Genomic DNA, 72,089 nt, shown 5'->3' on the forward strand with positions numbered 1-72,089 from the left:
ATACTTCACAACTATATCCAAGTTCCTTATGCAACAAAAGAAAAATCTGTGTTCTCAACAGGAGTCTTGTCTGATGTCATAGGAAGGTGATGAGTACAATTTATATCAGTATTCTAACTTCCAAGTCTCACTTATTTTGATACCCATACATATCTTTTATCTTCTTGTCTCAGAAGTTTCTTTCCCTTTTATGAAAAAAAAATCATAGGGTTTCTACTCTTTCTCCAAATATTTCTTTTCTGTCTCCTTCATGGCCTCCATTAATCAGCCTCTTCTAATCTTGATCTGAATAGTATTCCTGGATGACATTATGTGCTTAGTCAGCTTTTTCATCACTATGACCAAAAGGATGGACAAGAACAACAAAGAGGAAAAAATTATTTTAGCTCACAGTTTCAGAGGTTCAGTCCATGGTTTGCCAAATCCATAGCTCCAGGCATGAGGTGAAGCAGAATATCATGGCAGAAGAGTGTGGTGAAGAGAAGCAGCTCAGGACATGACAGTTAAGAAGCAGAGAATTTTACTCATTGGGGACAAAATATAAACCCCAGAGTCACACCCTCCAGCCACACCTTACCTGGTTACAGTTTCCACCCATTTAATCCATATTAGTGAATTAATCCATTGATTAGGTTGCACCTCCCATAATCTAATCATTTCACTTCTAAACATTCTTGCATTGTCTCACATATAAGTTTTGGGGGACACATCATGTCCAAACCATAGCATTGTGAAACTATAATTTCAACTGCCACAGAAACATTGAGGACTAATAAATGTCTATATATTTATCTAACTAGCTAGCTAAATGATCCATTTACCTTTTTCCTGAACTTAGAATTCCCTCTGGACGGTAGTCTTGATATCTCTCTCTAATGTGCCACAGGCATCTCACACTCAATCTATCTAAAAATAAATGCATTACCTTACCAACAGAACTACTCTTCCTCTAAATTTAGCTTATTTTGAGTCATTATTATAGCACATACATTACATAAAAGCTTATGAGTCATCTTTTCCTTCTTTTTTTACTTCTCAAATTTAATTAGAAACTACATCCTGTCAATTTTACTTCTAATGTTATTTTTTGCCTGAACTTCAGAGGATATATTAAAAATCAAGAGGAAAAAACAGTCTTCTTCATTCCTAACACTCTCTCCATAGCTTAAGGTTCTATTTGTTTCATTAGTGTGCTAGACCAACAGCCTGGTATCTGGTCTTGCTTTCATTCCTATTACCCTCAAATCAACTATCTATAATGCTCTTTTTTAAATGGTGTTACTTTCCTGCTTAATATTATTCAGTGGTTTTCTTTTAAAATCCAAGTCCCTAATCATTGAATTCAGGGATCACTATGATATGACCTTTCCATCAACCTTACCTCCCAACAGTCATTGCCTAACACCATGCAATAATGCTGAAATAAGTTCAGCTGGTCTTTCATGTCTTGACACTTACTTACCCACTGCCACGACTTCAACAATATTCATACTCTGCGCTCATAAGACTAATACATTTATGCTTTTATCTGGCTACCAAATTGGGGTTCTTTAAAAGCTGACAAAGCAACACTCTAGTTCTCAAGGAAAATCTCTCTTAGGATGATTTACTTGCCTTTTTTTTTTTTTTTTTAACCTACAATACCTCTAAATATTTTAACGTTTTACTAAATATACAGAACTTTAAGTGATATTTTTGTCTTGTTCTACATTAGTTTATAGATTTTATATTTTTCAGGAGTCATAGATTTTATATGTCCCAATATCCATAGTGCCAAGCTCAATGCCAACCACATGATTTACTCAGTAAATACGTACTTAGTAAATGAAAGGATGATGGAATGAGTGAATTTTGGTTCTTCCTACTGAGAAGGGAGAAGGACATTGGGAATGATGACCTCACACCAAGGGAATTAGAAATTAGGAAAATGTGTAAGAATCCCTTCCTGTAGAATTGGGGCTGTGCACTATACACATATCACCATGGTTCTTACACATAGTTGATTCTTATAAGTTTTTACAGTTACAAGGAATGTAAAAGGAAAACAGCAAAAAAAAAAAATAGCATAACAATATAGGCAAGAGTGTAGTGACTTGGAATTCCACACTTAAAAATGTGTCCCTTTGAAGTGAAGAATGATACCATCCCTAATTTCATAATTAGGACTCTGAAAATTCAACCTGAACTTATCTGTAATATGTTTTTCAAATTGTGAAAGTGTATACAAATTTTCATAAAGACTTGCCTCGAGAATTTCTAATTCACTTTTGAAGATCTTTGGCCCATTAAAGGTTGGGTTCCCACTGCCTAGACAACTTACCCAAGTTGGGTTGTCCAAATAAAAATAAATTTGGGTTAGCAAATAAAAAAAAGAAGATGATCGGTTAAGTTTAAGTTAAACAATGGTTTTAGTAAAATTATGTCACATGTAATGTTTGTCACATAGACTAAAAACATGTTTATCTGAAAATCAATTATAAATGGGCATCTGGGTTTTATCTGGCAACCCTAATCCAAGTGGAATCTCTCATTATCATTGCCACATAAATTATGCATTACAACAGAAATCTATAAATTTAGGAAATAAATTTAATTATATAAACTCAGATGTCTAAGAAATATGCTTTTTTGTTATAAATCAATTCCATAGAGATCTTTAACTATTCAGTTTAGGCTGAACTGTAAGTCAATTGGAGTTTCTTCCCATGTTCCTGGTTGCATCAAAATTTTGGGACTTGGCATTATACAAAGATGGGGGAGTCATCTACACTGGGTCATCCTTGACCCTTGCTTCTATTTCCTAAGATCTTATTCTACGCCTTTGTATTTGTCACCATTTGCATGAAGACATCCTCTTGTGCACACAGGATCATTTTTCTATTTCTGGGCCTAAGTTGACTAGAAAAAACTTGGTCTGGCTGATGGTTCCACTCTCAAGAACCCCTGTTCATTATGCAATTTGATACTGAGACCCAGGAGAGCAATGTGTGGCTGAAGTAGATCATTTGCTTAGAAACACCATACAGTCACTTTTATTTTAGGTCTTACTACCTTCCTGTGCTTTTTCTGGGAAAAGAGCACACTTTTATTCTCCATTAGAAACCCTTACCCCACCTAGGTTTCTGTTCTCACTTTGACCCTAGGCCCAGAATTTAAATATGGGCCACAGGGTCCAGATACCCACACACCTTTCTCCCCTGTATTCCTTCATCCTCTGGAAGTACTTTTTAGTCTCATGTATGGTGAAGGGATAAGCTGGAAATATTTCACTTATTTCTCACATTGTCTCCCAAGTACATGGCTTATGCCCTAAGTACATCCAAGTCCCTGAGACAAAGACTTTTGCATCTAATTTTCCTCTGCTTTCTGAAGTTTTATTCCTTCCCTGAGAAAATGAGTTTCAATACTTAGCTAAAAGAATATAAAAAAAGTTTATAGGAGGGAGAGACAAAGAGAAATAGAATAAGTGCCACATAACTATATGAATATTTTGGTCTGTGTGTATGCAAATATGTTTATTTTAAAAACATAAATGGTATACCTATACATACATATGTATGAGTACATGTATACATATATGTGTGTTGTATGTATGTGTACATATGTATGAAAACGTGTATAAATGTAGATATACATTTAACAGATGTGTGTACATATGTATATGTATATACACATATCTATATAGATATATGTGTATTATATATAATGCATAATGGTTTATATATATATATATATAAATGGTTTATATATATATAATGGTTGTATGTGTGTGTGAGACAGAGTGTGTGAAATGATCCCCAAATAAACTTATTTTGGGGTGTTATCTTCCAACTCAGGGATAGCATTTTGTTGATTGCATTTTGATAATTCCAAAGATTTGGAATGCATGACTTTTGGTATCTTAGCTCCACTATAAGATGGCATGGAGAGTCTGGCTTATTACTGTGTTCACTGAAGTGGGTAACTCCCCCAAGAGTCATCAGAAAATGTTCATGAGTTGTTACCACCCAAGAAAGGACAATTTATTTAGCTGGAATATATAGCAAGCAGTTAAATACATCTGTTGCCATAAGAATACAATACACAAAAATACAAATCTAAGTACCGTAAGAAGAAATTTTAATGGTTTATCTCCTCCTATTATATGTTCATATTCTAACCAACTAAAAATGGGAGAGAATGACTATTTCTGAATTATGTCTAGCTAATGCACATTATTATCACTCTTATATTTTTCTGTTCCTGGAGGGCAGTTCAAAAGAAATTGAGCTTGGTTGGCTTGGATGCTTGCCACACAGAACTATTTATTCTAAAAGTCACAAAACCCCATGGATGACCATCTGTATACTCTTCAACAGCTCCTTGTAATCTCTTTTTACTTGATCCAAATTTCCCATTATAGTTCATGTTTTGTCCCCAGAGTGACTTCTGTAACAAGTCATTCTCCAGTTTCCAAGTGGGGGACAGACACTCTAGGTTACATGCCATGCCATGGCTACCAGGATATTTAGGTTTTGTTCTAAACATAATCTTTGAGTTTATCTATAAGAGATATTTTATTCTGGGATATGGGTAAGAAAAATAGCAAAGGAGGAGTATGGGTGAGTTGGGAAATGAATGAGACATGATAAAGACTAGGGAGACCCAGTACTTTATAATAACAAAGAGATTTGATAAATCAGCCTGATTATCAGCATAACATTGACTCAACTTTATACCATGCTATTTTTAATGTACTTTTGAGTAGAAAAATAAATGTGTGTCTACATTCTCTTTAAATTATGTGTGACATATAATTTGCGGGTAATATATATTTGTTCAGTGAATTATTTAATGGGCAGAAGATAGAGTAGCCTTCAATAATACAAAGGATTTTTGTCATCACTCTCAGTGTAAGCCTAAGCAAGGGGTGACATCTACCACAGTTACAAAGGACTTTTAGAATGATAGCAGTTCACACACTCATTTACCAGTAAGACCTGCAGGCCTACAGAGAAAAATTAATCTAAAGTACAGTCCAGCATAGCCAGTTGGGAGGTTGAGGCAGGAGGATCCCAAGTTTGAGACCAGCCTTTGTAACTTAATGAGATCCTGTTGGAAAATGAAAAAATATAAAGGTCCAGGAATGTAGCTCAGTGGTAAAGTGCCCCTGGGTTCAATACCCAGCACCAGACAAAATAAATAAGTAAACAAAACAAAAATAAAAATAAAATAAATTTCTTTAAAGCAAAAGATATCTAATGTCAATTATTTTATTTTTTAAGTGTTTTCTGTCAGGTGAGATTACCTCTTTATGTGTAAGTATATATACAAGTTTCAGTAGTAATTTCTACCTAGAATATTGAGTACACATATGCATATATATGTACATGCACACACACAAACATGAACTTGAAATCATTCTTTAGTTCTGTATTGTTAACAAGTTATTAAATATTCATGTGATAGAAACTGGAAAAGTAGACTAAGCGGGGGGAAGAAGCAAAAGAAAATCCATATCACAGATCGAAAGGTAGGCCGAAAGAAAATTAGAAATACGTGCTTATATACCAAACTAGTAAAAGGAGACATGCTATGCCCCAAATAGTATATAATGGAAGGATTTTGTGGGAAAAGTAGCATAACCCATTCCCATAATTTGGTTTACACCAGGCTTGCATATGTGAATCCAAGGTGTACTTGTTTCCATAGCTCAAATCCATGCAAATTCATTTTGTCATTCTCTAAGGCAGAAGTACAACCTGGTCTCACTAGGTTAATATCAAGAAGCCAGCAGGTCATCAGCAGGTCTATAGATTCCTTTCTGGAGACTGGAAAGAAAAATGTATAACTTGTGTTTTTTAACTTCTAGAGGCTGCCGCCATTCCTTGACTGTCTCTCACATCTTCCTCTGTCTTCAAAGCCAACAATATTAACATCTCCCTGACTCTCCTTCAATGGTTGCCTCTCTCTGACATCAGCCTGGAAAGGTTCTCCACTGTTAAAGATGCATGTAATTGGATTGGATCCATCTGGATAATCAAGGATAATCCAAGGTCTTTAATATTGATCACATCTGCAAAGTTCCTTTTGCCACATAAGGTAATGTTACCACAGTTTCCATGGATTAGGAAGTGGACATCCTTAGGAGCCATATTCTGCCTACAATACAAGAATATGGAGTATCAATAGATAAGATGAGGCAATTGGTCTTTCAGAGATAAGGAATAAGAAAGAAGGAATGCTCTGTGAGAGCACCGTAGCATACCTCCACAAAGTTTAGCATCTATCTTCCTATATCTGTGATAAAATATGAGATATTAGTTTTTAAAATGTTTCTAGAAATGCCAGAGAAAGCATAATCATGTGAAACTAATTACTGGAAAAATTCACAAAATTAGTTTTACTGAAACAGGTGCTACACAAAAGCCAGTAAGAGGAGGAAAAACATTCAAATGTCAACTGTGGGGATCCAAGAAAATCACAAAATGGATTTAATTCATACCCCAGAGCCTCACCTATACATACTCATCCACAAAGAGACACAAAACTTGCCCCACCCCTTTCACGTAAGTTTTTATTAATATTACTTTTAATGTATGAAATCTTTGTAAATCACATATTTATATTACATATTTTCGGGTCTTCCTTAGTTTCTACAAATAAAATTAAAGATGGTATTCAATATATAAATCGTAGCATTCTTATGCTTTTAATAAAATATGAGAAAAGTTCCAGAAATTTCTTACAGATACTTTAGTGTTTTATTACATGGTAAAAGTTCACTTTCTCAAAAAGTGTTACTAGATCTACTTTAGTAATATTCTAATTGCAAACTGAAATCATTTTGTTCCAGTTCTCCTAGCTCAGTAGGTATGACTAAACATGCAAAATAGATGAGAGAATTGAGGCCATTAAGCTAAGAAAATATGACATCTTTTAAGCTGAATTATTCAAGTAATTGAGATCAAGGCATTTCAGTCATCTTAATAATTTGAAGAATTTCTCAGGTTTCTCAATTTTCTGTGCAAAGAGACCATCGAAGTAAAGCAAATAATTTAGTCAAGTTTTCAGCATCAGTTAATCTTGAAAATTAAGATAATTTCATATTTTTGAGACTTTATCAATCTGTACATTCACAACAATGTATTGGAGGAAGGGAATTTACATTTGCAGGGGCCTTGTCATGTACCAGGCAGTGGGCTTTCTACTTTTTATACCAATAATTTAGGATACTTTTTTTTTTCAGAAGGAAAATATAATTTTACATGAGGAATTTAAGTAACTTTATCCAAAACCACATAAGGTAAGTGACAAAACAAAAAATGGTATTTCTATTTGAATAATAGAGATAGGTGTTTAATTTTTCAGTAAAGTATGCTGCTTCTAAGACTACATTAATCTGAAGGGTAATCCAAAGTCAGGAGAAATATAAGATAACTTCTTAGGACCACTTCTCTCCCAAAAACATCATTGAAACTGAAGCCACTCCCACATAGTTTCCTTTGATTTTAGTGGTCCATGGGTGCTCACCTGGGCCGTTGTTATCTTCATTGCAAATAGAATTTCCCCATGGTTGGCATTACAGCTGCCGCATTGCCCAAATGGAGAACTGACGTTCCTGGCAACATCCCAGAAAGGGCTGCGGTAGGAATGTTTCCTGTTTTCAGCTCTGCCATTACTTCCTATTGACCCTTCATGGACCTTACTGTTCATTGACTCTGACAGAGACTTCACTCTTTCTGCTTCAACAACTACTGTGTAGACTTAGTGTGAAGAAATGCCCATCCTCTCTCAGCACTGCCCTAGGTCTCCACTTTATTACAGAAACTCAAGGCATCGCTTTTTGCCTAGATCACTCTTTATTGAGGTCATCTCTCCCTGAGACTTTAGCACTAGTCCAGTCGGGAAGACAGCCTAAAGTTCCCCTTGGCTCTGCCAAACTATAGACAGGATTCTCTCCAACTCTTGACTCCTGACCTCCTCTGTCTTAGAGCATTTCCTTTAAACAAACTTGTAATTGTAAATTTTTTCTTTCCCCTCAAAATGTATGTAAGTCTTTTCCAAGGTATATGCCAGTTTTTAATAAAGGAAATGTTTTTCTCCAGGTCCTGGGAATCATTGCTTTGAAAGGAAAAAGCATCCCTATTTCCCAGTTTCTCCCAGAGAAACTTAGCAGGGTACCAACTGGGAAATGTAAATGGCCTCTTCACAGAGGAGAGCATTTGCAAACTCAAAAATTACTCAATGTACTCAAAATATCTCATTTGACCAACCAGTCTCCTAATGCTCACCAGTACTTTCCCACTAGTTCACTCCAGGGCTTAAAGGCTCTCCCACCTTTTGTTTCAGGGAAGAGGAGTTCAGTCTCTCCACTATTACAATAGTCTTGAACAAAGTCTTCCCTACCTCTTCAAATTTGCTTCAATAAATAGGGACTGGAAGACAGTCTCTTTGTCTTAGCTACAGGATGTATCAGACATGGTACTTCTACCGAGTAGCACACACCTCAAAACTCCCTTTCCTCAGGACGCATCCCTTCTGCTTTGAGGGTGTTTCATCAAAGGGGAGACAATTCTTCCCCTGTCACTTTGATGTGTTAGCCTTAGAACTCCACAGGCTTTTCAGACTCCAGTCAGGTGTCTTTCTAATAAAACTTTGTAGTTTGATATTCAAGTCTGTTCTCAGTTGGCACAGTGATCATCATGGCAAACCTAGACATGGACAAATTTATCAAATGTATTCACCATAGGTTTTCACACTGGGAACATTAACACAGAAGTAGAGAGAAACTCTGAATTAGCAGGAGATTCAGTAAGCCTTAATGCAGGAAGACTTACAAGTTATATTTAATTTTATATAATTATGTCTTCAAAATATATTTTTAAATATATTCACCACCAAATTTATTAGTATACCAAGAGGAACACACAAAAATCTACTGGCATGAAAAGGCAAATTTATATTGTTGGCTTCCAACATGTGAAATAAATTAACTTTCTTCTCCTCCAAATCTATAATATGATGCTATGCTCATTCAGAATTGTCTATAAAAATATTATATCACCTCTGTATAGTATCCACCAGATATTTGTGGAACATAAAGCTCTGCAAATAAAGTAGCATTCAGAGATGCCATAACACAAGAAGCACTTAATTTTTGTGACACCTCATGGTGCCTTTAACATTATTCATGTCCAAACATTGTACATAATAGTAATCTGTTATGAAGTCAGTTCTAAGTAGCTTAAATCTGGATGGTTCCTAGTGATAAAGAGATAAATGCAAATGATTCACATTGCACAAATACTTTTAACTGGAAATGGCAAACTCGCTGGTAGTTTATGAAAATCATAACTCAGCACCTCTTTGTTAAAAACATTATCATCAGTAAATATAAAACACTTGAGTAACTGAAAATCACCTTGTGCCTGTAGAGAAAGCCTATTGTTACCTGCTTGAATATGTCTGTACCTTTATTTATCTGTGGATTCAGAGAAACAGGTAAAGCAGTTGCTGTCAGGTACAAGCCAGTTTGGTTTTCCACAGGAAACACACCCTGACGGCTTCAATAAAAACAGAAGCTTCCAATTAACTCTGTCTTACTCAGAAAAGGCAATCTTTCAGCCAAGCCATTCTTCCAAGAATAGGAAGAAAGAAAGGCAGACAAAGCAAGAATAAAAAATAAGGGGGAAAAATCTACAGAGCATGCTTTTTAACTGGGACTGCACATTCAAAACATCCAGGGAGCTTTCAAATAATATTAAAGCTCAACCCCCACCCCAGGGGATTTTAACTTATTGATTTGCAATAGACTCCAAGTATAGTATTTCCTAAAATTCCCCTAGATAATTCTACCATAGAGGTAGATCTGGGAACCAGTGAAATAGAAGATGCTCATGAACCATGAGCTAACTCTCACTTGGCTGTCTATTAATTTACAGGAATATTATTTGATAAGATTCCTTAGCTAGTAAAACTTTATGCGTGTCACAGTGATCTGATAAAATATATTAGCAAAATCAGAGTTGAGACTGTGTCAACAAATGGTGTTTTACCTGCCTAACTTGAATTTAAAATGCAATAGTAAGCAAGTCTATTAATAACTAAATTAATAATTATATAAAATAGTAAATTAAATAAGCAAAGTAATAAGTAAATAATATTAAGTAAACCATAAGCAATTCTGTGATTCTTAATCAGCCTGCTTTCAAGAGACACGAATACAGTATGGGATTAAGAAATATTATCAGAACTATGGAAAAGATGCTTTGTACTTGAAAGAATGAAAGATAATTATACAAACTTCATGACTGCCCTTGAACAATTTGCAAAGTAGTAACCCAAACCAGTCCTCCTTCATCTCTAATTATTATCATTTTGTAGGGAAGTAGCCAGCAGGTTATATAAACAAATGTAGTCATAGACTTGTATGTTCATTTGATACTGGTTCGCTTTTACTATTTTTAAGAAAATATTCTGTATCCCAACCCAGTATGTGAATGAGAAACATGCTCAGCACCTGCAGTATGCAGAACGATAGCCTCACAGATGACCATATCCTGGGTCCTGAAACCTGTGGACATGTTTTGTTATATGGCAAACAGGAATTGAGATTGCAGGTAGAATTAAGATAATTAAGGTTCCTAATCAGCTGGCCTGAGAAGGGGTAAGTATCCTGGATTATCAAGAGTATCACAAGGTCCTTACAGGTGAAAGGAGGACAGGAAGAAAGACTCAGAATGATGCAGTTGACAAAGATTCAACAGATCATACTGGCTTTAAAGATGGAGGAGGCAAGAGGGAGTCCTCTAAAAATCGGAAAGAGACAAGTAAATGCGTTTCCCCCTAAAGTCACCAGAAAGGAACCCAGTCCTTCTTAAATGTTAACTTAGTTCAGTGAGACCAATTTTGAACTTCTGTTCTCCAAAATTACAAGATAATAAATGTATATTGTTTCAAGTGGCTACACTTGTAGTAATTTGTTATAGCAGCAACAGGACACTAATACAACATGTATGGAATTAGGTCTAAATATTTTGACCTCAGATTTAATATCAGTGGGCATCAGTCATTAATGTTCTGGACTTTGAATAATCTGTTTAACTCTTCACAGCTGGGTTGCCTGACTTCCTTCTGGATACTTCATTCAATATTTCTCAGCCTTTGTCTTTCACTTTTGGATTGATTTCAGTTTCATTTCTTTTCTTGCCTGGAAATCTATACAAATTAATTCCTGGTTAAAAAAACATTCCCTTCTAGTTTTATCAAGCCCTCAAGAACACCCCTACCAACAATACCCTTATAGGTAATATATAGACATACATGATCTAGTTCAACTTCCCAAGTAGAGCCAAAGCACCAAATTCCAAGTATCTGTTTATGATAATCACTACAAGTAAATTTTATAAACTAAATAAGGCTATAATTTACCAATAAAGCATTAAACACATGGTAGATTTTTGTTTTATTCTTTGTTCCTTGGAAGAGAACTAGGATGCAGCTGTCCTAATGATAAAGGAAATAAATCTGCCATCTACTGGTAGGCAATGAAAACTACAAGCATGAAGCCTTAAATGCCTAGTTGGTGCCACATAGATATCATACAGTCTTTAATTATAAAAGTGAAAATTCCTCCTCTTAACATTTCATTGAAAATAATAACCTTTGTGCAATTTTTTTTGTGCAACTTTTTGAGACTCTTAAAACTCATTTCCCTTGTCTCATAATTGCAGAATGTTATTCTACCAGGAAAAGAATTAGTTCTGAGATACACAATTAAATTATGACATAGTTCTATTGTAAGAGAACGTTTTTTCATGATCCTTTGTATTCTCATTGCTTGAGCCAACATCTAAAAGAATACTTGAAATGAAATCTCTACGTGTGTGCCCACTCATATGCACATGGTATCCACATGCTTAAGTACATACACATGCCCCCCAACACACACACACACACACACACACACACACACACACATTTACTTCCATATATCTTGAGTCCTAAATCGAAATTATGAATCTGCTGACTTAAAGGGTAAAAAACATCTTCAGTGTTATTGAAGAACAAAGCCCAGCCTCTGATAAATAAATTAAATTATAATGGTAAAATCAATCCTGTTTTTGACATTTATGTATGTTTAGTTTTCACTGTTGCTTTAGGATTATGAGGACTCTATGGTTATATGCATAATAACTGGATTCTCTAATATTCTTTGATTAACCTTTTATTGCCTGAATTTTTGTATAATTTCTCCTACACAGATAATTCTATTTCTATAGTTTGGGGTGGGAGCTTTGAGCAATAGAGGATGTTAATTCTCTCATAATAATTTGCTGTCCATACACTAAGTGACTAGAACTTGGTGTTAGACATATAAAGGTGCTACACAATCATATTTTGATTAGTGTAGGAGGAAGTCGGTATGCACAGAACACAGTACAATAAATAGAATCTATATGCCCTGCAGTCTAGAAGTTCCTTAATTTTTACTAGTATGGGTGTACTTGTAAGAAAGACCTTAAAATATTGAAGAAAGTTGTGAGAAATTGACATGGGGAACCATTCTCGAGTGGGTAAAAATATAGTGACCTGGGTGTCACCCTGTTCCAGATCCTCAGAAATGCAAGTTACCTAAGTAAGGCAAATAAAATGTAGACGTAGTAGTTGGTTTGTTATAGCAGTTGACATTACCCTCAAGAATAAATGGAGAGATAAAACATCATGTGGGGCTCCAAATGACTGTAGTGGAAAGAGTAAACTCCACTACAAAACCTTACCCCTTACTACATGTGGTGATCAGCAGGAAAATCTTTAAAACCAAAAAGAATCCTGTCCTTGGTCTATCCCCCAGCACCTCCCGATTTCTCCCTTTTTAACATTTCTTCTTTTTCCCTTCTATGTACTTTATTCAAAGAATTGAAGTAGTTGAGCAAGCAACACAGCAGGAAACCAGGATACTCTGTAGCCACCTTTCTGTGCCATCACCAATCTAGAAAAGAAAAGGGCCTCAAGAAATATACACAATATTGATATGCTTATGTGAGTGTTAAATCTGGACAAAAGATTGAATTTCTATATCACCTGGAAAAAAGAGGGAAGAAAAGAGCAGAAAGTAAGCTTGACTATAAACCATAAAAAGTATGCTTTGGTTCCCTGAGTGACTCATTTGGTACATTTCAAGTTTTAATATTTTCCATAAAACAGTACTAATCACAGATATGAGTATATTTTGCTACAACAACTTCAAAAAATATTTGCCACTATCTACTAAATATAAAGATGTGTTTACATATAATCCAATAATTTCTCTTCTAGGTATACCAAAGGAATACAAGCATAAGTGTGTCAGATACGTACCAGAATGTTCAGGTGTAGTTTGAAGTAGCCTACAGCACTGTAAATATCCACCAACTACAGCAATCCAACAAGAAGCAACAATATGGATGACTCTTCCCAAGAGGGGAAGACTGTGGGCATGTACACACCAAAGTAAGACTCAAAAGAACGCAAACATTATGATTCCATTCAAGTGAAATTCAAACACAAGCAAAGTAGTCATTATACCTAAGGAAGCATAGATAGGTGATTACACACACACACAAATACATTTTAATCATAAACTTCAGGATGGTCATTATGCCCATTAGAGAGGAAAACGCCAAGAAATCAGGAGTGCTCAGAACAGAATTGTGCTATTTCTTGACTGGGAAGGTAATTACATAAGGATTGTTATAATTATGAAATGTTCATGTCTTATGTACTTTTAAGAATGTGATCTTAATTTCATTCAAAAAAATTTTAAACTCAAAAAAGAAAGAACAAGTCAAACAATTATTTGTACTCAATATTGCTGCGTGAACTCTATGAGAATGGGAATTATTTCCATTTGTTCTCTCATATTACTCCAGTACTAAGCACACAGCCTAGAACAAAGAAACTCAACCAACATTTGACTTGATTACTAAATGGATAAGTGAAAACAAAACTAAGCAAACAAAATGATTGTTTTTAAATTTTTAACTTATTATCAATAACAAGTGATTATATAAGTTAATATTTATTGAACATTTGCATGTGTTAGGGACTGGTTTAGGTACTTACATCATTTCATTTGTTCATCACAAAAACATATGACTTGGTACCATCACTGTGCTCCTTATACATATGAAACAGCTGAAGTTTAGAGATTTTAAGTAGCATCTTCAAGGTTGTCAGCTAGTAAATGGCAGAGCTGGGTCCAAAATCCATATCTGTTTTATTTTTAACATCTATAGTCTCTCATTACTTTATGAATGGTCTTTCTGAATAAACTATATTACCAACTGAATCAATTAATATGATTGATTGTTTTGCTTTCCCTAGGTAATTTTTTCAAGTTTATGATGTCTAAGATTGTAGTTTTAAAATGCCTATGAAACTCTCCTTCACTAAGCTACCTCCTCTACTGAATAGAACCAGTTCCCATAGTGTCACAAAGCATTAACATTTCCTAGTAGTCTGCTACCTTGACTAGTGCTTGCCTTTTTAATATTACTCTAGAAACAAAAGGAATCACAATTTCAAGAAGGGGAGTATTATTACTAATAACAAAAATAACTCTAATTACACAAATGGTGTGATTCTACAACATGTATAACCATAGAAATGAAAAGTTGTACCCCATTTGTCTACAATGAATCAAAATGTTGTCTGTAAAAATAAAATTTTAAAAAATTGAAGAAGAAAACTAATTAACAAAAAAAAAAAAAATAACCCCACTGACCAAAGATATATAGATGTTTTAAATTTAATGGAAATTTTATCTACTTAAAGAGACATTTTCATGAACCTTTATGAATCAAAAACTAGAATAATTTCACATCTTGACATGCAGGAAGTGCTCAGGATTGATGGGGACATATCAAAAACACACAAGAGCCACCTGTATCTCTTAGTGACTCTCACCAGTCAAATATTATCAAGCATCAAAACAAAGAGTATAAATTAATAAAGAAAGAAAAAGTACTTCCTTACAGTAGAACCAGATAACCTACATCAAAAAACAATGGAAGGGAGAAAATTATTAGAGCTTAGGAAAAGTAGTACAAAAAAGTTCAGCAGAAATGGTAATTTTGGTAGTCCCAATCTCTCCACAAATTATTAATTAACTCAAAAGGAAATGTAGTAAAATTAACTATGGAAAAATCTGACACTTACCACCTTAACCACGTGAACAAAGCTAACAGCATCAGTGTTCAGACAACCCAATATCATGTGGCTCTTGGATATGACACCTTGAGAAGGATACAATATCATTCCTAACATTTCTATTAAAATTGCTTAACTTGATTTTAATCAAGCCAAAGACTATTTCAGGCTAAAGAAGACTAAGAAGCTATGACAACTAAATGCGTGGGGCTGAGTCTGGACTGTATCCTAGACCAGGAAAAAGCAGCTATAAAGGACATTGCTGAGGCAACAGACATAATTTGAGCAGTATTATAAAAGGGGGTACTGAAATTACATAATCAAACATTCTTAGGAAATACATACTGAAGTATATAGAAAAAGAATAGTTTTCAAAGTTATAAAGCAAAATTTACTATACTAGAAAAAAGGTATAGGTATCTTAAGATGTTAATATTTGATAGGTTAAAAGGAGAAATAATTGAATGAGTATAATTAATGGAAAATAAACATGAAAACCTCAGGAAGAGAATGTATCTTATTTTCATTTGCACATTGGATCTTTATTAAAATTATAATATGTTAAACCACAAGGAAAACTTCAGTAAATTCCAAATGAACAGAAATAGGGATTATATATCCTAACAACAAATGGAATAAACAAGTATTCAAAACTTTTTTATACATATATTCAGAGGAGAAGCTTGCCTTCAACACATTACTTATTATTCCAGGAAAGAATTAACTGATATTTAACTGATTAGTTAAAAGTTATAATTAGGACAAGAGAAACCTCTGGAAATGTAAGGAAAAAACAAAAGATAAACTTAGAAATGAGAATGCCAAAAGCAAAAACAGAAAACAATTTAGAAATGTGAGAGAATATTTTTGTAAATTCATGTTAAACTAGTTGAAAATTTTTACATTAAAACATTCAACCAGAAATGAGGAAAGCAACCCATTTGCAATAGCCTCAAAAAAAAAAAAAAAAATAAAATACTTGGGAATCAATCTAACCAAAGAGGTAAAAGATCTCTACAATGAAAACTACAAAACATTGAAGAAAGAAAATGAGGAAGACCTTAGAAGATGGAAAGATCTCCCATGTTCTTGTACAGGCAGAATTAATATTGTCAAAATGGCAGTACTACCAAAAGTGCAATACAGATTCAATGCAATTCCAATTAAAATCCCAATTATGTACCTTACTGAAATAGAGCAAGCAATCATGAAATTCATCTGGAAGAATAAGAAACCCAGAATAGCTAAAGCAATCCTTAGCAGGAAGAATGAAACAGGGGGTATCGTAATACCAGAACTTCAACTATACTACAAAGCAATAGTAACAAAAACAACATGGTATTGGCACCAAAATAGACAGGTAGATCAATGGTACAGAATAGAGGACACGGAAACAAACTCAAATAAATACAATTTTCTCATACTAGACAAAGGTGCCAAAAATATGCAATAGAGAAAAGATAGCCTCTTCAACAAATAGTGCTGGGAAAACTGGAAATCTATATGCAATAGAATGAAACTAAACCCCTATCTCTCGCCCTGCACAAAAATCAACTCACAATGGATCAAGGACCTTGAAGTCAGACCAGAGACCCTACATCTTATAGAAGAAAAAGTAGGTCCAGATATTCAACTTGTTGGCTTAGGATCAGACTTCCTTAACAGGATTCCCATAGCACAAGAAATAAAAGCAAGAATCAATAACTGGGATAGATTCAAACTAAATAGCTTTCTCTCAGCAAAGGAAACTATCAGCAATGCGAAGAGAGAGAGCTGACAGAGTGGGAGAATATCTTTGCCACTCATACTTCAGATAGAGTGCTAATTTCCAGAATACATAAAGAACTCAAAAAACTCTACATGAAGAATACAAATAACCCAATCAACAAATGGGCTAAGGATATGAACAGACACTTCACAGAAGAAGATCTACAAGCAATCAACAAACATATGAAAAAATGTTCACCATCTTTAGTAATAAGAGAAACGCAAATCAAAACTACACTAAGATTCCATCTCACCCCAATTAGAATAGCGATTATCAAGAATACAAGTAACAATAGGTGTTGGAGAGGATGTGGGGAAAAAGGTACACTCATACATTGCTGGTGGGGCTGCAAATTAGTGCAGCCACTCTGGAAAGCAGTGTGGAGATTCCTTAGAAAACTTGGAATGGACCTACCATTTGACCCAGCTATCCCACTCCTTGGCCTATACCCAAAGGACTTAAAATCAGCATACTACAGAGATACAGCCACATCAGTGTTCATAGCTGCTCAATTCACAATAGCCAGACTGTGGAACCAACCTAGATGCCCTTCAATTGATGAATGGATAAAGAAACTGTGGTATATATATACAATGGAATATTACTCAGCTATAAAGAATGATAAAATTATGGCATTTGCAGGCAAATGGATGAAATTGGAGAATATCATGGTAAGTGAGATAAGCCAATCTCAAAAATCCAAAAGACGAATGATCTCACTGATAAGCGGATGATGACACATAATGGGAGGGAGGCAAGAATGGAGGAAGGAGGGACTGTGTAGAGGGAAAAGAGGGGTGGGAGGGGTGGGGGGAAGGAAAAAATAACAGAATGAATCAAACATCGTTACCCTATGTAAATGTATGATTATGCAAATGGTATGCTGTTACTCCATGTACAAACAGAAACAACATGTATCCCATTTGTTTACAATAAAAATAAATTTAAAAAAAAAATTAAACCACCTGGAGACTGGGTCCCTTTTCATATATATATATATATATATATATATATATATATATATAGTCATCCTTAAGCAATTTAGAAACTGATAGGACATATAACATTCATGCGACATTAAGAGAAAATAATGGCACCAAATATGCATAAATGGTAGGAAATGTGAAACAGGATAGATCAGTCCCAGGTCATATTCTTTATTGAGCATGTTAGACTTTTCAGATCTTTTAATCTAGAAATGTGCATTCTGTACAATGGACAATAAAGCAAGCCATATTCAAGTGCTCCTTCTCTCTACCCCTTCATGTAATGGGATATTTATATGCAATGACTGAGCATTGCAATGGAAAAAATATATGTGTGTAGGAGAGAATGTGATCACTCCCAGTATCTCTACTATTCATGTGGGTTTAGCTGTGTCAAGAAAGCCCAGGAGAGGGCACAGGTGGTAGTACTAATTACAGTTAAGGATCAAGCAATTAAAATAAAACGTGCAAAGACCAAAGTGCAAGTATAACAGGAAACTAACCAAGTGTCTTTGATGGAACACTCAGAAAGTATTTCCTGAGACAAATAGAGATAGCCTCTAGAGACATGCTTCTGTTAAGGGCTCAGAAAAGTGAGGGAAAGAATATGTGTATTTGGTTTCTGAGCTTTCCATGGGAGCAAATTTTAGGACAAAGGGACACAAGCGTCTCTTCACATTTGGTCTAATACTCGTTTGGGCAAAGAAAACACATTGAAATTCGTTAATTTCCACTAAAGTTCAGAATTGAAAAATAAGGATCTAGATTTAAAATGTAAGTGATTATTTCTTCTCTTCCTAAAATCCTAATTATAAATATAGGATGAAAATCACAAGAAAGTTTACAAAAATCTAAGATACTCTGTTTTCTAATTTCTAGGTTAAGAAAAAGGTTTAAGTTCTATGGTAGAATAAGAAGAAGAAATCTTCATCAATTTAAAGCATATATATTTTAGTAGTTTAGCCCAAAAGGATATGAGATACATAATATAAAAATTAAGTTAGCCCTGGAATACACTCTTAACCTTATTCGGCATATTTCCTCTCTGGGAATACAGGAATGGCAGATAAGCCCTAGAGGTCTCTCATAGCCAGGTCCCCATGTGTGGATTAAAACACCCTAAATAAATATAATGCATTAAATTTACCATTCTGTTGAACACTTGACAATGGGTCAAGTAATATTCTCGATGATTTTTATGCATTATCGGTAATCCTGATGATGACCCTGCAAGATAAGATTTACGTTAATATTTTCCAGGCAATAAAAGAGGCCAAGTGACCTAACTTTATAAGTAGCAGGACTGAGACTGGGTCCCAGGTTGACTTGATTCCAGCCATCATATAATTATGGCTCTTTATTGCTGGCCTTATTGGAACCTTGTGAAAGTTAAAAATAATATGCATAACATGCATCCAGTACAGGGAGAGCAGTTACAGGAAAGGGATGATCAGTGATTTCTTTCTAGGTCATGGCCAGATGGAGTTTTGAGAAATAAAACCACCCAGTGTCACTTCCCAGTGAATGAGCCCATTTTGGCCTCCTGAGAACAAGCCTAGTTTCCTAAAAGAAAGAGTTAATTGCATTTAGGTAATTGAATTTGTTAATAATCCAAAACTAACCTTTCTCATTCATTTTTTGGGCTCCCCTGGATAAGGCCCTGTATTCATTTGTACTTGAAGGAAATCAAAGCCTTGAGCTGCCAGCAGCAACCATCAACAGGGACTGCAACCTAGAAGCAAAAGGACAGACTCCAGCCCAGGGCACAAGCTAGAGGTGGTGGGATGACCAGAAGGTTACCACTCCTGATCTGAAACAGAACAAGGTGAGAGGGACAGACTTCAGTCAAGGTTGAATCAACAATATCCAAAGCTAGTGTGAATTAGGGTAGAGATGGGGGGAAACGCATGCCTTTGAATGGGCTCTCCTCACAGATTTCACAGCTCCCAAATCACTAGAAACAGGGATCTGCTGACATTGAATAAGGTGAGAATGGAGAGAAGGGGCTTTCTGCCTCTGGATACACATCACCTAGACACAGAAAAAAAGACAGGGCTGCCATTTAAACCAAGAATTGTCTAGTTTAAATAAGGTCCCAAGGGATGACAGCATCTCTTTCTAAGCTCCGTTCATGTAAAGGCTTCTGCTTCTTGTAATGCTAATCAATCCTCCAAGTTAGTGTCCATATATCATTATAACAGAGCTGTTCCAAACTGAATTCAATATGGTGACACATTTATGATTCTTTTATTTACTTTAAAGAACATTATGGAAGGTGTGTTTATTTTGTAATGCTATTAGCAAACTGTATTGCCACAAATCTTTGGATAATTCTTTCCAAGCAAGATAAGAAACTCAAAAGCTATAAAAGGAGGAAAATAAACAAATTTGACTATACTAACCTATGTTTATATTTCATACTTCAAAGTATACTATAAATCAAATAAAAATTATTATATGCAGAAAGACAATATTTGTAAAACATGTAATAGGTAAAGGATTAATGGATTCTGACAAATTTCTTTTATAAAGGAACACACAATCAAAACATGAACAAAGTGTTCAAATAGGCAAATCTCTGAAGATTAACAATGTAATTGGTAAATAAGAATATTGAAGGAAATTCAACCACAATACTAGTCAATGACATACAAGTTAAAACAATAATGAAAAAAACATGGTTTAGCTATTAGAAACTTTTGACCAATAGGGTCAAAAGCTTGACAGGATTCTGGCCTGTTCGTTAAGAGAATGAGCAGCTTATACCTTAGTCTTACAAGTCTTAAGAGGAAGACTAATGTGTAACAGTCTTCTAAACCCTGAGACATCACAAGTCCTTTTCTTCCTCACAAAGGAGAAGATGCCAGATGAACCAGACCTCCATCATTCCCACTAAGGTGTAGGGCATTCAATTGAAGAAACCTTGGACACTCCAGATCCAAGAAGGCAACAGTTGAATACCACCAAATAATTCTACTCAATGTGTAGCAGAAAAATACCCATTAAGAACTGCTTGAAATTTTTTACCCATAAAACTGTGACCATCTATATATATTTTATCCAACTTTTGAAGTATTCAGGTTATAGATGCCAACCATTAAAGAGCATATAAACTGAGAGCCTAAGATATCTGAGATAAAACAGGTAAGAAACATCAGAGAAAAATCCAAAATAAATGATATCAATGTCAAGAAAGGAGAGTATCAAGGAGAAAAGGGGTCAATAGTATCAATAACATGAGATAAAAAAAAAATGTCTATTACATATAGTAATTAGAAACTTCCTAGCAAATTTAATATGAACAGTTTGGGTGAAGGCATAGTAGTAGGCTGAAGAGTTAATAAAAACCTAACAATTTCATTCCTAAGGATACATCATAGAAAAATTCTACATTAGAATGTATACCATAGTGGTAGTAATCATACAGGAAAAACAAGAAACTCAAATGTTACTGACAGAACATAGTAACTGTTATGGTTTGGATCTTCAATGGCCCCAAAAATGCTTGTGTGAAGAGAATACAATCCACAATGCAACAATATTCAGAGGTGGAGCTTTTTAGGTCATGATTAGGGCTCTGACCTCATTATTGAATGAATGCATTTGATGAATTAATCCCATGATAGCTGAATGGACTACTGAGTGGTAACTGTTAACTGGTAAGGCATGGCTGAAGGAAGTAGGTTATTAGAGGTATGCCCTTGGGGACTGTATCTTGTCCCTGGACGCCCCCGACCCCTGCTGCTTCCGTCTGTCATGAGCTAAGAAACTTTCCTCCACCATGCCTTCTGCCACTATACTCTAACTCACCTTGGGCCCAGAGCAATGGAGATGGCAGACCGTGAACTGAGACCTCCGAAACCATGGAACAAAATACATTTTTTCTTTACTAAGGTGTTCTTGTCAGTTATTTCAGTCTCAGCAACAAAAAGCTGACTAACACAGTAAGTATAGCCACACACAATTTCCTGGATGAATCTCAGGCATGTAAACAAGTCTCAGAAGACTGTGCAGTTGCCACTTCATATCTATGGGTTAACCAAACATGAACCAAAATCATTTGAAAAAACATTGTGTCTGAATTGAATATGAAGTGAACTCCTCAGACAAAAATTGAAAACTGCACAATTTTTCTTGTTATTATTCTCTAAATAATACCATAAAACAATTATTTGCAAAGTATTTCCAGTGTATTACTTTTAAGAAATATAATTGAGGTTTAGATATGAAGGATGTTCATGGTCATATGCAAATACTATACCAGTTTATACTAGGGATTTAAGCACATGGAGATTTTGTTACCAGCATGGGTTTCCAGAACCAATTTCCCATGGCTAACGAGTGATGACTAACAGTTGAAAAGGAGGTCAAATCTCAGAAACCTGAGGTTAGGAATTTACTTTTATCTGTACTTTGTCTTATCTACCTTTTTCTTTTTGCTTTTGAAAAGGATAGATTTTTTTTTTCTCTCTTGAGGTTTGAAATAATGGGCCAGGAAAGCTTATGCCTTGATAATGGGCCAGTGAGAATAATACACGTATTCCCATTCCTTTTCTTGAATCTAGGACCAAAATAGAGCCACAGATGACAATTGGGAGTATAGAAGATACTGAGCTATGCACTGAGAGAGCAGGGTTGCGACTAGCTGGGAGAATTTCAGACAACTACATTATGACCACTAAAATAAAGTGACCCCTCAGTAGGTCAAGAAGTACAAGTTCAAGATTGACAGAAAAATTCAGCATGAGTCCTTTTCTCAGAATACTTCAATTTGACTTTATGAGAAAATGAAGGTTTAAAAGCTTGAACTTAAGAATGAAAATGCAAGAGTAAGTGCACTTGAGAGTACCAGTGTGCTTTCCTGTGCCCTTGGATTCACAAAACAATGATTGGGAAACAAACATAAATAAGTCATAAAAAACCTTCTGTCCTGTTCCATGTATCACAACTGTTCCTATATCAATTTTAGTGGCAAGTATATTATATCAACAAGACTTAATCTAATATGAGTTCTGCAAATTTGCTAGGGTATAGGTAGGTCTGCAGCTGTCTTGATCAACTACACTATTTTTGGCAGGATTAAATAATACTCTTCATCTCTTTGTGGGAACAATAGCCTGAGAACACAGAAACATGAACCACAGCCTAAGAAGTTGCTCTACTAGCACCATTATGTCATGTCTAACATTTGTAAATCCTTCATTACATATACCAGAGAAAAGAACACATTCTTCAAGGTTTAAGATATATGCCTGAAATATTCCCCTAGCATGCTCTAAAACATGTCCTTACTTCTACAACAAAATCACTAGAGTCGGTTCATCTTTCTGGGGGCTCACCTTTGTGTGGAATGGCTCAGGATCCTCTTACAATGTTTTGTTCAGCTTCCATTCTTGCATCTTAAAAGGAGTGAAGTACCCTAAAAACAGCAAGCCTCTGTTCAGACTTGAAGTCTGATTCGGTCTACGGAGGACTTGGTAATAAATCTTGAACTGTTCTTTCTCAGAAATGCTTTAACTAATTACAACAAATTTTAATAAAGAAAAAAAAAGAAAAGAAAAAAAATGCTTTAAAGCCTCTTTGCCCTGCCCCCAAAGACACATCTAAACAAGCAAATCTCTTAACAGATTTAAAGTACCATTCATTTTTACTTGCATATTTTGAAACAGGATAAGACCTAAAGATTAAAATATAATCCTCGATTTATGACGTGGGGGTGGGAAAAAGTACAAAATTTACCCAGAGAGAAAATAGGCCTATCTTGGTTAAAATCTAATAAGGATTATGCCCTTTGGTCAACATAGAAATTTAGTGTGAGAAGAACTAAATTTTTTCTCCCAGAGTAAAAAAAAAGGTTTATTTACCATCATTTAGAAAGTTATCTAAAGAGGAAAACAAAAGGGAATTTTTTAAAAAGTCTTAGCATTAAGTCTTACTTTCTGATTTTTTAGAATTAAGAAATGCCCTACTAAGAAATTTGTCCCTAAATTGGTATTATTTGTTTTGCCTTTTCCCCACAGCATTAAAAAATGCAGCAACTCATATGGATGGCTGGTCACTCAAAAGTCTTCTTAGGACTTTCCTCAACCATAAAGTCTAATCCAAAATCCTATCTTATTCAACATTACAAAACCATGTGGCAGTGTGACAGCTATCAGTTTATTGCCTCTCTGTTCCAATTGCACTCTTCAGTACATACTCTGTGATAAGCTGTGGAGTTACTTTAAGCATCACCTCTTTAAAGTGAATATGTCACTGAGTTCACATACAGGGTGTTTGAGGAACAAAACCAAAGGAAGAGTTTCTCTTCCATTTCCCAGTGTGGATTGGGGTTCAGTAGCGTGAATGTGAAGTTATCAGTGGAGCACTGCCAGCAGCCATAGACCCAAACCCAGTCCCTCTGTAATCTTTCAGCCTCTGCCCTTCAATGACACAAGAAAGCAGAGCTCCTCAGCAATCTCAGGGCCTCCTGCCCTTCACTGTCACCCAAGCACCTCTACATGACTGTGTGATGAAGACCTCTTGGCTCCACTAGCACCCAGATTTCCACTGCACACTGAAACCATCCATTTCTGACCATTTGCACCACCACCTGCATGCTGCCTATTGCTTACCGAGCAACTCCAGCCAGCCTGGACAAACCAACTTCTCTGCAAACTTATGGAATGAATCACACCTTCTCCATCCAGTTTGAACTTCTTCCAGGTTTGTATTCCTTAGGTACTCTTCCTCGTCTTTGAGGCATCATGTTCAGTTTTCATATATCCCATGATACTCTTCAATCGCAGTCATTTTTTATAGGAAATTTCCCCTGTTTCATGTACTATGTGGCTTCTCTCTTCTGGCTGGATCCAGACTGCTATACAAAGATTTTCTGTAACTCAGTGGGACCTTGGCAAGCTGTCACTGCCTGTAGGAGCTCTGTATATCCACTCCTTTTCAGTTTGTCATCCATTTCTATGTCATATTATCTCTTCCCCAGACTTTGTGACACTCCCTCTCCTTTTCTGCCTGTTTTACCACCAATCTTTTCAATTGTATAGAGATTAGAGTACAATTATGACATCACACATACAAAATTGCTAATCTTCATAGATATGTATATAAATATAAATATATTTGTGATACATATATAAGTGCCAAATACCATTCCAGATGCTTTAAATATATCATTATTACTTTTCATAACAATTCTGATAGATGAATATTGTGTTCCCAATTTTTTAAAAATGTGTACAATATGATTTAAAGAGGTAAAAAAGAATATCACACAGTTATTAATTAATGGAACCAGGATCATAAATAAGTTTGATTCTAATGCTGTGTTCATTTCACCAATGCTTCAAGCAACTTTCTGCCTTAAAACCGTTTATTAATGTCCTATTACTGCCTGGACTGGGGGCATTTACCATCTGTATCATGACAACTCCAGTTTTTCTCCCTCTCTCTCCTGACAGCACCTTTGGTAGATATCTAATAATACTCGCCAATCTGCCCTGGATTATATATACTTTTGCTACACACCTTGAATTCTAAGACACAAATCTGAAAATATACATTCATTTGTGTGTCCGTCCTTTCCACCTGAGCTCCTGGAACATTACTTATTTTCTTTTTTAATTTTATTCCTGAAGAGAAGGGAGAATATATATCTGAAGAAACTAAGTACAAAGATGCATATTCAATTGAGAGAATTTTTGTCAAATGTATTAATAATTAAGGTCAGGAGAAGAAGAGTATAAACATACTAGTTCTGTGGATATTGTAATAAAGTACTTTCTTTTTTTCTGAGTTTCAGATAAGTATATCTATGTCTACAGATGTTAACATGACATATTTACTGTCCTTCAACATATAATAGTAAAGACTTCATTTTTTTCTATTATTAAACTATGGGATACACCAAGGTTTTATTTATTTGTTTTTTTCCCTATCATTATAACCCCAGCACAATGTCAGGTACATAGTTGTTGCTCAATAAATATGTGATAAATAAATGAGCAGAAAATAATTTTTATGATAAATGAGATAAAGATTTCAAGACGGCAGTTGAGTAAAATATCAGTTAAGTTTTTACCAGAAAGGAAGGAAAGCAAAATTGGTTATTCCAAAGATATTATTTATAGTTATGTAAATGGAAGTTTCAATGTCTGCCCAAACTTAAAGGTTATATGACTTAAAGAAATAAGGAGTTGGAAAGGAGAGATATTTAAATAGGAACAGGAAGCTAATGCCCAACCTACTGGTGATTACTCTAAACATAGTTACAATGACTCACATTTAAAACCCTAGAGCACTGGAGTAACAGTAACTGCATTTATCCTTCAGCCCGCAAAAGCAAGACAACAACAACAAATCAATGCATATTAAACAACAAATTTCAGAATGTTGGACATTAATCAACAAAGGAAAGTGCATTTCATGCTGGTATAACAGAATACCACAGAAGATTCATCAGTGAAGGCTTTCTTGCTGTATTATGTTACAGCAGAAGACAGAAAGACACAGGAGGGCAAGTGAGAGAGAGGACAAAAGGAGGGTAAACTCATTCGTGGGTAAAGAAACAGCTCCCACAATAACAAACTCACTCCCTTTATTACAGCATTAATCTGTTCATAAACGTCATGTCCCCTACCCAAATGCCTCCCACTGGGCCTCACCTCCCAACACTGATGCATTAAGAATCAAATTTCCATTTCATAAACTTTGGGGAACACATTCATGCTACAACCAACAGTTAAGCCAGAGACACAGAATGAAGGAGTTCTAAGATTGTCTCGGCTTACTGCCTTGCTGTGCAAAATGAGAACCTAGGAAAAGCCTAGCAGTCTACCCAAATTGAGGAGAGCAAGAGACCAAGAAAACAAGACAGCGAGAGTACACATGATGGAGAACTGGAAAGGAGAATTACACACAGATTTCAGATCTTCAGAGGTGTCACCTTGAATATTCTGCAGACTTAACTCATACCTCAAAGAAATTACCAGAAATCAGGATAGAACCCTCAAAAAATTAGAGGGCTCATACCCTGAACTCACATAGCAGTGTGAACAGTGCCTATTCCCATCAAAATGTTACACAACCTCTTAGTTCCTGTGGCAGAATTGAAGAAGGCTTCCATAGGCCTATAAAAAATGTAGCCTTTTCCCCCTTGACAAATTTTAAAAGCTGAACCTTCAAAAGAGAAAATTGTGTCCAACAACTTGACAGACCCCCCCACAAAGAAAATGCTAAAGAATATTTATAGGTATACAGTAATACCATGCAGCATGGTAAAAATTAAAATGCCCAATATCCAAAGATTACCAGGTATGCAAAAACCAGATGTTTGAGATTAAAAATATAGTGTGTGGCATTCTTTAATGCCATACTTCATTAATTCATTAAAGTAGACATTTCAAAAGAAAATATTAATGAATCTGAGTACATAAAAATAGAAAAAACTAAAATGAGACAAAAGGAACAAAAGGAATTTTTTTAAATTAAAAGAAAATCAAGATGTTTCAGGACAACATAAGAAGCTTAATTTATGTGCAATTGAAACTCTCAGAGAAGGTAAACATGTTACAAAAATATTTGAATAAATAATGGGTGAAATTTTTCAAAACCTTAAAAACTAAAAATCTATGAACCCTGAAATCTCCATTAATATAAAGTTCAGTAAACAATAAAGAAATTTCATGCAGGAACACTGTAATTAATTTGTTCGAAATAGCTTAAAAAAAAGAGAAAATCTTCAAAACCTCCAAAGAAATGTTTGTATTACAGGAATAAGGCAGATAACAGATTTCTTATCCCAAAATAGTGCAAAGTAGAAGCTAACAAAGCAACATAAAGTATTGGAGGAAAACAAAAGGAAATTTAAGATTACTCAGCAGAAATATCTTTAAAAAAATAAAGGAATATAAAAACTTTCAGATGTAAAACTGCTGATAGGATTCATCTCAGAAGAGATAACATTACCAAAAATAATGCTTAAAATTTCCTTAAAACTGAAAGAAAAGGTTGACAGAAAAAGATGAATAAGAATCAACATACACACAAAAAATATGATGGTAATGATAAGGGCAAGTGATTTTTAGCTAACAATCTTTAATTTTTATATAAAAATCTTTATCTGAACATCTAAATACAATCTAAACATTATTTATCAATAAGTAATAACATACAGTGGAGTTTATAACATGTGTGAAAGTAAATTGCATGAATGATGAAAATGTTATAAATTCCAGAAGGGGAGACAGGGAAATCAGCCATTATAAGATGCTGCTGTAGTACAATATCACTTAAAGGTAGTACACAAAACAATTATTGAAATAGCAAGAGAGGGTTATAAGTCAAACATTAAATATAGAAATAAAATTGAAAGTCAAAAAAAAAAAAAAGAAGATAAAAGAAACAAAGAACCCATGAGCAAAACTAGATAATTGATCTAAATTTTATCCTATCAATAATTACATTAAATGTATAGGTCTAATCACTCAAAGAGAAGGCAGAGATATTAAGTTTGATTAAAAGAAAAAAAAAAAAAAAGACTCAAGTAGGTTCTGTCTGCAGAATTTTTAAAACAATATCTCCAAAGTGGTCACCAGTTAATTCCCACAACTGGTAAAGATGATGGGATACCACTCCCATGATTAGGTTGTTTTATAACACAGTGCACTCTAAGAGAATATTTAGGTATAAGTTAAGTCATAGAATCTAATCACATGAATGCTTAAAATCGGTGAGCTTTTTTCAGGTAGTGGCAGAAGAGGAAACCAGAAGAATTCACATTGATTCAAACTGTGAGAAAATCTGTCATGTTTTTATTGGTTTGAAGGTGAAGATAGCTACATTAAAAAGATTATAGACAGCAAGAAACTATAGACTTCCCAGGACAGATAGTCAGTAAGGAAATAGAATCTCACACCTATAGCCACAAAGAATGGAATTCTGCCAACACCAGTGAAACAAATTCTTCCTTAAAAAAAAGCAGGTAGGAATCTGCCCCGTCAACATCTTGACTTCAACACTGTTACACTCTACACAAAGAATCCAGCCCAGCCTGCTTAGACTTTTGACTTACAGAACTATGAGATAATAAGTACACACTATCTGAAATCACTGTGGCAATTTCTTATGCCAAAGTGGAAAATTAATACTTGCTTATAAGAAATACATTTTAAATACTAAGAATAAATTAAAATTAAAAGGATGGAAAAAGATAAAACATCAGAAGAAAGGTAGAAAAGCTATACAAATAGTGGGGGAAAAAGTAGATTTCAGAGTAATCATTTCATCATGAGAAAAAGATCAATTCCTCAAAGAAACATCAGTCTGAAACATTTGTGTATATAATAAAGTACTTTCAAAACACATGAAGCAACAAATGAAAACTGAAAGGAAAAACAGACATACCTATAATTATGATATCATAACATTGCTTACCCAATAATTTTAAAAATACACAAATACCACAAATAAAGATTTGAACAAAACTATCAAACAAATTGATCTAATTGACATTTTACAAAGCCCTTGAGTCAACAACAGCAGGATAGGTAAGCAAAGATAACCAACAGGGTTTTGGCACCATTATGAAAACAGAAATAACTGGGAGGGAAGCAGACCTCAAATGGATCAGCAAGATTTCCTCTGTTCAATCAATCAGGCATTAGAAGGGCTCATTTTCTGGGTACAAAAAAAGTCCCCAGTTACAGAAGGAGTCTGAGTTTTATAGTCTACAATAAGGGTGAATTAGTCATTGGAGACGGAGGCAGGATGTGTTGGTTTGGACAGTCGGGAAAAAGTTGTAAAAACCCAGAACTCATTGTCCGTGGGAGAGTTTAGAACCCGTGTTCACTGCTTACCTTCTTTCCTCTGGAACCCATTGTTACCCAGAGCTTCACTCTTTGTTTTTCTCCTTCCAGGACTCATCAACAATAAGAAAGGGAAAAGTCCAAGGCCCAGCATTTCAGTATCCACCACCTCCCTTCAGGACCCACTGTGATTGTGAAAGGATGAATGTTTGCTTTTGGTGGAGATGCTGGGGATGAACCCTGAAACAGATGAAAATTTGCTTTTTCCTCCTGGGGTCCATTGTTACTGGGAAAGGATACGGGGAGAGGATTAATGATTGCCTTCCTCTTCCATCTTCCTCTGGATCAGACAGTTTTGGGGGTTGTCATTTTCCATATCATTCAGGATATGTATCTTCTTAAATTTACTTGAGACATTTACCAAGATAGATCACATTTAGAGCCATAAACAACTCTCAGTAAAATTAAGATTATTCAAGTGATGGAAATTATCCTCTGAATACAATAGAATTACATAAAACATCTATGAAGAGATCTCTGGAAATCCCAAACATTTGAAAATTAAGTCAGACAAACAAACTAGAAATCAAAGTAGAAATCAAAGGTGAAATCATAAAGTATTTTGAGCTGAAAAAAATATAAATGTTACATATCAAAATTTGTAAAATGCCACTAACCTAGTACCTAGAGGGAAAGCATAGCAGTACATTCATGTTAGAAAATGTGAAGGGTTCCAAATCAATAAACTCAGCTTTCACCTTAAGTATCAAGCTAATGAAGAACGAATCAAAACCCCAAGAACTAAAGAAAATTATAAAGTTCAGCTTGAACTTAAATGAAATAGGAAACAGAAGAACAACAGAGAAGAAATGAGGAACTAAATGATGGCTCTTTTAGAAGATCAATGAACCAACAATCCAAAAGCATTCAAATCAAGGAAAAGCAGAGTAAGAAAAATTACCAATATCAAAAACAGAGATGGCATCACTACAGCCTCTATAGAAATAAAAGTAAATAAATATTATGAACTACTTTATGACAATAAATTCAACGACTTATATGAAAAGGCAAACTTGTTAAAAAAAAAAACAATTAGCAAAATTCATGAAAGAAGAAATAGAATCCAAATAACCCTCTACCTATTAAAGAAATCTCATTCGTTATTAAAAATCTCACCCTCCAGGTCCAGAGAGCTTTTGCTAACAAGTTCTACAAAATGTTTAGGAAAGAAAAAATACCAATTCTACACAACCTATAAAAAGTTAAAATGGAGAAAAATATCTCTCAATTTGTTCTACGAAGCCAGTGTAATGTTGATGTTGACACCTGAGAGTAACATTAAAAGAAAACTTCAGAACACTATTGCTCATGAACATAAATGCAAAACCTAGACATATTTTAGCAAACTGATTCCACTAATAATTTTTAAATATAACATGTCATAAACAAGTAATTATAAATACAGAAATGTAAAGTTGGCTTGATAATTCAAAATAAACCCATGCCATTCATTATATTAACAATCTGAATAGAGAGAGTAAAACATGTGAACATCTCAATAGTTGCAGAAAGAGCACTTTACAATATCCAGTATCTGTTCCTGTTTTTCAAATAAAATTTTAAAAACTTTCAGAAAACTAGACATAGAAGTGACAGCTTTCAGCCTGATTAATGGTTTCTTTAAAAAAAAAAAACTTACAACTAACATGATAACAAACTGTGAAAAGGTAACAGTTCCCCTCCAACTTTAGGAAGAAGCAGGCGTTTCTTTCAAGCATTTCTATTCACCAAAAATATAAAATCATTTAGAATCAATCTGACAAAATATGTGAAAGGCCTATATACTAAAAACCATAAAACAATGTTGAGAAAAATTAAATGGACAGATATGGGTCAGAATGGTTCATGGGTCAGAATGTTATAATGGTTAAGTTATTAGTTCTTCCCAAATTCATCTATAGAATCAACAATCTATATACAGATTCCAAATCAAAATCTAAGCATTTTTTAAAATTACTAGTTCATACTAAAATTCATATAGTCATGCGAAGCTCTAGAGGAAATTAAATAATTTTGAAAAGAACAAATCCAGAGAACTAGCACCACATGACTTCAAGTTCATTATAAAGACACAACAGAAATACACTGGTCAATGAAACAGAACATGGAGTCCATAAATAAACCCAAACACAAATAAACCCTGATTTCCAGCAAGGGTCAAAGGCAATTCAGTAGAGAAAGCATAATCTTTTTTAACAAACATTGCTGGTATGGTTGAAAATTCATATGCAAATACATGAACTTCAATCCTTAGTTCACACCACACAAAAATGAACACAAAGTAGAACATAGACATAAGTGGAAAACCTAAAACTACAAAATCTATAGGAGAAAAATCTTTGTGATGTTGGGTTCAACAAGGTCTACTAGATATCTCACATACACACACACACACACACACACACACACACACACTCACATACACACACCATAACTACATAAATTTGACTATCAAAAATCAAAAGCATCTGATCTTATATAATTTATCCCTCAATAAATGTATTAAACTAAACCAGTAAAATAGTATAAAGTTGACATTTTTATTTTACAAATAAAAGTATAGAAAGAAAATAATTTTATGCCATCATTATTATTTTAGAAATAAAGGACATGCAAAAAGTAAAAATAATCTTATGATAAATGATGGTTCCCCAAATTGAATTAACAAGTTTATTTTAAACTTATTGTATTGTTTTTACTTTCTTAATTTTTCAATGAGAAACAAAAGCATTTTGCTAAGTAGTAAATTTCCCTGAATAAATACTGGTAAACTATTGATCCTCCAAATTAGTTAAATATCCTATCTCTTAGCCTGCCTTCATTAAACACTATTTATTGTAACTGGAAATGATAACCATAGTATGGTGCTGGCATTCATGTTATTCCTTGCTATAATAGATGCTTAACACTTATAAATCATTGAATCAATATTTTTGGTAGAATGAAAATTATCCCAGAAAGTAGGCCAATATAAATTGTTCTAAAGAAATCAAAGATCTCTCGTTATAATATACCCTTGATGGTGCCTTCCCAATTTGCACAAGGTCCTTTTTTTATCTTTAGTGTGCATCAATTAAAAAATAAAAAATGACTGAAACTTAAGCACAATCTCATATATGAGAGACATTATAAGAATTTGTCACTGCAAATTCCAAAATAAACCTTCTCACTTGCAATGTAGGAAAACTTATGAGATTTCAATTCTGCATACCATCATCTTGCTCTGATTTTCTTATTAAGATTTAAAAGCCTAAAGGTAAAGCTGTTGGCTGATTTGTTTTTGGTGAAGCTATGGTAACTGGATATCTAATGCAGCAGTTTAAAGCACAACAATGATAAAACTTGAATATTTCCTGATCTGTTCTCTAGATACTTCTTTTTATTTTTTTATTTTTTTATATTGCCCAAGAGGTGCTCACTTAAGAAAGTACTTTTAAAGTGGTCTCTGGGGAAAATATATCAGAACTAAGACAGAATGTTTGTGCAGGAATTAAGATAGCTCTCTTAATGATAGAACCATTTCAGCTCACAGTCGCATGGCCAAGGAGGCTCCAGAAACTTAAAGAACTGAAGACAGAGTTTGAGCAGTGGAGCAAAAGTTGAGAAAACTTGCAGTTTTAAAACAGACCAAGAGAATGAAGAGAAAACTAAGAAGGGAATATTCAAGCTCAGCAAAGCTCATTTTCTCCCAATGTATGCACAAGTAACGTGAGAATAACAGCTAAACATGGGTTATTAATAGTCTGCAACTTCAACTTTATATGCTATATTCCCTCAGAAAAGTGAGGAATGGAGGCATTCTAATTAAAATTTGAGAAGTGAAAAAACAAAATATTATTCTGGATTTTGTCAATTCCCTGTGGACATAAAAACATGCCATGGTCTGAAGCACAGCTAATTAAAAGGTAAGTGAGCTTCGTCATAAAAAAATAAGCCCAGTTCAGCACTCTTTATAGCACCCAGATTGAAGTTTCTAAAGATTAATGAGATCGTGAAAGAATATTCATTTTGTACATTAAAATCACTGTACTTCTCACAAACTAACAAACAATTTCATGTAAAAGGCAAATATCCAATATACAAGGAGGAACATAATAACTTCCGAAAGTCCCTTTAAGGCTCTTTTTACCTTTGCCTTTTTTTCTGTCATTAACTATCAGTAGAGAATGCTACTTGCCTGAGTAATCTAGCCCACTCTACATCCATGACCACCATGCATGAAGCACCTAGGTAGTAAAGACTATAGAAAAAAATGTATAAATACAAATTTTTATATGGACATATTTAAATATTTAGTATACATGTTTATAATGACAAATTTGTATACCAAGAAAGCAACTCCAAGATTTGAGGGGGAAAACTGAATAATCTTAATATTTTTACATTATGCTATTCTTATGTATATAATTTAAGAATTTCTATTATAAAAGCATATTGTACTAAATGTCTTATTATGGGTTCAGCCTTACTTTATTAGGTGGAAGGGATAATATCTATAGAGTTTATGTATTTCCATTAATATTCATACCCTTATTTAATGAGAGGGGAGTGGGTAAATAAGAAAAAAGTGCCTTGCTTTATAAATTACAGAGGACATAGTAGTATTCGTGGTATAAAAAAAAGTGTATCTATTTTGCATTTAGAATAGACTGTTTTTAATTTATGGCAAAAATAGTAATACATTTAGAAATCAGAGCATGGTAGTCTGACATAGAGATGTGTTCCCAAAGAAGATGTCAGATAAATACAAATATGAGATCACTACTCAACAAGAAATGAAAAGATAATATATTCTAGGCAGAGGAAATACTAGGAACATATCAATTAATCAACCTTATTACAATACCCAAATTTACTTGGAACTTTAACAATAACATTCAAACTCCCAATAGCAATTTTGTATTTCTCTGCTTCTGTTTATATTTAAATGATTTTGTTTTGTGATTTTGATACTATAATATTTATGTAGTTTAATACAAATTTAATACGTCTCAGACTTTTATCACTGTGAAATAAATTTCATTCTGATGACTTCATCTAATTATGGTTACATGTTTACAAACACATATTTGCATCCAAACTGAAGAATAAAACACTAATTACCGTAGAAAATATCATTGAAGCATAAAGTCTATTTTCTATCTTTACAGTCTTTAAATTTAATCACCATGAATAGACATATGCATGTGAAAACTAAATGTGAGACACATAAGTAAAAATGAAATGTGGTATAAAATTGCAAGACTATTAATATAGAAAAAAGAGTTAAATTTGTTGATCGCTGGAGAGATTAGAAAATGTAATATAAAAAAGCAAGAATCAAAAGTGGATTTGAAACAGAATTGGGACACAGAAGAGTGGAGAGGCATCCTAAGAGGTAGGTACAATGACAGACAAAGTCCTGATATGGGGGTGGGAGGCAAAGGGGGAATAATCCTTAAGGCAAAAATCCATGCTCTCCAGGAACTCACAATGTGTTGGTGGGGAAATCTGTTTTTTCACCTTCTGCCTTTTGTCATAACAGAACCTAGGATTTTCTCAGAGGTCTATCCTCTGTTCCCTGCAAATCAGGTGATTTAAGCCAGATAGATACCACTTCACCCCCAACCCCTAAGATAACCATGACCTGAGTCATTCCACAATAGGGGAATCTTGGGATTGTGGCTAAAACTACTAAAAGAACACTCTGTAGGAACTGCTAAAGGTGAAAAAGGTAAATGCTTGGCAACCAATTTTCCTCCAGGAAGAGGAGAGTGGTTTATAAATAAAGTCTGCATTGAAGAAAGTAGAGCCAAAGAATAGAGAATCAATTTTTTAACATAACCTGAAACCTCGATTTGTCTCTTGAAACTTGAACTCTACCCTTGATTTTTTTCATTATATGATCAATTAAATTTTCTGTTTTCTAGTAAGTAAGTTTTGCTACTGAAAGTTTCTGATTATATTAGTCTAAGGAGCAGGAGACAATAGGTCTGGCTGGAACAGAAGGTTTGTGTTAGAGAACAAAGGGAATTAGGCTTGGAAAGGGAGGCAGCAAACAGAGGTATTAAGAAATTATCCTGAAGAGTTTGGATCCCCTGAAAATTTAACAAAAGAAGAGGATCATTTTAATAATGTAATTTGATAATGGTGTGTAAAAATGATTGAAGAGGAGGAAATCAGAACAATGATGCTTAAGCTGTTTCCCGGGATGAATCAACAGTACTTGTGGACTGATTGGAAAGAGGGCAGGAGGAGACAGTAGTCAAAATTTACTCCCAAGTTTCAACCGAAAATGATTTAAAAATGATTTCTAGTCATCCTAAAAAGAATAGAACAGTGATTCATAGAAATATGGAGGTCAAAAAGAAGACACCTGATGGGAAAATTTTAAGTATGACATGACAGTGAAACTTCTGATTGGAAACATTTACATGGGAGGTAAAAGTTCAGTGGTAGGGTTCTTTTAGAAGTCATTTTAAGACATCTTGCTGAGATCTTTGAAGTAAAGAATCGGTTCAGATTCCCCACATAAAGTGAAGAGAGAGAAAACCAGTATGTTAGGGAGACTGTATAATTTGTTTTCAAATGGGGATATTTTGAGAGTAAAGGAAGGCACTCAAAATCAATGCCAGGAAAATAAAAGTAAATTCGAGGTTCCCTGGAAAACGGGACATATACTGATCTTAACTTCTGCAGAAGTGAAGTGGATGGACACATCTGTTTCCAGCAAAAATGGAGTTGTCCTGCCAGGTGTGGTGGTGCACACCTGTAATCCCAGCAACTTGGGAGGCCAAGGCCGGAGGATTGCAAGTTCAAGGTCCCCCTGGGGAGACTGTCTCGAAATACAAAGAAAACAGCTGGGGATATAACTCAGAAATAGAGCACCCAGTACCACCAAAAAAGTAAGAACAGGAATAGGCCCATTCCTCACAGTTCTTCCTCCTTACAGCTAAAAACCCCAGGCATCACAACAACAACAAAATACATAGAAAGTCTCTGAGGGATGGAAGAAGACCACAGACTACCTGGGGATCTCAGGACTCGGGACAATCAAATGGCATCAATCACCTGAGTTTCCTTAATATTTTTCATTTCTCCTTCACAGAGCTTCTTGGAAGCTGCAGATCTGGAATCGTCCATAGGCACAACAACAATAATAATAAAGCTTTAAAGAAAACCCTGCCCCCTTAGCCAAAGGACCTGGAAAAACTTAACAGAAAACATTTTATGGCAACACTTATCCCAACATCTGTCAAACACCATTGGAAAAATATTACATTTTTCCTGCCACATCCTGCACAACTGTTAATTCAAGTCCCCAGACCCAGTGGTGAGGGGATGGAGGCAAGGCAAAAAGACACACAAATAAAGAAACAGCCAGGGCACGGTGGATCACTAACAACCCTGGGAGGGAGGTAGTGACACATAACAAGCTCAGCATGTTCATTATATAAGTATAAACATGAAAAGGATTTATCATGGGAAAGTTTCTTCAAAATAAGCAGAACCAAGGTCATGGGTATGAGCAATTTTGATTATCAGCTTGCACCCATAAGTTTTACCCTTGAGAAGCTGGCATCCGAACCTCAAGGTCAAGAACTGAATAACTACATGGCTGGCCAGAACCTCCTATTAAACAAGGTGTCACCATAGCAACTGGGCAGTTTCAAAGCAATGCCTTCGCACCGAGAGTTCCCAAAAGAGGCATTGCCTCTGTCACAGGACAGTTCAAGACCCATAATTCAGTCACCGCTCTTGACAGTTCCCAATGGTGTGACCAGGAAACTGATCTTCCACTCTGTCCTCCTGTCCCATAGAAGCATGCAGCCTGTTTTGATTACCCAGTCCAGTATCTTAGCAGGGAGTTAATTTTCCCTCCCTTGCTTAGAAGAACCAGACAGTGTTCCCCTTCTCCAGCGAGGTGATATCTACAAAGCAAAGGGAGTTGATCTTCCATTCCCTGTGTGGTGGAAGCAGGCCAGTCTCTGATTCCTCTGCCTGAGATGTCCTGGTAACTGGAACACGGATAAGATCATCCATTTTCCATTCATCAAAAGTCTGCAGTGAATTGATTTTCCTGCCGAGTTAGCAAGGTCCAGCAACCTGGTGTGACTCCAACTCCAGGGAATAAACAACATGTAAGGAGATACTATGATATGAGGCTGCTCACCACATCCTTCACCTTCCCATGTTCTCACCCTAAGCAAGGCCCAGCAAGTAGTCAAGCATCTTTAAAGGAGGCACAGAATAAACCAGATTGGAGGAGAGGTGTGACATTTCTGATGTCAGGAGTTTCTAAATCCTACTTGATGACTGGAACAAGGTGGTAACACAATCTGGTATTCAATATGATAAAAGTGAGGAAAGTAAAGGAAACAAAATAGGAATAAGATTTCTTCATTTTGATTTAAGTGGTAAATTACTGATGTCAGTGTTAACTTATTACGTGTGTGTGTGTGTGTGTTCTGAAATAACCTTCATGAAAATTATATAAAGCCATCACAAAAACATTATAAATTATGATGGAATCCTAAAAAATGTACAAGTGACCCACAGGATGGGAATAAAAGAGAAAACAAGAACTCAAAAGCAGAAGAAATGCCAGGCATTGTGGTGCAGGCTTATAATCCAAGAGATTCAGGAGGATTGGAAATTCCAGGTCAGCCCTGAGCAATTTAGTGAGACTTCGTCTGAAAATAAAAATAAAAGATCTTGAAACACGGCTTAATATATATGTATATGTATAATATACATATATATGTATATATCATATACACATATATGAAATAAAAGGACAAAATATAAAATTTCATACATAATACTATTATATGAAATAATTTCTAAGTACAAATGTTCTGAATATGTCATCTACAATATTGAGATTGATAGCTTGGATTAAAAATAAAGAACATGATTCAACAATATCAGGTCTACAGGAATTTCAATTTAAAAATAGTGATATGGGTAAAATGAAAGTAAAGGGATTAAAAAAGATAGAACATATAAACAATAGTGCCAAAATAAAAAGAGGAGTACTGATATTAGTTTCAGACATCATAGATTTCAGAATAAAAAAATTAATAGACACAAAAAGGGACAAAGGCCCATGTGTCCAAGGGGATGAAATGATTATAAAAGTTACTTCCAAACAGAATTCCAACATGCATGAAGCCAAAACAGAGCTGAGAGAATAAATAGACAGATCCATAGTCACAGCAGGGGATTTCAACAACCCTGCTCTCAACGATTTGCAGGACTACCAATGTGCAGAAGTAACAGTTATACAACGCACAAAATCAGCAAGAATGTAGAACTGAACACAACCAAGAGGATAGAATTGGCATATGTTAACACTCTGACCAACAAAAGCAGAACACACATTTTTCTTCAAGTACTCGTGGGTGGAGCATTGGTAGAGATGGTCATGTCTTAAGCCATACAAATCTCAATAAATTTAAAAGAATTGAAACCACAGAGTATGTCCTCTGCTTACCATGGAATAAAACCTAAAGTGAACGGCAGAGTCAGATAGAAAATCTCCAGTTTCAGAATAAACAAGATACTGCTAGATAATCAGCAGATCAAAGAGAACATCAAGTTTTCTAAAAAAAAAAAAAAAAAACCCAAAGAACTGAATACGATTGAAAAGACAACATCTATGGGAGGCAGCTAAAGCAGTGCTAAGGGAAGTTTATAGCAGTAATGCCTAAGTCAGAAGAGAGGAAAACTCTCAAACAAGCTAAGATTGTACCTCAAAAAAACTAGAAAATAAGAACAAAATAAACCAAAAGCAAGAAGGAGGAGGAAAATAATAAAGATCAGAGTAGAAATAAATTAAAAGCAGAAAAAGAACAGAGAAAAGTAATAAAAATAAATACTGGTCCTTAAAAAGTAAATAAATTTGATAAATCTCTAACAAGACTGACAGAGAGAAACACAAATCATCAATGCCAAGAATGTAGCTGAAAGAAAATTAGAGTATATATGGTATACCAATTTTTACCTATTGACTAGGCAAAAAGCAAGAGTGATAACATCCAGTGTAACCAAGAACACAGGGAAATAAGCATTCTAGTACTCTACTAACAAAATTGTATATAGTCACATATTATTTTGGAAAGAAATGTAGCAAGGCACCTCTTGTCTCAGTAATCTTTATTTTAGGAATTCATAATTTAGTAATATAATAATAAACTTACGGAAAGATGTCTATTCAAGGCAGCTTATCGTAGAAAAACCTAAAAACAAACTAACATATGATTAGATTAGATTTATCTAAATACCATTAACAATTCATTTAATAGAGATGAATTTTTGACTAATATGCAATTATTGAAAAACAAAAGAATTGACCAGGAATGATATGCATTATATATTCTTTAAATTGGGTAGACAAGATTCAGAGTATTTTGTCTAATACTATCAAGCAAGATTTTTATCAAGTAAGCATTAACACCTTAAACATATGGGAATATGCATGTACATATTCCTTTGCATAGAGAATAATATGGAAAGAAAACAGTGACTACCTCAAAAGTTTAGAAATATGGAATTGTTTTACTTGTTACCAACAGCACAAACTTCTATAATTATGAAATTTAAATAAAAGCCAACAAACACAAATTAACAAAAGGACTTTGGAGTAAGATTCAATTTAGTCATTTAACTTCTATGAACCTCAACTTGTTCATCTGTACTGCTGGAAAAATACTATATGTCCTCTAAGATTGTTGAGGAAATTTAATGAAATAGCAAAGGTAAAGCAAATAACTGTTCAGTCCAGTTGACACTGAACAAATGTTGGTTTGATGGGAATGGTTAGTACAGCCATTATGGAAAACAGTATGAAGCTTCCACACACAACTAAAAATAGAATTGCTGTGCAGTCTAGCAAGGTCACTGTTGGACATGTATCAAAAGGAAACAAAATCAGTATATCAAAGCAATATCTCCATACCCATGTTTATTGCAGCACTATTCACAATGGCCAAGAATTAGAATCAGCCTAAATGTTCCACAGCATAGAAGTAGATGAAGAAAAAGCGGCATGTCCACACAAGGGAATACTGTGTGACCATAAAAAATCCTGAACTCACCTATGTTAAGGAAAATAGGCTAGACACCAAAAAAAAAAATACCATATGTTCTCACTCAAACGAAGAATTTTGTAGGCGTTTATCACACAGAAGTTGAGTATCATAGTGCTTATCAAATATTGGGGAGAGAAAAAGAGAGGGAAGTATGGGGAAAGGTTGGTCAATAGGTACAAGTTAGAGAGTAGTAAGTAGAGAGGAGGAATGTGCCCTAGCATCCTACTGTACAGCAGGGTGACTACAGTTAACAGTAATGCATTGTACATTCCAAAACAGTCAGAAGAGAGGTTTTTCAATTCTCCCATCATAAAGAAAGGATAAGTATATGAAGTGATGAATGTGCTTATTCCAATTTGATCATTACCTGAAGTATATATGTTTATCCAATTATCACATCAAATCACATAAGTATCAATTAAAAATAAAAATAAATTTTGATTATAAATATAATGTATAGAGAACTTAGACCTGAGAATTCACCAATTGTTTTTATTTAGAGAAAGATGAAAGTAGCAATAAGGGAAGCTTAGTATGAGCTCATACTACAAAATGACAGCATAGGAGGCACAGATTTTAAGAGCCTTGTTATTCCTGAATTCAATTCTTGTTTTCATGTATTTCCTGTATGACTTGGGGTATTTTTGTCATTTTGTCTTGGATCAGATGGTAAATCCAAATAAAGTGAGAAATAAATAAATGACATGAGGTAGAGTAGAGAAAGACTGAGTGGGAGGGAAAAGGGAGGGCATGCCTAAGTTCTGGGAAAAAAATCTACCAAATTATGCTATGCCCATGGATGACTGTGCCTGGGTGAATTCCGTTTATATATGATTATAATTCATTAGTTAATATAATAATAATAAAGGGAGATCTACAGAGCAAAGAAGTGGATTGGGGAAGGAAAGGGAAGGTGCTGGGGAAGAAGACTGAGTAAATTGGTATGTGCATGTTCCAATGTGGCGTGAGGAATCCCACCAGTAGGTATAATTACAGTCACCAATAAAAAGTAATAATAAATAAGTGGACATGGAATTGGTAATAAAAATATCTTTAGGAAACCTAAAGGGGAAGTTTTAATATGATAATAATGGAGTATCCTCAGCATTGGAAAGTTACTACAGGAAAAATAAAAGGGGAGAGAACTATTTTCCACAAAATGGGGCCGTGCAAGGTCAAATACGCAAGCAAAAGAGTAGGCAATAGGAAAAGAATGAAGGCCGTATGGATAGGTGGGACCACCAAATAAATATTTGCAGAACGGGGAAAGATCAAATCCAAGTTCCAGGCCCGCAGGGTTTGGGTCCGGGAGGGCGGATCATCTCAGTCTGTGAGAGGGAGGAGAGAATAAAATAGGAAGGAGAAAGGGAAGCAAAATATCCTGACAGTGGCTGTCTCCTTTTGTGAGGAGTACAGAATAAGACTTTTGTTTTCCTCTGCTCCAGTCTGATTAACATTTCTTTGGGGACTATATGTACTTAATGGTTTGCTGATGGCTGATTCCCTGATTGCTTTTTCTCCAAAGGGGGGTGGGAAATTAGTAAAATTAGGCTCTTGGGAAAACCCTAATGGTGCATCAGAAGTACACTTTAATGTTTCAATAATTAAGAGTAATTATTTCTGCATAGTTTTGGTCTGAGAACCCTGCCTTTCTGGCTATCAGAGGCAGCAGTCTGGAAGCAGTTCTGATCTGTAGCATACACAGCAGAGAAATTCTAGGTGAAGAAGTGTTTTGCTGCAGAATGAGCATCACTTTGATGGGGAAATGACAGACTCTTCCCACCAGAGAAACCGTTGTTCGTTGTTAGTTTCAGACTATTGTTGCTCTTCTGGCCATCTGGGACAATGATCAAGTTACTTGTGTCCAGTTCTTCCCTCCTCAAAATTACTTTTTATTATGGTTCAGACTCTTTGAAAGGCAATGAATCAATTGGATCAAAATTGTCAAACTGATCTTATTTTATCTCCTATGGCTCATGAAGAAAGTTTTCAATCTTCAGCATTTTGTAATAAGCAAAATAAGGGGAAAAGGTAAGCTAGCTCTCTTTACTTTTCAGTGATAATCTGGTTTATTTGCTTATAAAGTTTTTTTTTTTTTCATTCTTTCCCCTTGATTATGTTAAAGATATTTATAATTTTGATATTTGTATGATCTAGTGATTCTGGAAGTAAGAGGTGATTCAATCTACATATTCCTTTATTGTCAAATGCTGAGTAAAATGTGAGACTAGGTTTTAAATGTTGTTAAGACTTCACAAAGACAAGAATGTAAGGAATCATCTGTAAGTGTGTTTTGGGTGTGTAAAACTTTATACACATGCACACACAAACACACATTGCACACCCATGAATAAAATCAGATTCCTCTGGTTAATATTTTGCCTTCATGTCCTATCGATGTGATGTTTTACATTATGAGGAGGGGATGAAATTGGAAGACTTTGAAACATTTTCAAGAGATGATTTTTTAAATTAATAACATAATTTTCAGTCATGATATAATTCTTTGAGATAAACCCAACAAATATATCTCATTGCTATTTTGAATGGAACTTTTTCACCTAGATAGAATGATAAAATCTTCCAAACTACTGCTCCATATTTCTCTGTATTTCTGCATCTGTATTGAATACATGTGCCAGAAATCACCTAATAATTTGAACAGAAAAGATAATATAAAGAATTATTAACATTTTACAAAGAATTGATTTAAGAAGAGCCAGGTACAGTGGCATACACCTGCAATCCCAGTGACTAGGGAGACTGAGGCAAAAGGATTGAAAGTTCAAGGTGAGTCTCAACAACTTAGTGATACCCTAACTCAAAATAAAAAATAATTTCAAAAAAAAAAAAGGATTGGAGATGTAGCTCAATGGTAGAGCACCCTTGTATTCACTCCACAACACTGTTTTAAAAAGAGAGAAAAGAAAAGAAAAAACAAATTAAGAAGAAATAAAAGAAGTCCCAAAATATTCTAGGACTGGAGATATATACCTAAGAAAGGACAAGCTTAGAAATGGAGTGGTTCCTTCCTAGAGTGGCAATTCAGATCTCATTGAAGAAAGTGACATTGTCACTTACCAAATAATAAAGAAAATAATGTCTGGGTTATTCTGCCCCAGAGTTTGTTCAGAGTCAATGAGTCAAGTGTAAAAAGCAGAGAACCATCTTCTGGGGAGCCCACAAAATTTTCCAGAAAGTTGTATGTAGGGATGCTTAAGTTTGGGGGGGAGTTAATGGGGGCACCATCTGGCCTAACCAGGAAAATACCGACAGGAAACTCGCCCAAAGGCCATTGCTGGAAAAGCTCCAGGAAGTGAGCTGGAGTACGCTCAGAGCTCATATTGTAAAAAAGAAGGGGGCTGGGGAGATAGCTCAGTTGGTAGAGTGCTTGCCTTGTAAGCACAAGGCCCTGGGTTCGATCCTCAGCACCCAAAAAAAAAAAAAAAAAAAGAAAAGAAAAGAAAAAGAAATGTGGTGCCCACAGACTTCAACCAGAAACCAGGCTGCCCTGAACTCTCTTCTAGGAAGCTGTGCATAGTGTAACTCACTGAAACTCACAGAGCCACAAGCTTAACTCACCACAAGTGGGCTCCACTGGGAGTCCTACCTGCCAGCCTAGACCCATTATAGCAGGAAGAGGCAATGCACACCCAACCCTGGGAAGAGAGGACCCTTCCCCCTGCCCCCTTCATTGTCCCTATGACATTGTTGGGTTAGCATTGTGCCAGGTGGCAAGGAATAAAAGTTGCAGGCTCATAAACAGGGCAATGAAGGGTAAATTTGGAACAAAGAGGCAATACACTTATAACTGGTACAATCTCATTCACCAATACCCAAATGAACAAACTAGTAATACATTCACCATCACCTAAGACGTCAAGATTCAACCATGCACTGTCAGGAAGAATAAGAGCCTCCAGGAGAATAGTAATGTATACATTTCACACCATTAAAATGATGCTATTTTCTAGAAGAACCATGGCATTTAGCTTATATTTAGATTAAAGTGGATGATGAAAATGATGTACCTTTTATACCACAATTCTTAAAATAGACATAATTTCATACAATGGGCATATTGGAAATGCTAAAACATTGCTGCATGTATTTACTTCACTAATAAAGTTCCAATTATCTGGCAAGGAATCAACATTTTCTGAATAGTTTCTTTGGGCCGGTGAGTCTACAGTTTAATATTCAGTGAGAATTAACTCCATCAAGTCTGAAATTCACCTGACTAGTTCTGCTAAAGTCCTGCAAGGTATTGATCTTGGCCAAAGGATGAACAAACCAATTAACAAAATTAACAACATTTTTCCTTTTTTCCAACATAAATCTTAAGCATCTCTAGGTCATTCCTACCATCTTGTCAGCATTCTTTATTGATAACAGTGAGATTGGTGATTTACACCTGATCTTGGCAAAGACCCTCATGACCAGGGCGTAGAGTGCTCTTTTTTTATAAGGGCTGGTTGCTTTAAAAAAAAAAAAAAAATGCCTATCCAACCAATGGTCTCTAAGAAACTCCATTTATCATCTATTTCGGGCTCTCTTATTCCAAAGTGTACTCTTCCCCTGTCAGCATTTTCTGATGAGAGAGAAAAAGTGGTTCCCAAAATGGCCCTTACCATTGGAGGTTACATCTGGCCTCCCTGGACCCTTTGCTGGGAGACAGCCTTTGGCTGTCATGCATATCTTTTTTAATGCTGTTGCTACAGTGTATCCCTTTCTTGAAACAAACTATAGACAATGTCATTTGGGGTTCTAACATTTCTTTAGCAACTGGAGTCTGTCTAGTAGCCCTTGTTAGTGAGCACAGTTATTTTATGGTATTATAATTACTGGATCTCACAAGGTGAATGACAAAATTTCCAAATGTAGAATAGGTTTTAACCTGAGAGAACCACATGGAAAAAAGTTTTATGACAGTTGTATTTTCAAGAAACTCAGAAATTTTCCATTTGGCACTCCCCTCTTCCCTTGCTTGAAATTTCTCTAGATGTGGCAACTATTAACAGAATCCTACATCCCAACATGTTGCCTTTAATATTTCCAAGCCAGTAAGTTTTTGTCATTTTTATAATGAAACTCAAATGATGAAATGTGTTGGCTCTGGGCTGCATTTTTCCTTTCTCTGAAAAGTCAAATATTGAGAACAGTTTGCAACAAATGATACTTGCATTTCTCATCTCAAATTTTCCACTAGTAAAGTACTGTCACTTCATCTCCTTGATGACTATCTGAGGAGTTCACTGGATTGTCTTGGTTTTCCATAGGCCCATCCCTCCCGATAAAAGACATTACTTCCTCCTTCGTAGACCTCTGCCTTTCATTTTGCAGATATTTTTCCTTAAAGCAGTGTCTGTAACTGTTTAATCTAAATTAGGATACATAGTGAGGTACTGGACATTTTCAATATTCTGTTATTTTGATAACATTCAAATGATATATATCCTCTTTTAAAAATAGAAATGTAAGCTAAGGTTTTGTTCAGAGCTTAAATAATAATGATATTTAAATCTGAAATGATGAATTAATCAGATCTAATTTTCTCCCAGTCATTGCTATGAAGTCAAAGTCATATTTTAATTTGTAAAATTTTCAAATATCAAATCCTTTGGTAAGACCAAACTTCAAACCATTACACCCCTGGGAATTTCAGATATGACAGTTTGAGAAAGAACACAGATAGGATCAAGACCTACTTTGATGTACAACAGTTGGAAGGAGAAACATGATCAGAGAAAGAAGTGGTCCAGAGCTTGGCTTTCCTGTGGAGGTGATGACTGAGACCCAACTCGACACCTCTCAACCTCCTCAATAAAATCAAACCAATCAACCTACAGTGGTAACCCCAAAATAGGATAGATCCAACAGAAACCATAACATCATCTTCATCTTCACCTCCAGCTGTAACATTTACCTTTGGAAACTGAGGGGGGAAATTAGGATGAGGCAATTGGCTATTTCTACTTTTTCCCTATTTGGTCCAGTAATTAGGTTTCCTTCCTTCTTTTCAATTGCTACAATTTATTTAATTTAGTTCAGCCATGAAGGTACAAGCTAGAGAAAATTGAAATAGTCACCTTATAAATCAAGCAAGCCCACAAGCCATACATACATAGCACATTTCAAACTATTCCTTTAAATAAAGTTCTTACTGTAAAATATTTCTACTTTATTAAATTATAAAGGATAGTGTTCACCTTGTAGAGTAATATTATTATTCTGACAGAGAGTTTAGAAACTGAAAATATGTGGTGAAATCAACAAAGCAATCCTAATTGTAGGTAAGTATAAATATTGGTATAAAAATGTCTTCAGAATGGTTGCAGAAATCTTTCATCCAGAAATACATCATTGTTAAACAGAAATAGTTACTCAGTAAATAGCCTTTCTTTATGATTTTCCCACACTGTAGCTGGAAAACAGAGATTAATTGATAGGGTTAGCAGTTACCAAATATAGATACTCTCAGTAGAAGATATTTCTTCAATTGCCATAGTCAGCTTGCTATCCATTGTCCTTAGGCATAGATGAAAAAAGAAAGAGGGGGAAATCAGCAAACTGAGACATTAGCCTCCACCTTTAATTAGACCAGTGTGGTTGTTGATCCAGCTCCCAGTGATGCTGACTGATTGCCTAAACACAAGGTACTTGAGTTCTCTGGACCTCAGTTTTCTCACTAAAAAAATGAAAACAATATTGTGGTTATTTGAAGAATTTAAGTAATGATTCACATAGTGCCTATGATATAGGGCATATTAAAACCAATGTTGATGCCATTATTTTATTTATCATTATGACTCTTCTGAGTTTTAAACTCTGCATCTTTACCACACCAGGCCACAGTTGACTTGTATATCAAACACAGGGATGATTTTGAACTATCATTGTTCCAATAAGCTCTGGCACTCTGAGTTAATGACATTTTTCTCTTATTAAAATTTAATAGGACAGAGGTCTCTTTCTCGGAAAAAAAGAAACCTGAGACCAGAGAGGAACTGTGGCCTCTGAGGGCAAGATTGAGTGCTATTTCCTTGAGTTCACAGGCAAGCTCGCTTATTCCATTCATTAAAATGTTTCTAATTAAGAAAGGTTTGAGTGGTCAGTGTGATCATGGAAAGCATTCATCACTTGAGAATCAGTAGGGAAGGGATAAATATGCTCAATTATTCATCAAACATTAGTATTTATGATGATTCTAAAAGAGCATTTGAATATTTTGCCCATTTTTCTACAAACATTATTTTTAAAGGAAATAAATCATATTGGAGTAGATTAGGTTGCAGATAAGAACTTGAAAGGTAAATAAAGTAAATTTAGAATTTCAAAACTAGTAAAATTAATAAGGAATACTGGCATAAATGCCATAGAGAGGAAGATAATTAAACTAGACTCCTACCATATGCCATGCAAAAATAAATTCTATACAGATCAACCACTTATATTTTTAAAAGTAAATAAATAAATTTTACAATAAAAGTCCTTTCTTAACATATCACCAAAGTCAGAAATAGCATCGGAAAAGACATAAATTTGACTATCATCCCCAATAAAGTTTCTCTGTGGCAGAAAACAAGAAAGTTTAAAGTTTAAAAGACAAATGTCAAATTTTGGGAATATGTTTCACCAAATACCAGGAAATTAATTTGTCAATACCATTTTGGATGAAATCTGGACACCATTTTGAAGGTATCACTGCCATGAATCCAGAGATATCCCAATTCAATGCAACCCAAGTCATTCCTACCTCTGTATAAGGTTTCCAAGGGACCCTTCCACAAGGAAGGAAAGAGGAATCATACTACTACTTATTAATATTAAACATCTGTGCAAGTAATTCATATTACAAATTCACTGAAAGTTGATTGAGAACACAAGACATGATTGCAGGGTCTCATCAGGACCTCCTAATCCTCCTATCCTTACTTTGCAACACCATCCCATTTCCCAGAGTATTCTCAGAAGTGACTCCATAGAACGAGCAAGGAAACAGGCCTTAACAGTATCCTTGGTGGTTTGTAAATTCTCCTACAAGGAATTCAGGTAGGAATGACAGGAAATTGACTGTCCTGGTATTGAAGTTTCAAAAGAAGAAGGATGCTCTGGTCTCTAGACTCCTATGGTACGATAGATAGCCTAACCTGTCTCCATCCATGACAGGTTTTCACAAGACAGATTAACAAAATTTTCTCTTTTGGAGAAGAGTGGAAGAAAAGGGGACAACACTAGTGTGCAGAAGACATTAATTCTCTATACCATCAGAAGAATGATGCTGAAATCCAAGAATCCATTCTGAGAAAATTCTGTTCTCACTAAATTCTGAGGCTATGCCTAATCAGAGTACAGTAGAGTTGTTTAGAAAATGACCCTAGAAGTAGCACCTTGTCTCTATAATAACTAATTATGTGATCACAAGTTAAAGTCTTAAATTCTTAAGCTCATTCTGTCATTATTAAGATGAAATTCTTACCTCTATGGGTTTAGAGGAGACATGAAATGAGATACTCTAAGAAAACTCTGTTTTATGCTACCCTTTACAATACTGTTTCTCACTGAGAAATAATTCAAATGCTAGGTTTAGTTCAGTGCCTGGCACAGAGTAAAAAGACATTAGATGTTGTATATTTTGGCACATTATCATTGCTAAGAAAATATCAGCTTCAACAAGCTAAACTTCTACAATTTTATCCAAACTTTAGCATACACAGTTTTTGTACTAGGAAAGAATCTGGCTTGATTTCTGATGGATACTCAATATGTTCTATTTCATTGATGAACTTTATGTTCAAATCTTGCATATGTGACAATCTGAAATGTTCTGAAATGTTCTGAAAAAAATTCCTTGATCTCCTCGTGTCTTGTCACTTTTGATTTAGTGCCTTGTTTCTAAGAAATAAAGCATTTTCTTTGGAACTCAGTGCATTGGCTTGGAATCCAAGTCCTTAGAAAACTTTTGTAACTATTTAAATGACTGCTGATTAGGTGAGACTCCCTGTGTATGCAGTCCTGGCAGTGCTACAAACTACCTGGAGTCGAAAGCTAATATTAGCACATCCCTGCAGACGACTGGACATACAGGAAGTCCTCCTGGAAAAAAAAAATGGATGGGTAGGTTTTCTTTAGATAAGATAGACTTTAGCTCTCACACTGCACACTCTAAGTCCTTTAAAAACGTTTTTCTCTCTTCTATTTCCTATAGTGATACTAAGTAGGACAGTAACTACTTTGAATGTATGTGTAGGTGATGTTTGCATGGAACAAAAACATAAGTCTCTATGGCTTCAATCTGCCTCGCTGCATACTATCTCATAGTATCTGCTCTCATTGGATAAGAATTTTGCAGACAGGGGTATGTAAAAAGTGTAAGACTGACTTAGTCAATTCACTACACATTCAGTCACCAGACATGGTCAAAGTTACATAAAAACATTACCCAAAGTCACCTTATAATTCTTGTGCAACTGAGATTTCCAACCTGTTATTTGAGAAAAACTGCTTTGATGGCATATTTAAATATATTTTTATGTCCAAACCTTTGTCTTCGTTACAGCTAAACCATGGAGTTGATGGACCATGGAAGAACAAAGAAAAGTCATTCTCTGTTATAACTCACATTACAGCATGTTCCCACAAGTAACCAAAAAAAAAAAAAAGGGAACTTTTATTTAATGTGTGACTGCACATCTGCGTCAAATGAGAAATACAGCAGTCCTTCACACAGCAAAAAGGGCTAAGCTGTTTTGTTACATGAACATAGCTCTGTTTTTATTTTAAAGGAATATGAAGATGGCTAATTCACACAGATATTTAGGCTTTAACATTTTGTTCCTTTTTAGTTACTCCTGAAACTTAAAATCTAAAAAGTTGAACTGTCAGTGAAGCAACACATTCTTTTCTTGTTCTTTCACAACTATTTTATATTAAATGCATCTCACGTAGTAAAGCTTTTTTCTCCCCCAGAGAATCTGGCAGCCACAAGACTTAGCCTTCCAGGTATCTGTGGGTGTCTCTGAGCAGCAGTCAAGTACTCAGGGAGAATAATGGAGAAGTCACCAATATGCTTTAGAGAATCAGTCTAGCAGCTCATCAGAAATTTGGCATAAAGAAAATTAATTTTTGAAATCTTTAAAGACTTTATTTCAACTCAATTTTTGGAGACCAAGAGGGAAATCATACTTTTAAAATGTCATATAAATGAGTTTCATGGTCCATTAAAATCTTTTTGCTGTTGTATGATTTTTTTTGTAGTAAAATAATTAGTCATGAATACAGTTTCACTCACAGATCCCTTAAATAAAATAATACAGTTTTACTCACAGATCCCTTAAATAAAATAGAAAAAAAAGAATGGAAGGAGGAAGGAACTGATAAACAATCAGAATGCCTTGAACGTAGCAAATACTCAACATACGGCAGCAAAATAACAGGTCAGCACTGTCATTCATTTTACAGATTCAAAAAGTAAGGTTCAGGAGTGAACTCATCCAGACTACAAAGGTAGATAATGACTGGAAGACAGTATAATGTTTATCTCTCAAGACCCAATGTCCATAGTGTTCAATAAGTAGAGTCTCCTAAGAGCCGGTGCCTAGACTTTTCTATAATGAAGATCAAAAATGTTTTAATCCTATTTGGGGAACAAAAAAAAAAATGTTACAACTATTTGGTACAATATATGATTTTTATATGAGGTTCATCATGCAGGTACATACTATCTTCACCATCCATGTTTCACACAAATATTTGGGGTAATTCATTAGAAGGGTTAGTGGTAGATGAATGAAGTTGAGAAATGTCAGATAATACCATGCAAAGGATGGCTGCCAAGATGACAGGAACTGTGGGCTCGCTTGTCTCCCTTAGATGGGGTACAGTCAGAACAAGTCTGTGTTGGCATTTTTAGTTTGCAGATGCTTAGAAGTAGGTGCCTTGCCCATGGTCACACAGCTGTTGAGTGATAAAACTGTGATTTGAAAAGCACAATGTTTCTTACCTTCTAAACTGTAAGTTTACAAATAATGTCAGATACGCTATTACAGCATTGTTTTAAATCTCATTAAAAAGATATTTGTTCATACATCAAAAAACTCCATTAAAGAAAATCTATGTGTATGTTTTATTTGGCAAGATATAACCCTAGTGGCATTTTAAAAAATAGGCTATTCTAGTCTGCACTGTTTTGAAAGGTGTCAAATTAATGACTGGGGTATATGAAGCTTTCCTAGTTTTTATTCAAAAGATGCAGCTCAGATAGTAATGATTGCAATTCCCTGGATCCCAGAACATATCACAATGTTTCATGTTTCTTCCTTTTGCATGTGGAAGGGCCACTTCCTGGAATATCTTCTCTTTCCCTCCTTACCTGTCTGTCAAATTGGTTGTCACTATTTTAAGCTTTAGTTCAGATTTAAGTTCCTCCAAAAAAAATTTCTCTGGCCTATACACTTGCAATGCTAATTGCCTCATTTTTCTCTGGGAAATATCTGTTCCCTGTATATATTTACATTGTAGTTACCATACAATACAATCATTTGTCAAGGTGTCTGTCTTCCTTGTTAGACTAGGAACTTATTGAGCACAGACCTGTATCTTAGTCATTTTGCAAATGACCATATTTAGCAGAGTGCCTAGTACATGAAAGGTAACAATAATTTTATGCTATTGAATTACCCATAAACTACAAAATTAACATAGTATTTAGGATTAGTTAAAATAGCATAATTCCTCAATGGAGTTATGAGACATTCAGATGAGTCTTCATATTCATAGATATAATGAGATATAAAGAGATTATGAGATATGACTATGAGATACTATAAAATAATTACATGATATTATGATGGAATATATGAGATAGGATGGAATCAACAGAGAAATGTATTCATACTTTCTACTCTTACAATGATTGCAATAATATCTTATGGTTTTAGAAAGATTTATAGGGGCTGTTTATCCTGTTGCCACTTTTACCTTCCAATTAGATTCTTATGCTTAAAACTAACCATTTATAACTTAAATACTACAATAAGGATTTTAACATTTGGAGTTGATTTGTATTTACTACTTTGAAAAAATCATAATGTGAAGCCTTCCTATTTACCTTCTCTAAACTTCAGATAATTCTAAAGCAACTAACCTAAAAATAGACTTATTCAAATCTAGGATATTTAAAAGAAGGACAATTAATAGTTCCCAGCTAATTATCACTCTACCAAGAAAACAGTAGTTTTGTGATATCACACTCTTTGGCTGCTTCTTACTACTTTTTGTAAATTAAATTTGAATAGCACTTTTGACAAAGATCATCAACTGTACATGCAAATTAGTGTTGCCTTTGAGCTTAACAGCTACTCCGCTGGCGCTCCCCAAGCAAATAACAAATGCAGTCAAATCATCCACAAAGCTAGCATGAAATACACCCAGCCCATCTGACATTTCAGTAAGCACCGCTCAGAAAATCAAGAATACATCTGGGTAAAATCACAGAATAGTTGGAACTAGCAGGGTTTCCGTCAAGGCTTTCATTTTATAGTGACTTCTGATTCCTTAAAAACATACATCAGCCTTTATTCTCTCTTGGAAGCATCATGGTTATATTAGACATCAGCTTAAGAAGATCCTTGGCACTATCTGGAAGGTTGTTCGTTTTGTCTGAATTGCATTTCACCGACCTCCCAGCGGGGCCACGATTTCACACAGCTGACTCTGCCCTCTATGTTACCTTAAGAGTGTGAAATGGAAAAATGTAATGGCCATCCAAGTACAGGAACCTCACTGTGAAAATTCTGGTTCTTCTCATAGTATTCATCAAGACAGATTGGTTTTCTGGCAGGTCATTCTTGAAAGTAGACATTAGTACATTTGTTGGTGTGTTTTGGTAATTTTCCATGTTCTCATCTGTTTGGATGCTTTTTTGATTGGCAAATTTTGTCAGTTCTGTTCATTGACCACAGATGATTATAGGAATACAAGAATAATTTCTTAGCCACTACTAGTCTGTAAATTAATTTTGTTAAAACTTTAGTTTCCTAATGTTCTTAACAGTGTTTTTGACTCCTTGGTATAATTTGCCACTGAATGTGTATTCCAAAAACAACCAAAAAACTCATTGGTTTATGTCTCTGTCTAGTGTGAAGTTCAGTAGCAACTGAGTCTGGGTAACTTTAGAGAGTTGACTTCTTTTTCACACTCAGGCATTCACTCACTCATTCAGCATTTAGGAGGCAGCTTTATCTCCCAAGTGCGGTGTAGAAAACATAGGCATAGATATATAGATAGAGATAGAGTCTTAAATAGAAATTTAACATAATGTGATAGGCAATATAATAGAGGTGATAAACTGATTTGGCAAGTAGATTAAGTGACTGTGGGTTAAAATTTTATCCCCAACTCACAGAGGTATGGTGAATCCAGATGAGGGGGATATTTCTTTGAAATGTTTATGTTCTAATGGGATTAGTGAAGCTAAACTACATTGTTTCTTGGTGCTTAGTGCAAAATAGAGTGGAGATACAGGCTACAACACAAGTGAGTCTTGAAAATACGTTATTTTAAAGAAAACAGTCACAAAAGTCACATTGAATTATGTACTTTAAATGGATGAATTATATGATATGTGAATTGTATGTGAAGCTACTATATCATAACACAAAGAGACAGACACACACACACTCCAATGCATTAAGAAAAAGTTTCAATATTCATGAACCAAATTTTTTCTTCTAGATAATGACACTTTGAAAGGATTAAAGAATCAAAACTCCTTTGAAATCAATGTACCTATGTGTTTATCTCTAGAAAACTAATAAATCTATAATTCTTGTACTGAAAAATAGGAAATAAGGTGTTGGAATGTGGCTCAGTGTAGAGCACTTGCCTGGCATGCAGGAGGCCCTGGGTTTGATCCTTAGCAATTCCAGAAAAAAAAAAAATGGTATATAATATAATAGACAATAAAATTAACAGATAGTTTGGTTAAGATCAATTGGGCCATAGGTTTTGCATATTTAGATATCATAATTAAGCTAGTGTCCATGTAATTACATACTAGTATCTTTCCCATAGAAGAACTTAAAATAAGTTGCTAATACTCACTGCTTGATAAATTAAAAAATGCCTATTGCTTTTACCTGCTTCCATAGCTTATCAAATCTATTTAAATGAAGGCTTAATCACCAATTATAAAGAATGCCACAAATTGTCTAGAAAAGCAAAATTATGTAGAAAAGTAAAACAGTAAAAATACATATATCATCTCTCAAGTTTAAGTACCCCAAAAAAGCTATATTTTATGAGGTTGTTGTTTTGCAGAATAACTGCTACAATTTGGACATGTAATGTCCCCTAAGGGCTCATGTGTTAAGGGCTTGGTACTAGCTCAGCAATATTGGAATTTGGAACCGGAAAGAGGTGGAGCCTAGTGGGAGGTCTTAGGTCACTGGGGTATACTCGAAGAGGATTGTGGGGCTACCGTCTCTCTGCTTACTGGCTTCCAGGAGATGAACTGTTTCCTCAATCATGAGTATGCCAAAAGCAATAGAAAACCAATCATGAACTGAAACCTCCAAAACTGTGAGTCAAAATAAACGTTATCTCAGGTATTTTGTTATAGTAATAGAAAGCTAACACATGGAAAATATGTACTTATTCACACTAGCAGCCCCTTCATTTGTTCTGGTATTTATTCACATGTATACAATGTGCTTTCCACAAATATAAGTAAATTGAGTATGACTAAAATCCATATATTTTCTTCCACACTAGAACTCAAAGGGCAAGTTACTGTTTGGGGGGCACTCTGTCTAGTGAAGCAATTAATGCCAAATGAATCAGTAGAGATGAGAAAATTTTCCTCAGTGCTCTGAGGAAAAAAAAATGTGAATATATCATACTATTGTCCATCATCTCAAAGAATATTTCTAAAAAGAATATGTCATTCTCTATAGGTAAAACAGATGGTCACCTCAGAGAGAGCTGGCTAATGAGGACAAAAGCAAAAGTTCAGTTACCTTTAGCCCTGCTCTGTGCTTTCAGTAGTTCTCTGAAGACAAGGGATCCACATGACTGAAACTCAAAAATATCAGAAATAATATTTGGTTCATCAAATGAATTACTCCATGAATTATGACTTTTTGAATCCTATGTTATTTAAAGTTTGTCTAAGATTGAAAAGCAAACCTTCAAATTTTTATCTTCATAGAGATATAAATATCTGGAAACCAAGAATTTGTTTTCTTTGTTGTTAGTTTTCAGAAGTTTATTTTGTGTCTTAGTATGGCTTTCTTCAGATTCATTCTGTCATTGCTCTGTTTCTTGATACTTTAGATTTATGTTTCTTGTCAAGTTTGAGGAATTTTCTTTTTTTTTTATTGTAAACAAATGGGATACATGTTGTTTCTCTGCCTGTACATGGCGTAAAGGCATACCATTTGTGTAATCATAAATTTACATAGGGTAATGCTGTTTGATTCATTCTGTTATTTTTCCCTCCCCCCCACCCCTCCCACCCCTCTTTTCCCTCTATACAGTCCTTACTTCCTCCATTCTTGCCCTCCTCCCTAACCCTAACTCTAACCCTAAAACTAACCCCTCCCACCCCCCATTATGTGTCATCATCCACTTATTAGTAATATCATTCGTCCTTTGTTTTTTTGAGATTGGCTTATCTCACTTAGCAGGATATTCTCCAGTTTCATCCATTTGTCTGCAAATGCCATAATTTTATCATTCTTTATGGCTGAGTAATATTCCATTGTATATATATACCACATTTTCTTTATCCATTCATCAATTGAAGGACATCTAGGTTGGTTCCACAATCTGGCTATTGTGAACTGAGCAGCTATGAACATTGATGTGGCTGTATCTCTGTAATATGCTGATTTTAAGTCCTTTGGGTATAGGCCAAGGAGTGGGATAGCTGGGTCAAATGGTGTTTCCATTCCAAGTTTTCTAAGGAATCTCCACACTGCTTTCCAGAGTGGCTGCACTAATTTGCAGCCCCACCAGCAATGTATGAGTGTACCTTTCTCCCCACATCCTCGTCAACACCTGTTGTTGCTTGTATTCTTAATACTCGCCATTCTAATTGGGGTGAGATGGAATCTTAGGGTGGTTTTGATTTGCATTTCTCTTATTACTAGAGATGTTGAACATTTTTCCATATGTTTGTTGATTGCTTGTAGATCTTCTTCTGTGAAGTGTCTATTCATTTCCTTAGCCAATTTGTCGATTGGATTATTTGCATTCTTGGTGTAGAGTTTTTTGAGTTCTTTATAGATTCTGGAGATTAGTGCTCTATCTGAAGTATGATTGGCAAAGATTTTCACCCACTCTGTAGGCTCTTTCTTTGCATTGCTGATAGTTTCCTTTGCTGAGAGAAAGCTTTTCAGTTTGAGTTTATCCCAGTTATTGATTCTTGCTTTTATTTCTTGTGCTATGGGAGCCCTGTTGAGGAAGTCTGGTCCTAAGCCGACATGTTGAAGCTCTGGACCTACTTTTTCTTCTATAAGATGCAAGGTTTCTAGTCTGATTCTGAGGTCCTTAATCCATTTTGAGTTTAGTTTCGTGCATGGTGAGAGATATGAGTTTAGTTTCATTCTGTTGCATATGGATTTCCAATTCTCCCAGCACCATTTGTTGAAGAGTCTATCTTTTCTCCATTGCATATTTTTGGCCCCTTTGTCTAGTATGAGAAAATTGTATTTATTTGGGTTTGTGTCCGTGTCCTCTATTCTGTACCATTGATCCACCTTTCTATTTTGGTACCAATACCATGCCGTTTTTGTTACTATTGCTTTGTAGTAGAGTTGAAGATCTGGTTTTGTGATACCCCCTGCTTCACTCTTTCTGCCAAGGATTGCTTTAGCTATTCTGGGTTTTTTATTTTTCCAGTTGAATTTCATAATTGCTTGCTCTATTTCTGTAAGGTACATCATTGGGATTTTAATTGGAATTGCATTGAATCTGTATAGCACTTTTGGTAGTATGGCCATTTTGACAATATTAATTCTGCCTATCCAAGAACATGGGAGATCTTTCCATCTTCTGAGATTTTCTTTAATTTCTTTCTTTAGTGTTCTGTAGTTCTCACTGTAGAGGTCTTTCACCTCTTTTGTGAGATTGATTCCCAAGTATTTTATTTTTTTCGATGCTATTGTGAATGGGGTAGTTTTCCTAATTTCTCTTTCTGAAGATTCATCACTTATGTATAAAAATGCCTTAGATTTATGTGCATTGATCTTATATCCCGCTACTTTACTGAATCCACTTATGAGATCTAAAAGTTTTCTGGTGGAATTTCCTGGTTCCAAGTTTGAGGAATTTTCATGAATATTTTTTCAGACCTATCCTCCTTCTCCTTTCCTTCTGGAACTCTGATGACATGAATATTAGAACTTTTGTTAATTCCGCAGGTCTAAGGCTCTGTTAACTTTTTCAGTTGATTTTTTCTCTGTTGTTCAGAACGAATACCTTTTATTGTCTTATTCCCCATCTGACTGATTATTTCTTCTCTATTTTTCTCTTGATCCCATCCACTGAGTTTTCTCTTTTGGTATTTGTGTTTTTTAGTTCTAAAATTTCCATTTGGTCCCTTTAAGACGTTAAATTTCCTTGCTAAGTCTTTCATTTTTGCTTATTTGTTTCAACTGGTTGATAATGGCTCATTGAAGTATTTTTATCTTTAAAATCTTTGCAGATAATTTTAACATCTGTCACCATCTAGCATTAGCATCTATTGATTTTTTTCTATTCTTTTTGAGATCTTTCTGGTCTTTTGTGCTTTTGATTGAAACCGGGACATTTGCATTTTAAGTCATGAAACTCTGTACTTATTGAAACCTCTGTTCCCGCTGATTTTCTTAGACCTGGATCAGGCACGGGAAGGGAGAATGGGCTCTGACCTACTACTGCTGAGTGGAGGTGCCAATTCAGTGCCCTACCCAGCCTCTGTTGACACTTTTCATTATGGCTGCACAGTGGTAGTAGTTCTAACTCCCCCTTCTGATCTCTAATAGAACTACCTTGAGGATGGCTTTGTCACTGCTGGGAAATAGTGAAAGTTGTGGCTGTCCACAAAGCCTCCTCTGGTATCACTACAACACTTCTACACTGGCATCTCAGGGGAGAGGGGACTCATTCCCAGCTAGACAAGATGAACACTCAACTCCCTCTTTGACCTTCTCTGACACCACTCTATCAAGAGATGTCAGGGTACCTCCTTATAGCCTTACAGGGGTATAGTCCAAGCTCCCCATTTTGTTGGCATGAATAGAGATAGGGTCCATATATTTTCTGAATTTTTGTTAATTTGTTTTTAGCTTAGCTTGAGCACAATGGCCATTATCTAAAAGATTTCTGTCTTGATAGGCAGTCATTGAATATCTGACTAGAGAGAACAGGCTTTTGTTAGAGCTTTTGCCTTTCATCTAAACCCTTTGGGATATTTGGGATATATCCCAGGGAGATAAAAATGAAAAAAAGCCAGGGAACTCACCTACTGTTTTGTTCTCTAGATCTTAATATCACTAGCCAGTGTACCTTCTTCACTCCTTATTTGATACACACACACACACACACACACACACACACACACACACTCCAGAGTCTTTTGTTGCATTTAGTGGAATAAAGTTCATCTATAACATCTTCCTACAGCACAAATCTAAATTCTGCAGGTATTACCAAAATAATAAAAATGTAAAAAAATTGAAAAATAAGTAATTCTTTTTTTTTAACAAGTAATTCTTTTGATGCAGTATTTTAAACTTCTTTCTTGAAGACTATAGTAAAATTAGAGGGTACAGTGGAAAACGTACTACCTCAGGGTAGAATGATATGGACCATGCCCAACTTTTCTACGCATGAAAAGGCTGTGTTTGCACTTTAGTTTCACCTCAAATAATGGGACCCAAAGAATATACTAGGTAAACTTTCTACAAAAATTGCAATAATAAAGAAAAAGGAAGGGGGAGAAGCAAATCAACCAAATTTCAATAAAAATTGCAAGAATAAAGAAAAAGGAAAGGGGAAAAACAAATCAACCGCAACTACATCAACCATAATTAAGGTTGCTTAAAGAAAGTTTGTGATAGAGAGAAATTGTATAATTGCAGCAAAGAGCAATAGAGGCACATTAAAGTAGATAAATGCTAAGGTTTTTAATACTCTGGAAACTTTTAGTGTACATTATCACTACCATTCTCTAATTTTAAGCCTTGTGCTCCTGTTCAATGACTTCAAACAGAGTATTTAAGACAAAATTGGTCAAAATGTTGAGTTGGTTAAAAATATATTTTCCCCATCACTAGTTTTTATATAATTGTACTTTCAAAGTAACTTGAGACAATTATGCACTGACTTGTATAATTTTAAACATTTCCCCAATTTTTTTCAGAATTTTAGGCAGTTGAAGCTTATTTAAAATTTCTAAATTATTTAAAATACTTTTAACCAATTATGCTTTCTTTGTTTGATTAGCAGTTTTTTTAAAATTGTAAATTTTCTATGTCAGTTATCCTAAAACAATGTGGTTGATGTTTTTTCAGCAGCAGTCAGTAAACTTTTTTTTTTATTTTATTTTTTCATGCTGGGGATTGAACACAGGGCCTCACACGTGTTAGGCAAGTCCTCTCCCACTGAGTTACGCCTCAGCCCCAGTCAATAGTATTTAAACTTTATGTGATCCAAGGTGATTTTGAACAGTTGGTAAATATGTCATTTTCTAAGTTACTTTAATTTTATGAATTTTGCATTCATTTTCAAACAGCAAGGCTAATTTCATCTATTGGGGCCATCTTCGTATGTGATTTTTTAAAAAATTTCTATATTACCTTTACATCTAAACCATTTTAGATGAAACAATTATTGCCATTCTAAGATTGGATAGCATCACTATTTGATATTTTCATATTGTAAGATGTGAATTCACAGTATAAAGCATAGATAAACTCAATGCAGATTCCTGGAAAACAATAATGATGGTCTTACATTGCTAAGTGGAGTGGGAATGTTGTTTTATCATTCCGTTCTTGGTGGGGTCACCCATGTGTAAATCTGCACCGTAAGTTCTCATAAGATTTGGTAGATAACAACCCAGAGCCAAGCAAAAGTCTTTTCATCAATCAATCAGTACATTACCTTCTTTTAGCTTAGGTTTTAGAACTTGTAATAGAAAGTCTGACAAATACAAATACATAATGATATATAAAAGAAAAAATTATAAAATGTCAATCAAAACAAGGAACCACCATTATGAAGGACATGGAATGGTAAAAGAATATGAAATCTTTGAAGAAAACCAATAACCAATTAAACTGAATTGTTTGATAAGAATCTAATTCATCTGTACCAAACATGAATTGTTATAATTCGAAAATATTGTCAATAATCAGCAGGCATAACTAGCTAAAGTCAAATCAGAAAAAAAAATAGGAAATACAATGTTTCTGATAAAACAAACAAATATAATTAAAGAAGAATCAAGTTTATCAAAAGTACTTTTAACTTATTCATATGTTAAAAATAGTGGATAGAAAAAAGATATAAGGGTCTATAGATTAATGCAGATATATAAATATTTCTCAATTTGTTCCTCTGGGCTTGCTCTTTTAACCATATTGTTCACCCACACCCTCCCCCAATTTTTGTCCTAAATTTGCCATCCTCAACATCACTTTTAAAGATAAGGTGGTATATGAGGATATGGGTTAACTAACTGTTAATTAACTGTTAGCACAGAAACAACCTATGCTATTCAACAAATTAACATGGTCTTAGACAAGTGCAAAAACAGCCAAGGCAAGAAGAAATGGGTGAATTTTATCTGGTCAGAGTCATAATACCTGCAGCAGATGAGTAAACCTGTATAGCTAAAACAGTTGGATTTTCTTCAAGAGATACGAGAGCATAGAATTGATTAGATTTATATAGACAATACTCAAAGGGAAATAGAATACTTTTAACATGATATTATTTCCTTCTTCTGATTTTCAAATGGAAACAGGACCAAGTACATAATTTGTGGGACCCAGAGAAAAATGAAAATGAGGGTCCTGTTTTACAAAAATCAATAGTCATTTTAAGATGGTAACATTGAGGAGCACTAAACCAAGACTAGAGTCCTTGCTAAGCATAGGATCCTTGCTGAGCATCAGTCCCTATGTAACTGCACAGAACAGATCACACTCCCAGGAAGCCAGGCCTGCAGAAAAGAATCAATTGTTGAACACGTAGAGTAACCTGGAAACAACCAGCAGGACCACCATATGTGCACTTGCTCTTTTACCCTTTTATCCTATTTTCAGGGCTCTACATACCAGAAATATCAGAGATGTGCATATTAGCATACAAAATATATTTGTGCTAGTGTTGTGGTAATATAGAAATAGAGGAAATCTTATTGTTATGTGTAAATTGTGGGCTTTTAAAAGCATACCAGTAAAAATGTTTTCTTAATGACCCAAAATGATGTTAAATGAGGAAAAATGGGACAAGAAAATGTAAATACAGGGTGTTCCCTCCCTTTCCTTCTTAACCTTCGTTATTCCCCTCTATAGATTTTCTTGAAACTTAAAAAGAATTTAGCAAATTACTAATAGTGGTTAAATTTGGGATGTGGAATTTAACATGGTTATTGCTTTCTTCTGTGGTTTTCTGAGAATTCTTCATTTTCCACAAGGAACATTTATTACTTTTACAACTAGGAGTGAAAAAGAAAAAGAAAATAAAGACTTCAGCTAAAACAGACAGTTTCTGAACAAACAGCTGGAAGCCATAAACTGTTTGAGTAGTAATCCAAGTAGACCTAATGCAAACATGTCTCTCCCACTCTCCGCAATACAGCCCTCTGGAGAAGCAAAATTTAGTGCAGAGAGCAGAGTTTCAGCTCAACTTACATACCTTTCTTGGTCTACTTGTCCTACTAGGTTTTTGCGTTTACTACATCATTGAACAGATGTACTGCTGTTATTTTCAATGCTCAAATTTGGGAAATGAAATTATTTTAATTGGTTTTATGTAGAGTACATGCCAATAACTTAGTATGAGAACACTATTGTTCTGCAAACAATAGTGACCTTGTGTTAGCCAGGGGAATAGATGATGATTAGAAAGGTAGCTCAGAGTTTTGAAGCATCTTAAGTTTGTTTCCCCCAGCAAAGCTGAGATAAGAATTTGGGTACAGGTACTTTTTTGGGGAGTTGATGACAGAGATCACTCATAGTTAGGGAGAGAATTAGAGGAGGGAAAAAGACAAAGCAAAAACACAGCTGCTATTGAACTGCCTAAAATTACTGTGGTGATCTAGTATTCAACAACATGGGGGCTATCTCAGGTTCTGTGTGTGCAGAATGCCTCTTGAAATTTTCCCACCAAAAATGGAAGAAGCAGATGTAGCTAACTCCTCCACTGAATGAGGGTATCCTTGGGGGCATTTACTTTGCTGACTGCATATGAGCTATGCAAACTCTCTAGAATTTAAAGAGAAAAACAGCAGAAATTAGAGATAGGATGCCATCAAGAGACTTGGGAACTGCCTGCTACAGGTGTGAGTGAAATCAGAGATAGGCTGGACAAATCTGACATGGGGCTCCAAAAATATTCACAGTGGAGAATAAAAAGAGAACAGTGGGATTGCAGGAATAAACATTTGCAATGTGATCTTGAGACAAATAAAGGAAACTGAAGAGAAGTGTGCCCAATTTCATCTGTTTGCTTCTATTAGTGGAGAGGAAACAGGGGCAAGGGAAAGACTACTAATAGGACAGGGCTCCACTTCTTTTATAGGATCTATGCTTTAGCAAAAACTTCATGGACAAGTTAAAGATATGAGACATTACCAGTAGGAGAGACAAATCGAAACACTATTCCAAAATGTAGATGGACATCCTCTGTTTGCCACCCTACGAAGACAAAATATTTTTGTTCTATGTTTTTGTTTGTTGTGCATCCAAATAAAATATATTAAATACATAAATTAGTTCTACACCATTTATATACCACATGACTTTTTTTAGAGTATTAATACTTCAGTGTTTCTTAGACAATAAAACAAAAGCAATCATTATCCCACAGGTCTATGATTGCAATGGAACTAGATATGTCCTGGACAATAAGGCCATTTTGGCCAAGAAGGTTATGTGACATATCACCTCTCACCACAGTTGCCTTGAAGGAAATGTTCCCTGTTTTGGATAGACATGAAAAATGAATTGCAATAAACTGGTTGGTGAATCTCTCAGTGATTTCTCAGCACTTCGTCCATATCTCTGCAGTAGTACTTAACATAGTCTACAGTATAAATCTTGTCACTTGTATAACTCCCCAGAAACTGGCAAGTTTCACAGCAAGTAAGACTTACGTTTTCCATCTCTGTACAATGTTCTGTGCATTGCCTAATACAATGGGTGACCAATATAAACTTGCTGAATGTCTAAGCAAAGCATTTTCTAAGTAATATTCCTTGAGTTGTGTCAAATAGAATAACACTGGCATGGCTTAAACCATCTGAAATCTGAACTTGATTCTGCCACTACCAGCAGGGTATCTTTGGATAAATCAACCACCTTTCCTCCACCTCATTTTTCCTTATCTTCACAATTAAAGGAGTTGAGAAGATGATCCCAAGGTGCCTTCAAGCTCCTGCAGTCATGATCTATGTGTCGCAGCTGCTGGCTCATTAGAAAGCACTAAAGGAATTCTGTCCCCAGTTCCCTGTCTACATTCTAGTACCCTGTGACTAATAGTGTGTTTATGGGTAAATGTGTGGATATGACAAAAGGGGGCTTTTTAAAACAGGAAGCTAATACAGAGGTTGTACCTTCGTTCTCTTGAAGTTTTAAAAGCAGGTGTTTTTGTTTGCTACAGGGAATTTTCTGTTTACTCTTTTGTGTTCTATTTCAATTTCTCATCTTCGGTTTTAGCCATCTGGAGAAGTATGTAAATCTGTCAATAACAACAACTAACGTGTGTTAATCAATACACCCTTTGTTTTTGTACTCTAACTTCTAATTAAGTAATGCACACATAAAAAATCATCTAGAGATCTTATTCATCAGCAAATTTTAATAGAATGTTGAACTTTCTGCTTATCTTAGAACCTGGGAAATAAGTTAAAGATATCTCAATGAGCTAAGGAATAAAGTTAATACAAACATAATACTTTGACATTCATGCAGACTCCAAGAACTAGAGAAGTTTATTTTATTATTGGTTTGTTTTTAGTACTATTTTACTCATATGTATCCTAAAGAAGCAAGATAGCAATGTAGGAAGGAAATGAAAATGAGAATCATGGAATCTAGGTCCAAACAAGGCAATGAATTAAACTACAGTTTCAGAAATTCAAATATTTCAGAAAGCAAGAATTTTTAAACATTTTAGAGTAGCAGCTATTTACTCAGGTAACTTTATCTGTCAGTGATTTTAAAACTTTTCCCCTAAATCTTAATTACAAAAGAACATTGAAATGAATGCCTTAAAATAGATTCACTACTCCATGGGAATCTTAAGTCTTCCAGGCAACTCACAGAAAGTAATATACATACAAGTAGCAAAGTCTCAAGTGTTGAGGCTTTGGCAAAAATTGTAAACATATACTCACAGTGTCCCAGGGAAAGGGAGAAAGTGTGCTTTAACAGGTTAAGGCTCCTAGTGATAGTATTGGGAAAGGTATAATGGTGAATCACAGTGGAGAAAATTCAGAGAATTCCACACTCCAGAGTTTTACATTTGCATTTTAAAAAACATGCTCAGGCAACTACTTGATGTATCTCTAGGGGATTAGGTCAAGCAGAAAAAAGTTAACCTCCAAAGGTTTCTGTCTGGCTTTATTTATTAACGTTCTATTTATTAATGTTCTTGAAATGACAAAATTACAGAGAAGAGAACAGATCAGAAGTTTTCCGGGGAAGGGAATGAGTGGGAAGGTTGATACTGCTATGGAAGGGTGCAGTTGGGAGGATTTTTGTGGTGATGGAACTGGTCAGTATTTTGACAGTGAGGATGAACACACAAATTTACACAAGTGGTAAAATCACACAGAACTAAACACACACATGTGCACACACACATACACAGAAGTATATATAAGATGGGAAATCAGAATAATATCATTAGATTTTATCAATGTTGATTCATTGACTGGGATATTATATTATACAATAGATACACAAGATGTTGACAATGGAAGCTACTGATTAAAGGGCAAATGGGAGTTGTCTGTAATATTTCTTATAAATGCACATGAATATACAATAATCTCAAAATTAAAAAGATTAATTACAAACATCATTAGGAAAAGTACAGACAGTTCATTAGGAAAATGAACAAGCACTGAACAAAAAGAAAACCCAAATGAAAACTAAATCTTTAAAAGTAATCAGCCTCACTAGGGAAATGCATATTAAAATCACAGATTGCATTAGAGTATGGCTAAAAATTAGAAAATCCGATAAAACTAAATGTTAAGATTAGAACAATCAGAAATCTGATTTCAGGTTTTTTAGATATATTATTCATTACATAGTATATCTAGATATGGGTATATCGATTGGTATTGTTAAGTTTAGCAGCGCTTTATTGTTCCAGAAATGAGAATACAAAGTAAAGGAAATGGATCAGAGGAAAGCAGTGTACGTACAATACTGCATTTCTGGGGGTGCAATGGTACACCGTTGAAGTATAAGTAAGTGAAATGACTTTGTAAAACAGGGTAGTATGGTGGCATTTTTCAACAAAATTGACAATAAACATAACTTTAACTCAGAAATTCCAGTACTAAACATTAGAGAAATGTTTTTATATATGTGCCCAAGATAGGTGTGCTCCAAAGAATTCTCATAACTACCTAACTTGTTTTGTTAGAAACTGGAAACAACTTATGCCCACTTACAAAAGAATGGATAAATAAACTGGTGTATCCACATAATGAAATTCTATATAGCAAAGATATATATGATACATCGCCACATGATGCTACCTGGATAAATCTTGCAGAATACAATCTTAGGCTATGTACAGGAAACAAAATAATTGCTGTACTCTTATAATAATGTACAGTTCTATAGCAGCTATCTTATTTAAGAATAGCTAAACAGGTAATGTGTTTATGTGAAAAGGAAGAACAAAAAATAAAAGATGACCTTAAACTTAGCATTGTGAGTACACATAGAGGTGGGAGCTGGAGATTGTAGGAAGAGGGGGGCAGTTATTATATTTCTTGATCTGAGTGTTGATTACATATGTGTTTGCTTCATAATCATTTCTCAATCTGCAAATACATTGGCACGATTAAACATAAAAGTGTTGACAGCTTTAAAAATAAAACGTGATAAAAAGATGGCAAGATTTTCTTGTTTGTTTTGTTTTTGTTGAATGATCACATACTGCATTTGAAAGTTGAAGGTTAAATGCACAAAATAAAATTGATTGAAAGTTACAGTATCTAAACATTCAGCATTTTATAATATATTCCTTTTGCAGTTTTACCTCTACACTAGGAAATGTCAAATACACATGGAAATAATGTTTTTGATATTTCTGAGATGCGTGGAGAATGAATAAGTATGAATAATTATCCTTTCACTGAAGTGAACCACATTGACAACTTTTTTTATATTTCTCCTTATCTGGATAGTTATCCGTGATTTTAACCATTTTTCTGATACTATAGTAAGCATTTCCTATTTGTAGCATGAGTATGATTTTATTTGATAAAATTTCATACTTAAGATTTTTCACTATATTAACTGTAAGTGAAGACAGATTACATTATTACGCATAGAAAAAAGATGAGAATAAAATAGACCAAAGAAATTTTCTTCTTTGTGTAACATGGCATTTTTAAGTTTTTCCCATTTTGTACAATAGATGTACATTGCTTTTATGATTAGAGAAAAAAAGTTATTTGAAAAATAAAACAGAAGGCTACAGTTTAATGATCAATTTTTCACTGAAAATATAAACAAAAAAAAAATCAAACACCATTAGTTTAACTGTTTATTACCAGAGTCATAAGAAATGTGATCTAACTGGCATTAGATTGGATTTGTTTAGTGACTGATTGTTGCCTCATAAAATGAGCAATATCAGTGGGAATGGATACACCTCAAATTATTCATACATTTTTATCTTTGAAATTCAATTTGGAAGACAAGATTGATTACCATATTCTAAAGTTTGTCATTTCTTCTTCCTACCTGCTGCTTTAGTCCATGATTGAAGTTTGCATATAATTCTTCATGTGATAATTATTTACCTTAAATTTGTATAACTTTGTAAACTCAGGATCTAAGATTTCTCTGTAAGTATCCTTTACCTCAATAAGAAAAAATAATGTTGTATAAGTAAGGCTGTATTCCTTGAACTTTCTTCTACCCTCAATGTGCTTGGCACACTGTCCAGTCTCTGGTTTCATTTTATATCTGTTCTTGAAGCAAGACTCACTTTTAAAAAAGCAAGAAGCAAGACTCACTTTTAAAAAACAATTACTTCCCAAAGCCAGTGAACTAAATAGGCTTTACTAGAGACTAAATAGAAGACAAGAGTAGGGGTATACATGAGGAAAAATATAGCTTTTTTACTTCAATGTAAATAACCTTCACTGGATATCTCTTATAGAGACTACTTTCTCCTCCACTGGCTTCCAAATCTTTCTTCTCTTCAACCTGTTCTTTCCAACCCCTGCTCCCATCTTCCTAATGGTTCTCTCTCCTCTATTATTTCCCCCTTCTTATCCAGAGAAATATGTTCATATCTGATTCTTCAAATTTGCATCACCACAACTACGTTGAACATTGTTTTTAAGTGTACAAAAGACCATAAGCCAAGGAGTAGGGGTGTGTGTGTGTGTGTGTGTTTGTGTGTGTGTCTGCTTAGGAAACACAAGGTAGTGAACAGATCCATTCTCAGAAAAGAGAAGGTGAAGTGGGGCAAAGAGAATAAAATCAATATTGTGTGTGTATGTGTGGGGGGGTGTGTGTGAAAATGTTTTCCAATCACACTAAGCTAAATTTATTTTTCACATTTGTGATGCTCATGAAATAGGAATATACCTTATTATCGACCTATGTCTACTGTGGTGGTGCTCTAGTTTTCTGCAATAGTTGATCCGAATCCATAGTCAACTCACAATATATGGTATCTTAAAATTGAAGAATATAAAACATTTTTACAAGCATTTTCTTTATTAATTTTTAAATTGGGATTTTATAAAAGCATTACTTCCTCACTGAATTTGGTGATGTAACTCCAAAATCAAGACATGCAAAGATGTACATAAGTAAAAACTTCATCACCTCATCCCAATCTTAATCTCACCTCCTGAAGCCACCAACTCTAACAATCTGTTCTTAGCCTTTTACAAACTGGGAAGAGCTCAGACATAATAGATAGAACTGTATAATTTTTTAGTTGTGGAAATTTATTTAAAAACACAATCATATCATTCTACTTGGTTTTCTTATTGAAAGTACATTATAAATGTCACTCACAGTTAATTAATAAATCTCCAACTTATTTTTACATACTTGGGTGGTTAAACCACCATCTCAATGTCCTGGAATTTATTTAACCATTTCCTCACTCAAATACTTTCCAGTTTTTACTTTTTTCACTTTCCAGCAATTCTTCAATATGTATCATTGTACATATAGCCTCATGTGTTGGTGCCTTTATTTCTACAAGCTAGAGTTCCAAAAGTGAGATTGCAGAACTGAAATATATGTGCATTTTAATCCTGACCAAATATTTCCAGGTGAGCTTCCCCAGAGGCTTCAGGGATTCACACTGCCACTAGTAGCAGTATGAAATGGCCCATTTCCCCACATTCTTACCAGTGCTGCAGTAATTGCTCTTTTTAATTCTTGCTAGTCTAATGGATGGAAATGGTCTCATTGCTCTTTAATGTTCATTTCCCTCACTACTAGTAAGGTTGGGCATTTATTCACACATTTATTGGCCCTTTGAGCTTTATCTTTTCTCTCCGGCCTTTGTGCAATCAATCTGACTCTGTTTTGACCAAGCTCTTCTTCATGTAAAATAACTTCCATGACCTTATTACTCACTAGTAGTATTTATCCTTTGTCAAATATATTTCAATTATTGTTCAACTTTTATGTAATCAAATATCAAATATCATTGTCTTTTATTGATTTACATTGGAATCTGTCACTCATTCTCAAATTATAGGTCTCCTAAATTTTCTCCTAATGATTTTAGTGTTTTATTACTATTTTTTGGTTTTATTGAGGTAAACTTTGCATATAATAGAATTCACTCATCTAACGCATTCAGTTTGATGAATTTGGTACAGTCATATGACCTACAGAAAACTCAAGATATTAATCCAATCAGTCATTTCAAAAAGCTTTCTTCTATCACATCACAATTGGCAACCTCTCCTGAAATTTGATCCCAGGAACTGCTGATCTCCTTTCTGTCCTGATAGCTTTGCCTTTCCTGGAATTTTATATTAATAGAGTTGCAGGGTGTGTGTCCTTTTGTATTTACCTTCTTTCATTTGTGTGTCTGACAAGCATTCATATATATGTTCATGTATATTAATACTTAATCCACTTATATTATTGAGTAGTATTCCATAGTGTGGATGACCTACAACTTGATTATGCATCTACCAGTAATAGATATTTTAATTGCTTTTATTTGGAAAATTATGCAAAATATTTTTGTGGACAGTTGTATGGCACACAGTTTTTTTCTCTTGAGTAAATGTCTAGAAAATCACTTGGTTGTATCGAGTATATGTTTAACTTCACGGCATATTACATACTGTCTTTCAAAGTGACTGTGCCACTTTGTATTCCCAACACAAAGGAATAGAATTTCCAATTGTTCCACATTATCCAGGGCAGTTTGTATACTAGACCTTTTAATTTTAGCTATTGGAATGGTGTGCAGTCGTCTGTCATGGGGGTTTCAATTTAAATTGACATGACTAGTGATGTTAGGCATCTCTACAAGTACTTGTATTTGTCATTTTAAGTGAATAGTCTCTAAATGTTTCCCCTTCTAAAAAAAGTCGAGTTGTTTTTTACTTAATACTAAATTGCAAGTATTCTTTACATTTTAAATGCAAGTCTTCTGACAAAAAAAGTGACTTGCAAATATTTTCTCACAATCATGTATGGCTGGGTATTTCATTATCTGATCTGAACCATGTCTTTCAGATTGCCAAAGATTTTAATTTTTACGAAGATGCTTTATCATTTTTAAATTAGGGAATTTTATGTCATGTTTAAGAAATCTTTTGCTAATCCAACATCACAAAGATTTATCTTACATTTTCTTCTAAGCATTTAATAGTTTGTGTCTCACATTTAAGTCTCTGCTTTCAGTTAACTGTGGTATATGAAATGAGGTAAAGGTTGAAGTTTTCTTTTCCCATACATATAGCCAGTTGTCCCAGCACGATTTGTTACTTTGTTAATTCATCTATAATGAACTGTTATGGGATATGAGGCAGGACGTTGGCTTATTTTTTCCCCCTGAGGAAAAATCAATCATGTCAATATTTTCTATTATCAAAGTCGTTCTCTTTCTACATTTTTGAAATTGCATACTCATTATTTCTTAATTTCCCATTCATAATTATACCTATATCTCTTCTACAGACGTATTTGATGATTTTATGATAATTTTCTAAAACAAAACCTTGATTCCCAGCCCCTCAACCTGTTTTTCTTTTTATTTTCTTCCTCATTTTATTAAATTTTACTACCATCTTTATAACTGGTCAAGCCAATAGCTTAGTACTGTCCCACTTTTCTCTTTCCCTCACCAACTTTAATAAATCCATTGATATTCTCTATATTTACTATTCCCATTGCTAACACGCTCATTCAAACCTCAATACTCATTGCACCATGCTGCTCCCCAATCACTAACAATCCAAAACTAGCTGTCTTTTCATTCTTTGACCATCCAAGTTTGTTCCCTCCTCGGGGCCTTTGCATTAACCACTCCCTATGCCTGGGATAATCTTCCTTCAAATATTATACTTACCTCCTTTGAATCTTTCAGGACTCTGGTTAAATGATAATGATTAGACCTTTTTAAATATCTTATGTGTAAGGTCCCCTTGACTAGAACCCTATTGCTGGTTTAAAGTGGGTCTCTCTACCAGGGGTTAAATGTACAAGCTTTATAAGCCGCACATCCGCTGTATAAGATCAACCATTAAATCTTTCCGTTTTGGTATGATTTC

Source organism: Sciurus carolinensis, chromosome 14 (genome assembly GCF_902686445.1).
Source record: "Sciurus carolinensis chromosome 14, mSciCar1.2, whole genome shotgun sequence".
Classification (NCBI taxonomy): Eukaryota; Metazoa; Chordata; class Mammalia; order Rodentia; family Sciuridae; genus Sciurus; species Sciurus carolinensis.